Source organism: Capsicum annuum, chromosome 3 (genome assembly GCF_002878395.1).
Source record: "Capsicum annuum cultivar UCD-10X-F1 chromosome 3, UCD10Xv1.1, whole genome shotgun sequence".
Lineage (NCBI taxonomy): Eukaryota > Viridiplantae > Streptophyta > Magnoliopsida > Solanales > Solanaceae > Capsicum > Capsicum annuum.
In genome coordinates this window covers 33,489,930-33,562,018 of record NC_061113.1, presented here as the reverse complement: position 1 = coordinate 33,562,018, position 72,089 = coordinate 33,489,930, and positions in this window count along the sequence as shown.

The following is a 72,089-nucleotide window of genomic DNA, read 5'->3' as shown; positions in this document are numbered from 1 at the left end:
ATTCATGTTTAACTCTCCACCCAAGAAAGCTCAAGGGTTTTTAAGAAATCACCATCCAAGCTCCTAACTTTAAATTTTCTTCAAATTATTTTTATTTTAGGTATATTGCTCATCCCTAATTGGTATTATTACATTGTGCATTAAATTATTGAATTTTCATGTTTTTTTAAATTATGGATTTTAAATTGGATTGAGGAATTTTGCTTGGATTTACTTGAATTTCTTCCCCCATGGTTTAACTTATTTATTCATGCTATTATTTATAGTTGTGGTGGTTGATTTAGTACATTGTTGTAAAGGTTGGAATGGGTGACATGGGTTTCTCCAAATTGGTGAAATTTTTGCTTGATAATGGAATTAAACTCAATCCATATTGTAAACTTGTTTTGAATATGGATAATTGCATGTTTTAACTTGTCTTTTAACCCATTACATTTCATTAAAGGATAAATTAATGAATATAGTTTTCGATGGCCTTGGATTTGGATTTTAAATGGAACTTGGGAGTCAATTTTGTTATATTGATTTTAGCATAATTATATTATCTTGCAAGCGTATTGGTATGACGTTACCATGTTGGTAAATTCCTTAGTAAATCTCTCCTAATTTAATGGTTGGTTTATGTGTATTGTGTTTTAATTTTAATTTAAAAGAAATTGTGTAGCTTACCGTGAAGCTGTAGATCCCGGGGAGATCAACACTAGAAACCATATTACTGGCATTGGGGGTCCATGTAATAGTGTGCTTGGTTCACACATTATATATATATATATATATATATATATATATATTGGGAGGATTATGGACTTGGTGTCTATAGACTTTCTTTGGTTTTTCCTTAATTTATGCAGCTAACACACACTGAGGCCCTTTCATCTGCGAGAGATGGACCCATATAGCCCATGTGTGTCTTTAGGACAAAGTGAGCTATGCACTTCTGGTTAAATATTTAAACTTTTATGTTCGTGTTACCTAGTACCTATCCCGACATCCTATATATGTATATGAATGTGGTGCATATAGTTTATGACTGAGTTTTGGTCATTTTATTATTTTATTCCTATTCCCTGAGTTACATTCTAGTGCTTGCCCACTGACCTTCCCTAGATGCTAATCATTTCATAATATAGGATCCGAGGGCTTTTTTGTTGTTCTTGTGCAGTGTTAGGTGGTTAAGTACTCCTGTTGATCAGTTGTGAAGTGGTGAGCCTTTATCTTTTGGAAGGCCTAGTTATTTCATTAGTTTCATTACTATTTGGTACTTTTTTTAAATCTATTTTGGTCATAGTCGGGGGCATGTATCGACTTAGTTGGTATTCTAGTTTTAAAGCATTTTGTGGACAAGTGTGGGTTGTGTATTTATTTTGACTCTTAGTTCTCAGTTGGTTTATCGATTTATTTTATCATAATGTTTGGTTGTCTTTAGCTGTATACTTTTATTATGTTCTAGACGTTAAAGTAAGGGGGTGATCTCTGACTCTCGGTAAGCTTGAGATACCTATCATGATTAGGCCCTGGTTTGTATTGTGACAAGCTTGGTATCAGAGCAAGTTTTAGGGTCATTGGGTGTCCATAAAGCCATATTGAGTAGGGTCCCTTCTATGGGTATGTAGCATGCCACACTTATAAAGGGGATGTTACAAGGCATTTAAGAATGTTTCATTTTTTGTACTTTATTTTTGGGCTCTAAAGTCTAGTGCTATGAAATTTCTCTCTATCCTAGCTTGCTCACTTTAAGATCATGCCTCCCCAAAAATCTAACGGTCATAGAAACTCTACTAGAAACTCCATACCACCTGAGGAGAATGTGGAGGAAACTCGCCCTATTTATGGAGTACAGACCCAGTCTAGGGTCTCTGCTTTAGATAGTACTGGTCTACATGGGGTTTCACCGGTCCCTACTAGTCCTCTTAGGGATTCACAAACAAGTGATACATATATTTATTCACCTCAGGGAGATATCTCTAATGCTGAGTTCCATCAGTAATTCATATACTTGCTTAGTTGGTGGCATCACAGTATCATCGGTCTGATCTTTATGGTCTTACTGTTAGTTTATCTATGGTCTCTCGGGTTGGCCAGTATATGAGGTTGAATCCCCTAACTTTTGCAGGCTCTAAGGTTAAGGAGGATTTGCAAGGGTTTATTGATAAGATGGAGAATATTTTAAAGGTTATGCATGTTACTTAGTTAGAGAATGTGGAGTTTTCTATGTATCAGTTGAAAGATGTGGCTTACCATCAATATGAGGAGTGGGAATAGATGAGGGGTGATAATGCTGAGCATGCACTGTGGGATGACTTTTTAGGTGCTTTTCTTGATCACTTCTTTCCTTAGGAGCAAAGAGAAGCTAAGGCTGAAGAGTATTTGAACTTGAATAAGGGTAAGATGAGTGTTCAGGAGTATGCTCTGATATTTCAGCAGTTGTCCTATTATGCTCCTGAGTTGGTGTCCAACATAAGGTCCTGAATAATGAAGTTAGTTTCTGGTGTCCAACAGTCAGCCCCACCTTTTCCTCCTTATCATTTTTAGGGACAACTTTATTATGGATATTGTAAGGAGGGAAGAAATCTAATGAGATTGTCCTTCAGCTCAAGTTCCCACCAGAGCTAATACGATCCTAATTACCACTTAATTGCTTCCTGCATCGAAGGGTCCCACTTCTGGTACTGACACTGGTCAGAATTATCTCTATTCTCTTGTGACTCATCATAAATCTAAGGCATCCCTCGATATTGTCACTTGTAATACCCCGTATATCTCTAGCATAATCTAAGTCCAAATACATGAGTATTCATATATAAAATTTTCAAAATACTCATTAATTTTTAGTTTAGAGCCTGTCATTGCATAGGAAATTCAATTAGCTTTTCAATAATATAAAATTTGCCCAAATCCGATAACCGGGTAAGAAGTTATGGAAATTTTAAGTTTCAGTCATTAAACATCGTCATTTTGACCCTTCGCGTATCATGGAGCCAGTCTAAATAAGAATTGTCAGTTTCTAGTGTGGTACCGCGATGTTTGTGCATGATGCGCCAAGGACCCAGTTCACATTTGGCAATTTCCTGTGAGCCTCCGCGATTATGGCGCGTCGTGGAGGTGGCCAAAATGGTATTCCAGTGAAGGACCATGATCTTACCGCATTGTGCCATCATCTAATTTCCCAATTTTCCCTTTTCCAATGGCTTGGCATGATAGTGGTGCGTCGCGCCAAGGCCAAAAGTCGAGATCTTCAGTTTCCAGCTTGTGTTTATAAATTTATTTAGGGGTGTTTGGGTCTTTTTCCTATGCCCTAAAATCACCCTAAACACGAAATTTAACCCCTAATTAACCTAAATACTCGTTATTATTTAATTTTTCTCAAATTATAGATTCCCTTTTCAAGAACAAGAAAATCCTAGCTCTCAAATTCAAGGCCAAATCTCAAGAACTCATCATCAATCCTTCTAAATTCATTAACTCAGGTATCTTAGATGTTCATCCATGGGTTTATTTCACCCATGGAGTCCAAGTATCCTATTTAAATTACAAAATTGTGATCTTTTCAAGTTATTTGATTTTAAATTATGATTTCACTGATGAATCTCCATGAACTATGATTTTATACCATGTTTCAATAAAATTATTGTTGTTATTCAATTCTCCATTTTTTAATGTTATCATTCTTTGAATTAAATCATGATTTAGTATTATTCATATTGAATTCATGCTTTTACTACAAGTTCCTTGACATCCCTATGATTTGATCAAACTATGACTCCAATTGTTTGATAAAATGCCTACAGGAGTGATTGATTTAATAAAAGCCTTCATGATTTGTCCTCCAAGCTTTAGTGTCATCTTACTATTATTGATTTCGAGTCCTAGGGGTATTGAATACCCAAAAACCATAGATGTTTATTTAGTCTAGTCTCAGTACATTACAAAATAGTCTTCAGAACATACTATGAGCATTATCAGGACAATCTATTAGTTAGTTAAACTCAGAATAATCTTGTATTTTAGTGTGTTTCAGTTGGGAGTAGGATTTAGCACCGAGCGAGTGTAAGAATGGTGGCTTCCCCATCAGATAGGCAGAGTCATTAGTAGCAGTCCCTATACTCCAGAACTATGTAGCCAACGTAGGATATGAGGAGTCACCCATCAGATTAGGCTTGACTATCTCGCAGGGGTCACCCGTCAGTTTAGGATTGGCACCCTTAGTCCTTCGGACAGTATATCAGTATAGTGGATCCACACAACCATTGTTAGTACTTGTGGCTTGGTATTAACACCCTTTTACCTGGGGTTACAGGTTGGATCCCGATTAGCTCAAATTAGGGCATGTCGGTTAGATATTACCTGCTACAGTCTCAGCCACAATCTCAGTTACAGTCTTAATCTAGTAATCAATTCAGACATTCAGTCTTAGTATTGTTTGACCAAAGCATATAGATGACAGTTTTTTTTGTATTTCAGTTTATAGATTTTACTCAATTCATGTTATGTGCTTGGTCATGCCTCCTCAATATTTACATATTTTCACGTATCTTCAGTATTTATAGACCTTCATGCATACAAAGTATTTACAAATTTCACATATTTCCAGTATCTGTAAATTTCATGCTCTCTATTCAGTACTCCATGCTTTACATGTTTGTTCAAATAATTTACTATTCCAGTTCATGAAACCATACATATCTCCTACCTTATTTAGCATATCAGTATATTCAAAGTACTGATCGTATACCTTTTCTTGATCTATGATGTATTATATCATAGGTTTTGATGCCCAATTCCTAGACCACGCTTAGATATTTTAGACTTCTCTGCAGTAGCAGTGGTGAGTCCTTATATTTTGAGGATGGAGTATTCTTATTTCATGTTTTCAGTTTAGTAGTTAGTTGGAGTTAGTTGGGGCTTGTCCCATCAACTCCCAGTCATTTAGTTTAGAGGCTTTCAGACATTAGAGTCAGTTATTTAGTATTCAGACTTCAGTTGACACTATATTTAGTTATTCAGTTTATTCAGATTCCAGTGTTTTTATCATAGGCAGATAACTATGTTCTTCAGATTCATAATTCAGTTTTTTTTAAACCTTATGGCATATCTGTTATTCTTCCGTATTTATGATTATATTATACAGTGCTCATAGCAGATACTAGTTAATGGGTTAGCTTGTGGTTCCTTGGGACTGTAAGCACCGTGTGATGCCCAGGGTGTACTCTCGAGGTGTTACATCACTAGTATGCTATAACTCTTCTCTTGTGATGTTCATTATTTACTTGATCCGGGTTCCACCCTATCTTATGTGACCCCTTATATGGGTGTATATTTTAGTTTTAGTTTCAAAAGTATTTCTGACCCTTTCTCTATTTCTACTCTGGTGGGTGAGTTGTTGTTGCTAAATTAATCTATAGGGGGTTGTGTGGTATGGTGACATTGGCGGATTTGATAGAACTTGACATAGTAGATTTAGATGTAATCTTGGGGATAAATTTACTTAATTTATTCTATGCTTCTCTGGATTGTAGGATTTGAAAGGTCAGTTTCTATTTTTCTAATTAATGGGTGATTGAATGGGAGGGGAGTTCCTTAGACCCAAAGGGAGGTTTATCTCATACCTTAGAGCTCATAAATTGATTTTTAAAGGGTGTCTGTACAATCTAGTTTGGTTAAAGATTCTAACTTTGAGAGTCCCGCTTTGCGATCTATCCCTGTGGTTAGTGAATTTTCTAAAGTTTTTTCCCGATGATCTTCCTGAAATTCCTCTAGTAGGGAAATAGATTTTGAATTGATCTTCTACCGAATTCCCTTCCCATTTTTATTCCTCCTTGTAGGATAGATCCGGCTAAATTAAAAGACCTAAATGATCAGTTAAAGGATCTTCTTAATAAGGGTTTCATCCGTCCTAGTATTTCTCCATGGAGTTCTCCTGTGCTTTTTATGCAAAAGAAAGATAGGTCTCTCCTAATATATATAGACTATCGTCAGTTGAATAAGGTTACATTAAAAACTAAGTACCCTCTTCTTAGGATTGATGATCTTTTATAGTAGCTGCAGGGTGCTAGGTATTTCCCTACGATTGATCTTTATTCGGGATACCATCAGTTGAAAATTAGGGAGGTTGATATTTACATGACTATTTTCCAGACCCAGTACAACCATTATGAGTTTTTGGTTATGTCATTTAGATTGACTAATGCTCCAGCTTATTTCATGGATCTTATGAATCAGGCATTTAGGCTATTTTCTATTGTATTCATTGATGACATCTTGGTTTACTTTAAGAGTAAAGAAGATCAGGCCAATCAACTCCAAATTCTATTATAGACTCTTAATGACTAAAAATTATATGCAAAATTTTCTCAGTGTAAGTTTTTGCGGGTTGTGACTTTTCTAGGGTATGTTGTTTCTAATGAGAGGATCAAGTTAAGACAGTTAACAAGTGGCCTATATCCATTACTCTAATAGACATTAGGAACTTCTTGGGCTTGGCTGGATAATATAGGAGGTTCATGGAGAGTTTCTTATCTAATGCTGCTCTGCTAACAAGGTTGACTCAAAAAAAGGTTATGTTTTTGTGGTCTGATGCTTGTTAGGCTAGTTTTGAGAACTTGAAGGATAAGTTGTCCTCCGCGCTAGTTTCACCCTACCGGAGAATACTGATGGATTTGTTATGTATTGTGATGCATTTCATGAGGGACTGGGTTGTGTTTTTGATGTAACATAGTAAGGTTGTATCCTTTTCTTCTATACATCTTAAGGTTTATGGGAGGAATTACCCGACTCATAATATAGAGTTGGCATTGTTTTTGCTTTAAAGATCTGGCACTATTATCTATATGGGGAGCATATGGATATTTATTTAGACCATAAGAGCTTGCAGTATGCGTTTAAGAACTAAATCTTAGGCAGAGGTGGTGGCTCATGCCGCTTAAGATTATAACATGAGCCTTCACTCCTATTTAGGTAAAGCTAATATTGTTATTGATGCTCTTAGCAGGTTGTCTATGGGGAGCTTATCTCATGTTGATGAGGAGAAAAGAGGGTTGGTGAAGGATATTCATAGGTTGGCCAATTTGGGAGTTCATCATTTGGACTTTAAGGGTGGAGGAGTGATTGTTCAGGAAGTGGTTAAATAATCTCTTTATGCGGAGGTGAAGGAGAAGTAGTCTTTAGATCCTATACTTATGAAAATTAGGAATGATGTGGGTCGTCGAACAGTTATGGCTTTTGAGATTAGGGGATATGGCATCTTGAGGCTCATGAGTCTAGATATACAATTCATCTGGGTTTGACTCAAATGTACCATGCCTTTAAGGAAATCTATTGTGGACTAATTGAAGAGAGATATTGTAAACTTTGTGCTAAGTGTATGGTTTGTCAGCAAGTCAAAGTAGAACATTTGAGGTCTAGAGGCATGTCTTAAGAGATAGAGTTGCCTATGTGTAAGTTGGAAATGATTAATATGGACTTTGTTATGGGTCTTCTACGGTCTCGCAATCAATATGATGCCATTTGGGTCATTGTGTATAGGATGACTAAGGCTGCTTACTTCTTGCCTATGAGGACTTACTATTCAGGAGAGGACTATAATAAGTTGTTCATTCAAGAGACTGTTAAGTTGGATGGAGCACCGATGTCTATCATTTCAGATTGAGGTACATAGTTTTCTTCTTATTTTTGGCATTTATTTCAGAACGGTTTGGGTACTCAGTTGAACGTTGGCATCGCTTTCCACCCCCAAATGGATGGACAAGCGGAAAAAACTATTCAAAATTTGAAGGATATGCTAAGGGCCCATGTGATTGATTTTAAAGGTAGTTGAGTTTACCATTTACCTATAATTGAGTTTTCTTATAATAATAGTTATCATTATAGAATTTAAATGGATCCGTTTGAGGTTTTTATTTTAGGAGATATAGGTCTCTTATTGGGTGGTTTAAGGTAGGTGAGACTAGGTTGTTTGGCCCTGATTTGATTCACCAAGCCATGGAGAAGGTGAACATAATTAGTAAAAGACTTAAGACTGCTTAAAGTCGCCAAAAGTCTTATGTAGATATGAGGCAAAGAGAGTTGGAGTTTGAAGTAAGTGATTGGGTATTCTTGAAGGTGTCTCCTATGAAAGGATTCATAAGATTTGGGAAGAAGGGGAAGCTCAGTTCTCATTACATTGGTCTGTATCAGATTGTAAAGAGAATTGGTAATGATGCTTATGTGTTGGAATTGCGTGTTAGTTTGGGCTCTATCCATCATATTTTCCATGTCTCCTTATTGAAAAAGTATGTGGGTGATCCGACCCCTCTTTGATAGTACCTGTTGAGGTTATTGGTGTTTGGATTCATTGTTTTATGAGGAAGTCCCGATTGAGATACTGGATAGACAAGTTCGTAGATTGAGGACAAATTAAGTAGCTTCGGTGAAAGTTCTTTGGAGAAATCAAAGGAAGAAGAAACTGCATGAGAAGCTGAAGAAGATATGAAAGCCAAGTTCCCATTATTGTTTCCCGAGTTGGATGAAATGCTTAAGGTATGGGTTTTGTTTCCCTCTTGTCACATTTTGCATTTGTCATTTCATTCTGATGTACTCTTGCAACTCTAGTGCTAAAAATATCCTAACTCATCATTCGAGGGCGAATGATCCAACGGGGGAATAATGTGAGACCCCCTAAAATTCTAACTAATTTATTTTTTGACCCTCCTGCATGCGTAATGTTAATTTTTGACTTGAACAATATTTAGGGATGTTAAAAGGGTGTTTTGAGAAAGTTTCAAAATTTTCGGATGGGATTCAGGGCTATTTTGGAACTCTGAGCCAGTGTTCCTCTGTGATTGTGGCATGCCACACCACTGGAGCTCTACAATAGTGTCACGACCTGAGGATACCCCCAAGTCAGGACAACGGTGTTTACGGTCACAAGTGACCACAAGCTAACCCATGAACTGGTACCTGTTGTGACCACTGGGTAAAGCCGTAATATAATACATGTGCCAAAGATAAGCTGATAAAATACTTAAATATGCATCACAACATGTTTGAAAATATCTTATAAAATACTGGAAATTAAAATATCTGTCTGAGCAACTGATAGTACTGAAAGAAGTGATTGACTTTCTAACTGATTGTCTGAAAGCCTCTAAGCATCATGTGGAGTTGATGGGACAAGCCCCTAACTAACTCCGACTGACTGAACATAAGGAAACACTATAATAACTAGAATAAAGAAATTATGTCCTCGATGGATGAGGACTCACTACTGCTGCTGTTGAGTAACACTGAGCTATCTAGGTACGATCAGGAAACTGAGTGTCCAAATCTATGTTATAAGACACCTTAGCGCAAAGGAAAGTATGCAGTCAGTACTTTGAATAAACTGTTATATGAGATGAGGGTTGGATGAAATGATGGGGTAACTAAGCATGAATGACATATAATATCTGAGAATGCAAGAACATACAAAACCAAACATAACATGTACTGAGCTGATCTGATTAATTGAATAACTAATTCCTGTGTGACTGAATGATTGAAATCTAACTAAAGGGATGACTAATGTCTATATACTGAGTCGCTAATATATGAATACGGACTAGATAATATTTGAACACTAAATTGTTGATAATTGAATACTAAATAATTAACATCTAAATACTGATTAATTGGTATCTGCGTACTGATTAATTGATATCTGAATACTGATCATGTAGAATTGAACTGTACATAGTCTGAATAACTAGACTGAAACTGTGGGAGGTATCATGTAACCGAGATGCCCAAACTAAGCTAATCAGGGTCCAACCTGTAACCCCAGTTGGAAGGGTGTCAGTATCGTGCCATGGGTACTAACTCTGGCTGTATGGATCTGCTAAACTGGTGTCCTAAGGACTAAAGAGTCACCCTCTACTGGCAGGTGCTCTCGTGCGATATGTGTCGAACCTTAACTGGCAGGTGGACTTCTCAAACCTACGCTATCTACAAAGTTCTATAACTCAGGGATTTCTACAAAGGGACACACTCTCTACTGGCAGGTGAGCCCCCATCCCTAGGTTCGCTCGGTCCTAAATCCTACTTCCAATTGAACTGATACTGATATTAAACTAAACTAAACTCAACTAAATATTGTTTATGATAATGCTCATCATGATCAAAATTATCTGACAAAAATGATATGATTCATGCTTAACTGACTCAATATTTGAATATTCGAAATCATGTATGACACTTCGGTATCGGGTGTTCATAATTTGCCAGCACTGAATGATCATAAAATACAATATTAAGGCTTAAAACCATAGTATGAAATCATGGCTCAAAGATCCCAAAACATAGACACCTCACCAAGTAGGTGAAAAGCATGATCTTTAACATGGGAACATGTTAAACTTGAGTACACGACATGATTACATGTCTAAATTCATAATTTGGGGATTTATCCTTGAATCAATTGAATACGACATGGGAATTGCAACACTGAAAACATCGTATAACTCATTCCATTTGAAAACACTTGTAAACATAACTTATAATTGAATTAACATGAGATTCATGGATTTATTTCACCTTGAACATGTATTGACTCATAAATTAAACCAAAAGAGGGTTTTCGGGATCCATGGGTGAAAGGGACCCATATATGAACATCCTACATACTTTAACAACTGAATTCTTGAAGATTTCTTGGATCGAAAGCTTGAACTCTTGATTTATTGAGAAAAGAGCTTGAATTTGTTCTTGGTAAAGGAAGAAGGTTTTTCTTGGGAGAAATTTGGGTGAAAGAGGAAAATAATGCCCTTTTGGAAGCCCCAATTCGTGTTATGGACGAAATAGGATGAAGGAAAATGACCCAAATACCCCTTGGGCACTTAACTTATAAAGCTGGATGGAACAACCCAACGCGCTATGACTCCTGATTGAGTCAAGCGGCCAGCGCACCGCGACCCTTTCTTGAGTCAAGCAGCCCACGCTCCGCGGGGAGATCACGAATCCTCACTATTTCAGCCACCCAAATACATCCTAAACCCCGTGTGAAAGTTCTGAAACTCTCTTGAGACATAGTTTCAACCTCACTAAACACGAATCAACTATGAAACCCATATTCGACGTCGGGAAGACCAAAATAAAAATCCATAAAGTTTAGGGGTCTTAAAAATGGCTAAGTCCTCAGCACTTCGGTAAATTTTTAAGCCTTAAACCCCTTAAGCATGCAACTAAGAGCACAATCGAGCTTAGAATATCATGGGGTATTATAGATAGCTGTGTGGAATGGAGGCTAGCCTCCACGATATTGGCGTGCCACGCTGCTACATTAGAAACATTCACTTTTTGTTTTTCACTTCAGGTGAGGGAATTTTGGTCTTTTTACCCCTTGTAGGACTTTTAAACACAAAATTAACCCCTTTTCTTCAATTTTCAAAGACCAAACTCTACTTTATTTATCTTTAACTCTTCATTCAAGCCAACTCTAGGGTTTTCCAAGATATCACTATCCAAGAACCAAACTTCAATTTCTCTTCAAATTGTTCTATATTTCAGGCATGTTGCTCATCCCTAACCTGTATTTCTAAATTGTGGCATTTTATTGAATTTTCATGTTATTTAAATTAAGAGTTTGAAATTGGGTTGAGGGATTTTAATTGAGTTACTTGAATTTCTTTCTCCATGGTTTAAGTTGTTTATTCATGCTTTAATTAATGATTATGAGGAATGAATTGGTGCATTTTTTAAATGGTTGGAATAGGGGACGGGGTTTTCTCAAATTAATGGAATTTCGGCTTGATAATGGCCTTAACCACAACCCAGTTTGTAAAATTTTTTGAATATGAATAATTGCATGGTTTACCTTGTCTTTTGAGCTCATTACATTGCATTAAAGGATAAATGAATGAATGTGATTTTGGATGGCCTTGGTGGCCTTGGATTTGTATTTGAATTTTAAAAGGAACTTGGGAGTCAATTTGGTTATATGGTGTAATACCCCATAATTTTTTCTAGCTCAATTTAGCTCCTAGAATGTAAAAGACTAGCCTAAAAAATGAATAACTTTTATTACATGTAGAATTCTCTAGTTTTAGACCCCCAATTGTGTGAAAAATTATATTAACTTTCATCGATACCAATTTCATCCAAATTCGATACTCAGTTGAGAAGTTACGATGTTTTTAGAAAAATAGTACGCCATCTGGGCAATCACCGCATTGCGGTGAAGGTTAAATTCACGTTTTTCAAATTCTAGAGTACCACCGTGATAAGCTCGCATCGCGGTGAGGTCCAATTTCCTATTTGTCAATTTCAAGTAGGCCAACACGATTGTACTGCATCGCGATGATGTACTAAATGGCATTCCAATAGAGTACCGCGATTGGTCCTCATCGCGTTGAACCTCTAGTTCTCACTTGTGCTTTTTCCATTGAGCCACCGTGATAGTGGCGCGTTGCGGTGCATGTAAAATTGAGAAAATTTTATTGTTTTCAGTTTTGATTAAGAGTTTAAAAAGGGCAATTTGGTCAATTCCCAAGCCCCCAGTTAATGAATAACACAAGATTAAACCCATTCTAAACCTAATATGCTTATTTTTCATCCACTATCTCTCAAAGCAAAACCCTAGAGCTCAAAGATTACTCTCCAAATATTTCCAAATCAAGATAATCAAGAACTCAAATAGGAATCCAAAATTCAAGATTCTTCATTTAATCATCAATTAAGGTATGTGGGGTTTATGAACAAGGATCCTCTTTCATCCTTGTGCCCAAAACTAGCTTTTAATTACAACTTCATATGATATTGAATGAATAAAGATGAGATTTGAATTAGGGTTCGTACCCATTATTGTTATTTGCAAGATTATGAGTTTTGAGAGATTTTGAAGTTGAATGGAATGTTTATTTTTATATTTTCATGCATATTGCAGTAAATTTCAGATTTTGAATTGAATTATCATTATTCTCAATATCAAGCATGAACTTTATGATGTTTTGACATAAACTTGATGCATGGGTTACTAAGCCCAAGATTATATGTTGATATTTCAAGAAAGATGATGCTTTAAGCATCTTATGACCAGATTATTTTAAGATTATTCAGCAAAGCTTTGATCATTTGATCTTCAAAAGAGATTTGGAATCCACTTTATAGATTTATTGTAGATTACAGAATTCAGATTAGCTTTATTTTACAGAATGACTTAGATAAATGCATAATTGGTTTCGTAAAACCCTTATGCTAGCTTTTTAAAGTGGATTTCCAATTGAATGAGCATATAGATTAAAAGGGAGTAGTATTTAGCACCGACCTGGAAGTGAGGGATTAGTGTGCCCTATCTTCCACAGAACTATGTAGCCAACATAGGTACAAATTATCAAATTATTCCCTCTTCTATGAGGATGATAGGTATAGATGTGATCACTTAGATTAGGTTTTACTCTTTGGCAAGAGTATGACACCTTTCCCCATCGTGAGGTTTTCCCCATAGGGAAATAAGATGTTGGACTCCATGATAGCTCATATGGTTTATGTCGATTAGAAGAACCTCCGTACAGAAAAGAGTAACCTTAGCAGTAAAAGCTTTTGGAATAGTTTTAAAGTAATTTCCTAAAGTATTAAGCTTACAACATAATAGAAAAGAATAATATAAAATCTTTTAGAAAACTAAGTGTAAAGACTCACAGCTTTATTTAGATTATTCTTTACAAAATGATATTAGCTACAAATTTCAGCTCTCAGATTTCAGTTATAAAAGTGAATCCTTTCTACACATAGACAACATGATTTACAGACAGATCACTAGCACAAGTTTTTTTTAGAATTAAATGTTATGACTCACTAGATTCATTCAATATGCTTTACTACTAATGATTACAAATTTTAGTTTCTCAGTTACTTAATCTTATGTGAGTTATTTATGTTTGGCATTCATTGATTTACAAATGATGATGATGATTGATATACTATTTTTACGTATGTATTTCACCCCCATATACTCAGTACATTGTCAAAGTAATGATCCACATATACGTCTATGTGCTACATTGTCTCATAATGTAGGTTCAGGTGCTCAGTTTCAGCAGTGAAAGTGATTTTGAGCATCTCATCGATATTTCGGCAGTTGGGGAAGTCCTCATAGTTCAGGGACTTAGATACTCAAATTTTCAGCTTATCAATTTAGATGATTCAATATTTTTAGACAGTTCGAGTCAGTTGGGGATTTGTCCCAGTTACTCTTTAGATATTAGTGGTAATCGATAATTGGTCTTTTCTCTCTCTTACGCTCCTTTTCTCTAACTAACATATCTTTCAATGTCTTCTTTAACTTGATCATGCCATCGACGGTGAAGCAAACGCTGGTGATGATTAAGTACATTGCTCCATCTCTCTTCTTTGGTCTCTCCCTCCCCCTGCATTCTCGTTGACATGACTTGTCAGTCTTTGTGAAGTAAACGTCGATGGTGAAACAACACCGGCGATATGTAGGCACACTTCTCTCTCCCTTTCTTTCTTGGTTTCCTTCTCTCTCCCTTTTCCCCTCTATCCCTCTCTCTCTTCTCTAATATTAGTAAATTTGCACAGACAATAGCTTACTAGTTATTGGTCTACAATCAGCTTCGGTGAACTGGTTCGGCGGACATTGGTGGTGAAGGCAAAAGAGCAAGAAAAAGTAGGTGGGGGTCTCTATCGGATATTGCAACTATTATCCAGATTTGAGTAGGCAAATTTTCGGCAAAGTGGTTCTAACGACCGAATTTGCTGGGTTCCAGCATAACAAGCAAGAGAAGATTACATGATATACCTATCCTGGTAATTTCTAACCCTTGAACTTTATTTTATCGCATGTCCTTTTGGTATTTTCATTTCCTATAATTTGCGTGGGATTTCCTATCTATTATTGGAGTTTCTAGTAGTTGTTGTTCTTAAAATTTAGATATAGTGTGTTCTTTGAGGGTGTCTTTATTGTCTTGCTGTTTTTGAACCTCTTCTGTTGCTTCTATTGTGTAGTAGCTTGGGTGGTAAATAGTGAAAAAGGGTCATGTCCTGGGGGCTTGGAAGGCTGGGGGTGGAGTTGGGGTCAGGTTTTGGGTTAAAGTTGAAATACGGAAGGGGGTTTAGGAGAGGAGAAGAGCGAGTTGGTAAGTTGATGGTAGGGTCGTGGAACATAGAAACCCTTTAGGGTAAGTCGATAGCGCTAGTTAAGATTCTTAGAAAGAGAAAGATCAATATTGCGTTTGTTCAGGAGATTAAATGGGTAGGTGCTAAGGCTAGGGATGTGGATGGGTACAAGTTATGGTACTCAGGTAGTGAGAAGCGTAGGAATAGAGTAGGTGTCTTAGTGGATGAAGGGCTTAAGGGGCAGGTAGTGGAGGTTAATAGGGTTAATAATAGGGTGATGACTATTAAGTTGGTCATTGGGGGGTTTACGATGCACATCTGTAGTACCTACGCACCACAGTTGGGCCTGAGCAAGGAGGAGAAGAGGATATTTTGGGAGGTTTTGGATGAGGTAATTCGAGACGTGCCTAGTTCGGAGAAGATTTTCATAGGAGGGGACTTCAATAGGCACATCGGGGTTTTGCTAATAGGGTATGATGATGTGTATGGAGGCTTTGGTTTTGGGGATAGGAATTATGAGGGAGCTACTCTTTTGGACTTTGCGATGGCCTTTGGGTTGGTGGTAGTGAATTCTAACTTTCTGAAGAAAGAGGAGCAACTGGTTACTTTCCATAGTAGGATAGCCAAGATTCAGATTGACTTTTTGCTGCTTAAGAAGGGGGATAGAGCTTTGTGTAAGGATTGTAAGTTTTTTTTGAATGAGAATCTTACGACACAACATAGAATCTTGGTGATGGATTTAGTTATAAAGATGGGAAAGAAGAGCAGGGGTGTGCAGGATAGACCTAGAGTTAGGTGGGGTGGCCTAACTCCGATCAGTGCATTAGCGATAAAGGTGAAGTTGGAGGGGATACAGGCGTGGGAGTGTTGGGGGAACGTGGATAGTATATGGGATAGGGATGCAGGTTGCATTACAAAAACTGCTAGAGAGGTTTTGGGTGTCTCAAAGGGTTGGTTTGGCCAGCATCAGAGGGATTGGTGGTGGAATAAAGAAGCTAAGAAAAAGGTAGAGACAAAGAAGGCAACTTACATTAAGTTGGTTTAGAGTAAGAATGACGAGGAGAAGCTGGTGAGCAAGGAGGAGTACAAGTTTTCCAAGAAAGAGGCTAAGTTAGCAGTTATGACTGCTAAGACAACAACTTTTGAGAGACTGTATTTGAGTTTAGAGGAGAGAGACAGGGAAAAAAGGTTGTATAGGCTTGTGAAAACTAGAGAGCGTAAGGGTCGGGATCTGGACCAAGTGAAATGCATTAAGGGAGAGGATGGCAGAGTTTTGGTGGAGGACATTCTAATTAAGATAAGATGGTAGTCGTATTTTCATAAGCTCTTGAATGATGAGAGGGACAGAGGTATTATGTTAGGGGAGTTGGAGCACACTAAGAAATTTTGCAATTTCGGCTATTGTCGGTGTTTTAAGGTGGAGAAAATCTAGGAGGCTATTCGCAAGTGCGAAGGGGCAGGCCGATGGGGCCCGATGAGATTCTGGTGGATTTTTAGAAGTGTGCTAGCAGAGCACGGTTTCGGTGTCTAACCCATTTATTTAACAACATTTTCAAGATCGCTAAGATGCTCGAGGCATGGAGATGGAGCACGATGATCCCTTTATATAAGAACAAAAGGGACATTCAGAGTTGCAACAACTACCTTGGTATTAAGTTGTTGAGTCACACGATAGGGAAAGGGCGGTGGAGTAAAGGTTGAGAAAGATATTGCCTATTTAGGAGAATCAATTTGGGTTTATGCCTGGTCGCTCGACGATTGAGGCAATTTACCTAGTGCGGAGACTGGTAGAATAGTATAGAGAGAGGAAAAAAATCTGGACATGGTGTTTATTGATTTGAAAAATGCGTATGACAAGGTCCCTAGGGAGGTTCTTTGGCAATGCTTAGAGGAGAGAGGGGTTCCAGTGGTGTACATTCATTTGATTAAGCACATGAATGAGGGGACGAAAACTTGGGTACGGACGGTAGAAGAGTACTCCAGGCATTTTCTGGTCTTGACAGGGTTGCACCAGGGATTGACTCTTAGTCCATTTTTATTTGCCTTAGTGGTGGATGTGTTGATGTGGAATATACAAGGGGAGGTACCTTGGTGTATGCTTTTTGTGGATGATGTAGTTTTGATTGATGAGTCACGCCGAGGTGTCAATGATAAGTTGGAGGTTTGGAGACAAACCCTGGAATCTAAAGGATTCAGGTTGTGTAGGACCAAGACGAAGTACTTGGAGTGCGATTTTAGTGACTCGAGGCAAGAAAATGATGTGGTAGTAAAGTTGGAGTCACAGACGGTTTGTAAGAGGGATTATTTTAAGTATCTGCGGTCTATGATCCAAGGGAATAGGGAGATTGATGGGGATGTCTCTCACCATATTGGGGTAGGTTGGATGAAATAAAGGCTAGCCTCGGGAATTTTATGCGATAAGAAGGTGCCTCTCAAGCTTAAGGATAAATTCTATAGAGCTGTGGTCCGGCCAGCCATGTTATATGGGTCGTAGTGTTGGCCTATTAAGAATTCTCATGTCCAAAAGTTGAAGAAATTTAAATAAGAATGTTGCGTTAGATGTGCGGATTTATGAGGGCTGACACGGTCAGGAATAAGATTATTCGGGAGAAGGCGGGAGTGGCTTTGGTGGAGGATAAGTTGCGGAAAGTGAGGTTGAGAGGGTTTGGCCACATGATGAGAAGGGGCACGAATGCCCCAGTTCGTAGGTGTGAAAGGTTGGACTTGGTGGGTTTCAAGTGGGGTAAGGGTACACCAAAGATGTACTAGAGATAAGTGATTAGACGTGACATAAAGCAGTTACAACTTACTGAGGACATGAGCATTGATGGAAAGGTTTGGAGGAAGAGTACTAAGTTAGAGGGCTAAGGTGTGTGGTCGAGTCATAGTTTGTAAGTAGGAGGGTTAGGCTTTCCTTGGTTGGTAGCTCTAGATTTGGGGGAGGAGGTCTTTGGTTGGGTAATTGCACTTCTTTTTTATGGATGATGCTTCTCTGTTATTTTATCATTTTGGTCGCATTTTTGTCTATGGTCCTTTGTTTGAGCCGGGGGTCTATTGGAAATAGCCTTTCTACTCCTTCGGGGGTAGTGGTATGGACTGTGCACATTTTACCTTCCGCAGAACCCACTATGTGGGAATATACTGGGTTTGTTGTTGTTGTTGTACTCTCTAGATATTAGTAGTAGAGGCTTCTCAGACTGCTAGTTTTGATTTAGATTATTCAGTATTGAGATTTTAGATATTATTTTAGATATTATATTCAGATAGTTTTCCGCAAATAGTATGACTATTATGTCTATATTTTCCTTGTTATGAGATTTAGACTTAGTAGAAGGCAGATAGGGTTAGATTAAGGCTATTCATAGTCTTGAGCCTCGTTTGATATCTCGGAACCAGGTTTTGGGGTGTTACAAACTTGGTATCAGAGCCTATGGTTTATAAAAGTCCTAGGGAGTCAGAAAAGCTGCATTTCGTAGAGTCTTAATCATGGGTGTGAAGTATGCCACATTAATAAGCAAAAGGCTACGGGATATTTTTAGGAAATCAAGTCTTTCTTTTATGATCTATCATGCTTACAGTATCTCTATCTTTTTTTAACTTGTGCTCTTACTTGACAGTTGAATATGTTTTATCGTCGAGCTAATGCCCACAGAAATGATATCTAGCCACCCCAGCCTGTCAATTCTTTGAATGAGAATGTATCCAATGCTGAGTTTCAGGCGTTGGCCCAGGTAGTGACTAGCAATGTTCAGGGCAACCATTAGGTTGTAGTCCCATTTTAGCAGAATGGTGATTCAGCATTAGCTAGAATTAGAGATTTTATGAGAATGAATCTGCTAGAGTTCTTTGGGTCGAAAACAGGTGAAGATCCACAACTTTATTTAGATGAGGTGAAAAAGATCACCCAGATTATGCATATTTTTGAAGAGAAGAGTGTAGAGTTGGAATTCTATAGATTGAAGGATGTAGCGTATGATTGGGTAGTTATGTGGATGAATGGTAAAGGTAAGAATGTAGCTCCCATGAGTTGGCATGTATTTTGAGATACTTTTTTAGACAGGTTCTTTTCGTATGAAATGAGAGAAAATAAGATAGAGGATTTTGTGAACATGAGGCAGGGCTCGATGACAGTGAAAGAGTACTGCCTTAAGTTTATTTGGTTGTCTAAGTATGCCCCTGATACGATGGCTGATCCTAGGGAAAGTTTGAGTCAGTTTGCTACTGGAGTATCTAGCTTGGTAGTCAAGGAGTGTAGGACTGTCATGCTTATTGGAGACAAGGATCTTGCTAGATTGATGATTCATGCTCAGCAGATTGAGGTAGAGAAGTTGAAGGGGAGAGATAGAAGTAACAAGAAGGCTAGAACAGGGCAGTTTGAGTATGTCCAGGCTAGGTCTCAAGGGGAAATCATTCGCAGTTTCAGAATCGTTCATCTATGCCAGCACCATCTTCATCTAGTGCTCCCGCTCCCAAAGCTAGATAGGAGCAGTAGAGTAAGTCTTCTATGTCCAGATCTCAGAATAGTATGAGTAGAAGACACAGTTATCCTCCATGTGCTAAGTGTGGTAAGAATCATCCTGGTGAGTGTTTGATGGGGCATAAGGGTTGTTTTGGTTATGGTAAGTTGGGTTATAGAATTAGAGAGTATCTGCGTGATAAGAAGAGGAATAGAAATGTTCGTCCCCAGACGCAGGCTACTAGTGCACTAGCTCCTTTCGGTTGCCCAGCTCCTCTCTAAGGTATATCATCCAGTACCGGTGACGGTCAGAGCCAGAATTGGTTCTATGCCTTACCATTCCATTAGGAGTAGGAGGATTCACCAGATGTTGTTACTGGTATGCTTCGTGTCTTTTATTTTGATGTTTATGTGCTGTTAGACCCTGGGTCTAGTTTCTCCTATGTAACCCCATTAGTTGCAGTGAATTTTGAAATAAGTTCTGAAAGGATCCCAGAGCCCTTCTTGGTTTCTACCCCAGTAGATGAGTTAGTCATTGCCAAACAAATTTATAGAAAATGTCCTATCACTGTCCTTCATAAAATCACATTAACAGATTTAATAGAGCTAGATATGATTGACTTTGACCTTATTCTAGGTATGGATTGGCTCTATTCTTATTATGCATCCATAGATTGTCACCTGAGTGGTGAAGTTTTAGTTTCCAAATGAGCCATTCTTTGAGTGGGAGGGAAATTTATTGTCTCCCAAAAGCCATTTCATATCTTATCTTAAAGCTAGAAAGTTGATCTCCAAAGGGTGTATCTATCATCTGGTTCGAGTAAAAGACACTAAGTCTAAGACTCCCACAGTTCAGTCAGTCAGTGTAGTTAATGAATTTCCTAATATTTTTCCCAAAGATTTGTCAGGGGTACCTCCTAATAGGGAAATAGAATTTGGAATTGACCTTCTTCCAGATACTCTATCTATCTCTATTCCTCCTTATCATAAGGCTCTAGTTGAGCTCAAGGAGTTAAAAGAGCAACTTAAAGATTTCTTAGATAAAGGTTTCATAAGGCCTAGTGTTTCTCCATGGGGTGCTCCCATCATATTCGTGCGAAAGAAAGATGGTTCTTTGTGAATATGCATTGACTATTGTCCGCTGAATAAAGTTACAGTAAAAAACAAATATCCTCTTCCTAGAATTGATGACTTATTCGACCAACTCTATGGTGCAAGTTATTTCTTCAAGATAGACCTTAGATACAACTATCATCAGCTTAAAGTAAGGGAATGTGATATTCTAAAGACAACTTTCACATTCCGTTATGGTCATTTTGAGTTTCTAGTCATGTCCTTTGGTCTTACAAATGCCCCAGTAGCTTTCATGGACTTGATGAACAGAGTGTTCAAACAGTATCTAGACATGTTTGTCATAGTTTTTATAGATAATATTCTTGTCTATTATTGTAGTGAGGATGATTATGGAGACCATCTTAGAATTGTGTTACAAACTCTTAGAGATCACCAGTTATTTGCCAAATTAAACAAGTGTGAATTTTCGCTATGGTCGGTAGCTTTCCTCGGTCACATTGTTTACAGTAAGGGAATTGGAGTTAATTCATAAAAGACAGAAGCAGTAAGAAATTGGCCAAAACCTATTTCTCTATCTGACATTAGAAGTTTCTTGGGTTTAGCTGGATAGTGTAGATATTTCAATAAGGGTTTCTCGTCTATTGCATCTCCTATGTCTAGATTGACCCAAAAGAAAGTTAAGTTTCAGTTGTCCGATTCCTATGTGAAGAGTTTTCAGGAGTTGAAGACTTGACTTACTTCAGCCCCAGTTTTAGCATTACCTGATGGCATGGATGGTTTCATTGTGTATTGTGATGCCTCTAGAGTTTGTTTGGGTTGTGTTCTGATGCAAACAGGCAAAGTCACAGTCTACGCCTCTAGACAACTTAAGACTCACAAAATTAATTACCTGATCCATGATCTGGAGTTAGCTGCTATTTTGTTTACTTTGAAAATTTGGAGACATTATCTTTATGGGGTGCATGTTGATGTATTCACGGATCACAAAAGCTTGTAGTATGTGTTTACTCAGAGGGATTTAAATTTGTATCAGAGAAAGTGGTTAGAATTATTGGAGAATTATGATATAAGTGTGTTGTATCAACCAGGCAAGGCAAATATAGTGGTAGACGCCCTTAGTAGATTTTCTATGGGCAGTGTTGCTCATGTGGAGAATGATAAGAAAGAGCTAGTTCAAGAAGTTTACTGGTTAGCTAGATTGGGTGTAAGATTGATTGACTCAGCTGAAGGGAATGCTTGGGTTCAGAGTAGTTTCGAATCTTGTCTAGTTCGGAAGTGAAAGAGAAGCAAGATAGGGATTCTAGTTTGGTCAAACTAAAGACTCAATTAGCGACCAAAAGGCAGAGGTTTTCTCCCAAGGGGGAGATGGTGTGTTGAGATACCAGAGTATATTGTGTGTGTCGTGCATTAATAATTTGAGGCAACGGATTATGGAAGAAGCGCATGGTGTGCATTATTCCATCCATCCAGGAGCCACAAAGATGTACCGCGACTTGTGGAAACTCTATTGGTGGAGTAGTATGAAGAAAGATATAGCAGAGTTTGTATCCAAGTGTGCAACTTGTCAACATGTTAAGGTAGACCACCAAAGACCTGGAGGTACGTAGCAAGAGTTTGGTATCCCCACTTGAAAGTGGGAAGAGGTTAATATAGACTTTGTTATAGGGTTACCCCATTCACATCACCAATATAATTCAATTTGGGTATTTGTAGACAGATTGACTAAGTCAATGCATGTTTTACCAATTCACACATCCTACACGGTTGAAGATTATGCCAAGCTGTATATCAGAGAGTTAGTGAGATTGCATAGAGTTTCTCTGTGCATCATCTCAGATAGGGGCGCTCAGTTTGCCTCTCTGTTTTAGAGAGCATTTTAAAAGGGTCTTGGTACCTAAGTTTATTTTAGTTCAGCTTTTTATCCGTAGACACATGGTCAGGAAAAAAGGACCGTTAAAACTTTAGAGGATATGTTGAGGTCTTGTGTTCTTGATTTGAAAGGTATTTGGCATGACCATTTGTCATTGATCGAATTTTCCTATAATAACAGTTATTATGCTAGTATTCAGATGGCTCTGTTTGAAGCTCTTTATGGGCAGAGATGTAGATCATCAGTTGGTTGGTTTGAAGTGGGCGAGGCTACTTTGATTGGGCCAGACATGGTGTTTGAAGCCATGGAAAATTTTAGTTGATTAGAGAGAGATTTAAAGTAGCCCAGAGTTGTAAGAAATCTTATGCAGATATAAGAAAAAGAGATCTTGAGTTTGATGTTGATGACCTTGTGTATGTGAAAGTTTCACCCATGAAGGTGGTGAAGAGATTTGGCAAAAAAGGGAAGATTAGTCCCCGATTTATAGGCCCCTTTTGAATTTTGGGTCGTGTTGGGAAAGTGGCATATGCGCTTGATCTACCCGCAGATTTATCCTCAGTTTATCCAGTATTCCATGCATCCTTTTTGAAGAAGTTCATGGATAATTCAGCCATTGTAGTTCCTCTAGAAAGTACAGATATTTAGAATAGACTTTCATATGAAGAAGTCCAGTGGAGATTCTTGATCATTAGATCCATAGATTAAGGAACAAAGAAGTTCCCTTGGTCAAAGTTCTGTGGTGAAACCAGTCCATTGAGGGTGCTATTTAGAAAGCAAAAGCAGATATGCATACCAAATATCCTCATCTCTTCTCCACGAACTCAGACTCAGCCGAAGGTAGTAGTCTTTCTTCATTCAGTTCTTTTCCAGTCTCAAATTCAGACATATAACTATTTTCATGTAAATTCATGTACTCGCAGATCAGTTCTGTAGCTCAGTATATTTTAGATTCAGCCATACAGTTTATCTCAGGTATACATGTAGCTTATAGCCTCAGTATTCTCAGCTTAACTAGCCATATTTGAGGATAAATGTTCCCAAGGGGGAGATATTGTAATACCCCGTACTTTTTCCTAGCTCAATTTAGCTCCTAGAATGTCAAAGACTAGCTTCAAAAATGAATAACTTTTGTTACATATATAATTCTCCAGATTTAGACCCTTCATTGTGTGGGAAATTGAATTAGCTTTCCATCGATACCAATTTTGTCTAAATCCGATACTCGGTTGAGAAGTTACAACATTTTTACTAAAGTAGTACGCCATGTGGGCAATCACTGCATCACGGTGAAGGTTAAATTCACGTTTGTCAAATTCTAGTGGACCACCATGATAAACTCACATTGCGGTGAGGTCTAATTTCCTATTTGTCAATTTCCAGTCGGCTAATGCGATGGTACCTCATCCCAATGATGACCGAAATGGCATTCCAATAGAGTACCGCGATTGGTCTGCATCACATTGAACTTCCAGTTTCCATTCATCCTTTTTCCAGTGAGCTACTGCGTTAGTGGTGCGTCGTGGTGACATGTAAAATCGAGAAAATTTTATTGTTTTTAGTTCCGATTAAAAGTTTAATAAGGGCACTTTGGTCAATTCCTAAGCCCTCAGTTAGAGAATAACATAAGATTAAACACATTCTAAGCCTATTATGCTTATTTTTCATCCATTATCTCTCAAAGCAAAACCCTAGAGCTCAGAGATTACTCTCTAAGAAGTCAAATTCCCCCATTGTTTCTCTAATAAAGCTCTAAATTAAGGATTCCCAAATCAAGATAATCAAGAACTCATCTTCAAGAATACAAATAGGAATCCAAAATTCAAGATTCTTCATTTAATCATCAATTAAGGTATGTGGGGTTTATGAACAAGGATCCTCTTTCATCCTTATGCCCAAAACTAGCTTTTAATTATAACTTCATATGATTTTGAATGAATAAACATGAGATTTGAATTAGGGTTTGTACCCATTATTGTTATTTGTAAGATTATGAGTTTTGAGAGATTTTGAAGTTGAATGGCATATTTATTTTCATATTTTCATGCATATTGCAGTAAATTTCAGATTTTGAATTGAATTATCATTATTCTCAATATCAAGCATGAACTTTATGATGTTTTGACATAAACTTGATGCATGAGTTATTAAGCCCAAGATTATATGTTGATATTTCAAGAAAGATGATGCTTTAAGCATCTTATGAACAGATTATTTTCAATTTATTCAATAAAACTTTGATCTTTTGATCCTCAAATGAGATTTGAAATCCACTTTACAGATTTATTACAGATTACAGAATTCAGATTAGCTTTATTTACAGAATGACTTAGATAAATGCATAATTGGTTTGGTAATAACACTTATGCTTGCTTTTTAAAGTGGATTTCCAATAGAATGAGCATATAGATTAAAAGGGAGTTGTATTTAGCACCGACCTGGAAGTGAGGTATTAGTGTGCCCTATCTTCCATAGAACTATGTAGTCAACATAGGTACAAATTATAAAATTATTCCCACTTCTATAAGGATGATAGGTACAGATGTGATCACTTAGATTAAGTTATACTCTCTGGCATGAGTATGATACCTCTCCCCATCATGAGATTTTCCCCATAGGAAAATAAGACGTTGGACTCCATGATAGCTCACATGGTTTATGTCGGTTAGTAGAACCTCCCTAAAAAAAAGAGTAACCTTAACAGTAAAAGCTTTTGAAGCAGTTTTAAAGTAATTCCCTAAAGTTTTAAGCTTACAGCATAACGGAAAAGTATAACAGAAAAGTTTTTAGAAAAATAAGTGTAAAGGCTCACAGGTTTATTCAGATTATGCTTTACAGAAAGATATTAGCTACAGATTTTAGTTTTTGGATTTCAGATATAAAAGTGAGTCCTTTCTACACTTAGACAACATAATTTACAGATAGATCATTAGCACAACTTTTAGAACTAAATGTTATGACTCACTAGATTCATTCAATATTCTTTACTACTCATGATTACAAATTTCAGTTTCTCAGTTACTCAAGCTTATATGAGTCATTTACTTTGGCATGCATTGTTTTACAAATGATGATGATGATTGATATACTATTTTTACCGATGCATTTCACCCCTGTATACTCAGTACATCCTCAAAGTACTGATCCAGTGATCCACATATACATCTATGTGCTACATTGTCTCATAATGTAGGTTCAGGTGCTCAGTTTCACTAGTGAGAGTGATTTCAAGCATATCCATCTACATTCTGGCAATTTGTGAGTCCTTATAGTTCGGGGACTTAGATACTCAGATTTTTAGCTTAGCAGTTTAGTTGATTCAGTATTTTCAGACATTTGAGTCAGCTTGGGATTTATCCCAGTGACTCTCTAGATATTAGTAGTAGAGGCTTGTTAGACTGCTAGTTTTGATTCAGATTATTCAGTATTAAGATTTTAGACATTATTTCAAATATCATATTCAGATGGTTTTCCACATATAGTATGACTATTATGTCTATATTTTCCTAGTTATAAGATTCAGAGCAGATGGGGTTAGCTTAATGCTATTCATAGTCTTGAGCACTGTGTGACGTCTCAGGACCAGGTTTTAGGGTGTTACATATGGATTGGTTAGCATAATTATATTATCTTGCAAGCATATTGGTATGATGATACAATGTTGGTGAATGCCTTAATAAACGACTTCTGAGATAATGGTTAGTTTATGTGTAAAGCATTCTAATTTGGGCTTAAAGAGAATTGTGTAGCTCACCAAGATGGTGTAGATCCCAAGGGGAGGGGTTCAATACTGAAAAGCACATTTGCCGGTGTTGGGAGTTTATATGACCATATTCTTGGTGCACACATTACATATATATATTAGGAGGGCTACGACCTTAGTGTCTTTAGTTTTTCCTTATTTTTCCCAGATTCGTGCGGCTAACACGCACTGGGGCCCTTCTATCAGGAGAAGCTGGATCCATATAGCCCATGGGTGCCTTTAGGACAGAGCGAGCTACACAGTCCCTACCCCGTCATCCTATATATATGTATATGAATGTGGTGTATATGGTTTATGTCTAGATTTTGGTAATTGGGTTATTTTATCCCAATTCCCTGATTTATATGCCAATGCTCGCTCCACTGACTATCCCTGGACAATACAGCATTTCATGATGTTGGGTCCAAGGGATTTTCTATTGCTCCTTAGTAGCGTTAGGTGGTTTAGTACTCCTGTTGATCAACTGTAAAGTGGAAAGCCTTCATATTTTGGATGGCCTGGCTATTTCATTGGTTTTATTACTTTTTGGTATTTATTTTGGATTCCTTTTGGTCATAGTCTGCGATATTTCCTGACTTAGTTGGTATTCTGATTTTAAAGGCTTTTGTGGATAAGTGTGGGTTGTTTGTTTATTTTGACTCTTAGTTTTTAGTTGGTTTATATACTTTTCTTATCATCATGTTTGGTTGTCTTCTGCTGTATACTTTTATTGGTTTTGGATGGTAGACTAAAAAGGTGGTCTCCGGCTCACGATTAGCTTAGATTTCCGTCATGACTAGGCCCTGGTACGGGTTGTAACACCTTACTTCTCCCGAACGGACTCTAAAAATATAGAATCTATGTATCAAAAGAAAGCCAACAATACCCATATTGCCTATTTTAAAGTCGGGGTTAAAATGGACCCCCGAAATGCATTTTCAAAAAAGAAGGGCAAAATCATAATTTATGTTTAAAATATGTTTTTCATATTTTTAGGAGTCTACATCTGAAAACCCAAGAGAAAATGAGGTCCAAATTGAAAAAAATCATGTTTAAGCTCTATTGGCAAAATCTCCCAAAATCCATTTTTAAATCAAGAATCTGAAATTGTTTTGAAGATGAAATTGAGAGAAAACTGATAATTATAAGATTAGAAACTTATCCAAGTGAAAACGAAATTTGAATTGAAGAAATACAAGTTTTAGGCCTTCCAGGACAAAATCCACAATTTTTTCACTTGAATCCACGTTAAAACAAGAATTAGATGATAAAATTGGAGTAAAGTAGTTGAAATAAGTGTTTAGAAGCTTACCCAAACTTAGTAATGAAAGAAATTGCTCAAAACTGTGAAACCGTAAGCTTCAAGTCTAAAAAATAGGGGAAAAAGCGAAACATGGGTATATATAGGGTCCAAGTCTCTTGACTCAATGGAGATATCAGATTTTTTAAAAAAAATCATTTTCACAAAGTTGACCCCCGAATTTTAATTACACAACTCTCTGAATCGAGGGTCGAAATGAAATTTAAAAGTCATAAAACCACATCAACCATGTTATCAACCTAAAATTAACGTTTCAAATCTGGTGGCACAATTTATTTTGTCATCTGGCGGCCGATCAATAAATGATGACTGAAGTCAACTATAAGGCTCCCAAAGCCACCAAAAACTATAATTTCACATAAATCATGCTAAAATGCATCAGGAACCATTTAAATCATTCCCACGCCCAAAAATACCATAAAGAAATCACAAGAAGGGATAAAATGGTCAAATCACACAGAAATAAATATATCACAAAAGTCACCAAAAAATCAGGTCGTTACATCTGCTCTTGGACATTGTTGCCCCTCTACCTTGTAATGAAGATTATTAGTTATTAATAAGATTTCATCTCTCTTCTTTACTTTCTTCCTTAATGTTCTTTATTTCTCTATCTTCTATTTCTATCCCCTATTTCTCTTTCTTTTTTTTTTTCTTCATTTCTTTTGTTTTTTTTTTTTTCATTTTTTCTCATTTTTTGTTATAATCTTTCTTTTCTCGTTTTTATATTTTATATATTTTTAATATTTTGAATTTTTTGTTTGTATCAAACTATATATTTCACATAAATTTATTATCCGCACTTGGATAGTTTAGCTATAAATGAGTATAATTTATCATTTGTATTTGTACACAAACAAGTATATGGATTAGTTTTATTTGTTTAAATTTGAAATATACAAATATGCAATGTATCATTTAATACAAATATGTCGTTAGTATTTGTATATGAAATTTATCATTTGTATTTGCATATAAACAAGTATCATTTGTATGCGCATGATTCAAGTTGTACAAACATGATCATTTGATACAAATGTAACATTTGTATTTGTATTCTTCAATTTGTGTCGATGAAATACAATTCGTATCAATGAATTTAAATACAAGTGTTCTTTAAAAGAAAAATAACAATTTATTTTTAATTATTTGAAAATACAAATGATGTAGTCAACTGTAAATTCAAATACAAATACAATAAAATTACAAATACAAATAAAATTATAAATACAAATACAAAATTGTCCTTTAAAAATACAAGTGCATCAACTAAATAATACAAATATAAATATAAACAAAATAAAGCCATAAAATACAAATATAATATCCAGTCAACTATAAAATGCAAATACAAATAGTTCTTTAAAAAACAAGTACATCAATGAAAATAGATATCAATAAATACAATTGTATCAACGAATACAAAATATAAATAATGGTACAAATATAAATACAATAAGCGATTGTGATATTTTTGTTACTATCCATGAATTTTCCTCGACATAGCCATGCTTTTCTGAAATATAGAAAAAATATGAAACAGAATGATCATTCGATACAAATGTAACATTTATATTGTTCAAGTAAAATTTATCCAAATATAACATTTGTTACAAGTTGTCACATAAATTAAAGTAATAATTTTTTTCAATTATTTAAAAATACAAATGCTGCAGTCAACTACAAATTCAAATACAAACAAATAAAATTATAAATACAAAAATAATATGTGGTCAAAATGAAATAGAATAAAAAGAAAATAAAATTACAAAATACAAATACAAAATTCAGTCATCTCTAAAATACAAATACAAAATAGTTCTCTAAAATACAAGTGCATCAACAAAAATAGATGTAATATCCCTTATTTAAAGGGCATAATGGTAAAAAAAGTTTTAAAACAAAAAAAAAAAAGAGAAAGGAAAAGGCTATTAAACATAGCCTTGGGCTTCAGCAACCCACGATGAAGTTAAAATCTACCAATATGCGTCTTCAACACAGAAAAAAAGCTGAAGGGTTTAGGGGTTGTGTGATTGACAAGCCAAGAGAAGGATAAAGGAAAAAATTCTTGAGAGATCCTTATCGGATTCAAGGTAAATTTCTTAACTTGGTCCATAAATTTGACTCTTATAATTCATGACTTTAGAATTGGGTTGAAAGTTTAAGAATCGTGGGTTAAAATGATAGAGATATCTTTTAAATTAGCAAAAATACTAAATGATTGGATTATAAATTTATAATTCTGACTAAAATAAAGAATAATATATAGACAACAAGGTTTTTATGTTTAAGTTTTGAGAAAAATCAACTATAAGGTTGTTTTAACGGGCTGAAGCACAAATTAGTATAAGTTGACAAATTATGAGCCAATAACGAAATTTCTATACTTGGGTAGATTAAAGTAGTTATGTTTTAGCTTAAACGAAGAAATCAACACATGATTGATATGACGTGATTATAGATTCGATTGAAGAAAGACATACCAATTGTTCGAGGTGACAAATTTGATATTCCGTCAAGTGTACTGTGAGTTGTAACCCTACCGTGATTTGTGTTTATTAACTTGCATATTTTATACATGATTTTGATGAAATAAGAGTTATTGAATGCTTTGAAATTGCACGTGGGAAAAGTATTTTTATTTGATATGATATTGAAATGGTTACTAGAGGTATGATACTGTTAATGTTAAAGTTATTTCATTTACTTGAGACATAAGTATCTTGACATGTGTTTTATTCAAGTTTATATGTAATATGATTTGATATGAACTTAAGTGCTATGCACTATTTTTAAAATGCTTTCATATGAGTACCTACTATTTACAAAGAAAGTATAAATGTTAGTAGACCTTGATTTGAATTCTGTATCTAACATTGGGTTCCTTAGACCTAGTGCACCTTATATTTTCTAATTACTGTTACAACCCTCGCAAGTGGGAAGGTAGAACTAGCATACTATACTGATCTCCCTCGAGTAGGGACCTACTAATATGATTATTTGACTCCTTTATGAGAGATCCACGGTTATTGACTTTTCTTATAATAGAGGGGTCCACGGTTATTGACTTTTCTTAAAACAGAAAGTCACACTGATTACATGATTCATTTTTGAAAACCTCCCAAATATTTATTATTTGATATTATACAGTGCTTATTGAGTTTATTACTAAACTATTAGTTTATTTTGCTTACTTGAAACAAATGTTACTGTTTATTGTTACTGTTTTCTGAAAGAGCATTTATTTCATGATGTTTTATGACTTTTTCCCATTAGAACGATTGTGTTACGGGTTATTACTAACTGATCTAGTGTCTCACTTCTTGCTCTTATTTTTACAGAGAATGCAGGTGATCTTGATGAGGATTTTGTTAGCTAGAGGACTCAAGTTGGTATATTTCTGGTGTGCCCCGCACTTATTTGCATGGACAGGAGTTTATTTATTTTTTATGTTCTTATCCTTGGAAACTCTTAGAGTTACTCCATAGTCATGTCCTTAGAGTTTGAGCATTCTTTCATTATTTTGGACTTATGAAGTTATTGACTTCCTTTCATATTTTGGAGATGAACTTCATATTGTTATTTGATGCATTGTTGATGGTATTCGTGCATTGGTAATGATTTTGGAGAGTTGTGTTGGTGTTGTTGGTGTCTGGTTATGATGTTGAGTTGTTGTGCTGTTGATTTGACATAAGAAATTTTTTCGATAGACCCAAAAATAGGAAAAACTCTGCTCGATTTTCTGTAATATACCGACGATGCTTGCTTTGGAGTTCTAACCTCCTTAGGCCAATCATGATCCTATTTTGGGTCGTGACGATAGAATTGTATGAAAACATATCATTTGTATTTGGATGGTTCCATTTGTATTTACAAAATTGTATTAACGAATACAAAAATATAAATGGTGGTGGAAATACAAATACAATAAGCAGTTGTGGTATTTTCATTATTATCCACGACTTGTACTTGACATTGCCATATTTTTCGAAAATATATAAAAAATAGAATGATCACTTGATAAAAATGTAACATTTATATTTATATTGTTCAATTTGTATTAGTGAAATGCAATTCATATCAATGAATTTATATACAAGTATTTACAGAAAGAAAAGTAACAATTCTTTTTCATTTGCTTGATGATATAAATGATGCAGTCAATTACAAATTTAAATATCAACAAATAAAATTATAATTACAAATATAATATGCGGTCAAATTATAAATACAAATACAATTTAGTTCTTTAAAAATATAAGTGCAGCGATTAAAATATAATATAAATTCAGATACAATCCATATCAATGAAGAGAAAAAAAAAAGAAAGATAGAAGAAAACGACAAATAGAATTAAGAAGAAAAATCAAAAAGAAAGAAATAAAAAAGAAAAAAAAAGAAAAAATGAAAGAGAAATAAAGGCCAGAGATAGAAGAGAGAGAGAAACAATAAGGAAGGATAAGAAACCACTAAAATATTGCTATTTTGATTGTACTTTGTAGAGATATGTTGCAAATAAACCTACCCTACAAACTCAATTGCAAAAAGGCCACTTATTTTCTTTTTGGTTTATTTTGGTGGACGAAAAATAGGTTAGTCTAATGACCTTCATGGTAATTTTCCTTATTTTCATACATTTTCGGGGTCTAGAACTTTTCTATAACTGCTCAAATTTATTTATGACTTGCTGGGACTAACAGTTTGGTTATTGGACAGTTTGAAAGAGAATTTTAGTGATACCAAATATATTGTGGAATATTTAATATAAATTTACATTTGGTAGAAATATAATTTATTATCCTTCTAAAATATTTTTATGTGCGTAAAATTCTTTTGTTATGGTATATCTATGTTACTTTATAAATAGGTTTATAACTTATTAATATTTTAGAAGGAGATAATGAATCTGGATATATTAAAATATTATTATTATTATTATTATTATTATTATTATTATTATTATTATTATACAATAGAGGTTTTATTTTAAATAAGTTTCTATTTATTATGAAGTATTTGAAATATTATATTTATTTTATCATGAAATGCAATATCCAAATATATATATAGTGGGATAAAAATATTTTAAATTTCAAACCCATCCCCACGTGGAAGTGGAGAATGCTGGTAGCTAATGTTTATAGTGCCACTTATCAATTACAAGTGCCTTGTGTTGACCCCTACCTTAAATATCATTAAGTACTATATGCAATTAATTTGCCAACATATATTATGTTAACTTTAATAACTTTTGGAATCAATTTCCAATAGCTAATATAGTATGTAGGTGTTCAAACAAATTTTAACCTTAAATCAATCTTACCTTGGAAGAACATTACTCCTTTATTGGTATACATTGAAGAGAAATGATGTGGGAAAATAATTCTATGATTTATTAGATGGAAGAAAATTAAGTTATTCGAGCTCGAATTCTAGTAGAGCATTATTTATATATTTCTCGGAGAGTTTTTAACTTTGGAGTCTAGGTAGGCTAGGCTTACCCTTTCTTTAGATTGAGCTTATTTACAGTAATTGCACACTATTATGCTAGTTTTAGATAAATAATTGTAGTTTGTGTATCATTTGATATATATATATATATATCATGCCTGTTTATCTAGTTAGGACCTCGTTCTAGTAAATTTTAATTTTTTATCTTTTAGAATGATATAACATCTATATTTTAAGACATAGAATTAAGTTTCGTAACCTTGAATTCATCCTTTTATAATTATGATATGCGAATAGTTATTTAAATATATTTTAGTAATGGTTTGGGGTCAGAATATACTTATTTCTATCATTGATTATAAATTTTGGTACCACTTTGGCATTGATTATGGTATGATTTGGGTTTTAATTTTACAATTGGGTATAGCTCCTGTGAGTTTCGATTCGAGTCCGATATTTGGTTATGATGATTTAAAAGTTTTGGTACTGATTAGTGTTGTTCTGAGAGTTGTGGTTTTCTGTGAGTTCCTGTTCGAGTCCGGTATATGATTATGAGTTCTATTCTATGTCATGTATGTGACTTCTCATTATTGCCCACCATTTTCGGTTCAAACTGACATTTGGCCTCTAGTTATTATCCACCATTATCGGTTTGAGCCTGCGTCTGGCCTCTTGTTTCTACCTATTGGTGTCGGTTCAATTTTGATGCATATTTGGATAACTTATATAGTTTTACGGGGTTGGTTCAGTTATGGATTATTTATACTTTTCTTTAAATTACTTCTTGTGTGTCCCACCGACTTATGGAGGCACATTTGGGTTAATTATTTTCTTTAATGTGCCTGACAAGCTTATGGGCCCCCAATTAGGTTATGTTTGATTTGTCTTTTATTATTACGTTATTTATCTTTCTGTTTTTCTTTTATTATTCCATTATCGAATTTGCCTAGTTCGATAGTTGTTTACCTTTCTATCCCTATTTACTATTGGCTTAGATTACACCCTCACATCTTAATTATGCTTTTGTTGTATCGAGTTCAATCGGTCGATGATGCCGACTGAGTTTTTTGGTACTCATACTACACTTCTACATCTTTATCCAAATGCAGATCCAAGCTTTAAAAACCAGTGTTAACATGATTCCTACTTTTCAGTACTAATCCAGAGCGGGGTGAGCTTGCTGTCGTTCGAGACTGATATTCCTCTATCTGTTCCAGTTTAGTATTTTGTACTCGAGTCTAGTTGTATATATTTTGTATGTTTTGGATTCTGTCCAATGCTCTAGGCATCTTGTAGTAGTGTCGCTAGTACTGACCTTATCAGTTATTGGGCGGGTTCATTTGTATTTGTTGGACCTTTTCTTTCGCTCATTTTGATATACTTTATATGTTTCCTTTCTGAGTTTTGCTTACTAGTACTACTGTTATCATTATATTTAATATTTTTTTGCCTTTTGCCCATTATCCCGTTACCAATCATTTCGGGCTGTGGCTTCGCTTGCCTGCTGGTGGGATAAGGTAGGTACCATCATGACTTGAGAAATTGGATCATGATAGTTGGTTAACAAAGTGTGGCATCCACATGGGGTCAGGGGTAATTTATATTGTTAAGGAATTAGGAGTGTGCCTTTTAAGTATTTTAAATGACACATTGGTATCATCTACTTCATTAAATTCAATAAATATCATACTTTGATTTTGACGCTTCCTCAACTACGTTAAATTGAGTAAAAATGACTCTTCTTGTTTCTCTGATGCTGCGGTTGAAGTTTGTCTTTCCCAGGTATGTTTTCATCTTCTCCCAAGATTTTTTTAGTTCCATATCAGTACAATTTTGTGAAAAAATTGAGATTTTTGTAACCCTAGAAATTAATAAATTTGAGATTTTTTTAAAAAATTTCGAATCTAATCCACTTTTTGCCAAAATTTGAACTTTTAGTTATTTGCTTCATTCAATAGCTTCTTTTGCTGGTAATGTTCATCTCTATTCATAAATATTTAGGATTTTATGGTTATTGTTCTTGGAATTTCATGGTGTATTACTCGACTATTGTTCGATCACTATAGCTTTAACATCCCATTTTGTGAATAATGAGAACATGATTTGTCTTGATTTTACTGTTCACATCTAGATCTTAAAAAATGACACAAAGGAGAGGCGAAAGAGGGAACATACTCACCCATTCGTCTGGCAAAAAAAAGAAAATCCAAAGAGAGTGCGCAATGGAAAAAGGAAAAAGACGAGGTTAGAAAATGAATATGTTTCTTTCTCAAATGAGATTGATGAGTATGCTGATGAAGGATTATAATGGTTTTGGATTGTTTAATCGAAGGAAACTATTTCAAAAAATGTAAATGATGTTCCTCTATTCTTACCTCATTGAAATAAAAATTGATGTTGAAGATTATGGTATGACTATTTGGCTTGATGAAGTAGAAAGTTTTCCTTCAAAAATTTCAGTAAAGGATAGGTTTCCATTGCTTGTTGAGTTTAAGAGGAGTTTGGCCGATAAAAAAATTTAATAAAAGATTTACGAGATTTTGCTTTGTATGTTTTAGAAAGTTGTTAGTAAATTTCAATAAATTCAATGGTCAGTTGGTACATTATTACCACTCTGTTGTGTTATAGATGTAAAGATTTTTATTCAATGACAAGTCGATATGATTTGGATTGAAAGAGTTTGCGTTGATGATGGGTTTGAGTTGTCAATCCCCTCCACACAAAGAAAAATTACAAAACATCTCTGCAAAAGGTGAAGTTTTTTGTAGAACTGTTAAATATAAGTAGTTGCTTGATATTTATGTTTAAAATATGCAGTGACCGAACATGTGATTGATGATGAGAAAAAAATTTACCATTGATTATGAAAATGTTAAAGAAATTGTTGGAGTTGATTTGAAAACTAAAAAAAAAGCTTTTAGAGTAGATGTGGAAGATGCTGGCGAGGCTCTTAGAGATGCTCTTGATCAGGTTGATAGGGATCGTAAATGATCTGAGGTTGATGATGTTGATCTTAAACCTGATGTTTTAATTGAGGAGGAAAATGAGAAAGTCATATAGCAAACTGATTAGATTGATGAAACATATCATATAGCAATGCCTGAATCAACTGTCAGAAATATAGTAGATTTTTCTGAACAAGATGTCTTTAAGAAAGATGTCCAAGATAGAGAGGTTGATGTGTTGTCCATTGTTGCAGATCTCAATGTTGGGAAGTCGAGTGATTTCAAAAACAGTTCCTAATTTCATGTTTGTTGTCTGACAGTTTTTAAGGCAATTTAATTTCGTGTTTGATGAAGTTCCTGTTTCTGACAGATAATTTTCTTATTTTGGATAATAATGATTCTTGATTTTTATTTTTTAATGGTTATTGACAATATTAACAACCTTTTGAATTTTTTTAGGTTTGATGGTGTCCCTAATTTTGCTTTTATGATGGTTATTTACAATATTGACAACCAATTTGACTTTAATGAACGCTTTTGGTGGATGGTAGCTGATATACAATATCTATTTTTGATATTTAATGATGAAGTCTTTTATTTTATGTGATTTATTCTTGTTCACTTACTTCTAAATATGGTAAGGTTGAAATGACAATATCAGTAGTTGATAATAAACTAATAGAAGATGTTTATCAGTGCATATTATAAATAAAAGATCAAATCTTGGATATGGTAGACACACAAATACTTTTGCATATATTATGCAAACTACATCACTAGTACCACTTACCAACTACATATCTCCAAGTAGCAATTAGTACTAATAAACCACACACTATTACCTCATGTCGATTAATTTTTTTATTCAACAACAATAAACTTCTACTTAAGTTGATCCCTCTCGATCTCTGTTTCTTTTATCATCCCTTTCAAATAATTCCTTCTATCACGACCCAAAATTCAAAGGGTCATGATGACACTTGTCGCGGCGAACCTTGGCAACTAAACCTATCACCTTAACCAATACATAAAGGAGAAAAAGACAATAATAACCCCATGGTAAGGCTTCTAGAGTGAAAGAAATCCATACAAGTATAATAAATGCTGAAAGAAACACAACAATGAAATCATAACTCGTCAATAATATAAAGACGTATCTAGTACACCTCGAATCCATAGAAATACATAAGTTATCCAAATACACAAGAAACTCTGTCTTTAAAATAAAAGTAAAGACATAGTCTATATAGAAAGGTAGTAGAAGACATCCAGACACCTTAAAATAATCAACTACCTTTAAAGCCACAATAATTGCCCGAGTCAAGCAATGTGGGCTGCACCCGAACTTGAATCTGCACCGAAAGAGTACAGTAAGAGTGAGTACGGTCTACTTGTACCCAGTAGGTATCATAGACCGAATGAGCAAAGTAAAAAATAGAGTACACAAAATACACACTAAGGATACATCACCTACAATCAGAAAATGTCCTACAACGGTAGCCCATGCCGCTTGCACTAACAGTTCTAATATATATATATATATATATCATAATTACAATAGCAATACAACAAATATAACACAAGTATACATCATATCACGTGCATATATAAATAGAGAAGATCATGCATATTTAGGATAGTCAAGTATAAGTCATATGATATATAGGGAGTAGACATATAACAAGTAATTAGAAAATCCAATCACAATATCAATCGCAAATAAGGTAAATGCATTGTATAGTATGATGATGATGATGTACAAGGTTGAAATAGAACCTTGAGATTGACACACAATCTTGAGGTTGGCACACAACCTTGAGATTCGGACACAACCTTGAGCAATATCCAGTATTTTCAGTGTTTCTAATATTTTGCAGTTTTTTCAATAATTTCAGTAATCCCAGTTTTTCTGGCGTTTCCAAAGCACATACATAATGTAAGACACAAATCAAGTACACATATATGAAAACAAGTAAATATAAATTAATAGATCAAACAAGTAAAATGATGCATACGATGACATAAGAATGATAGTGCAAGGTTCATAACCATTGAAATAAGTATTTTTGCAACCAATCCACATGATGTATTTCCACAACAACTAGTCCATATGAAGTATTTCCACAACCAATCACAATGTTATAATTTCACAACCACGTGAGCCAATATCCACTCACTATTTACGCTATCCATGCATTTTCTACATGGTTCACATGTCCACAAAGTATGATTATATCACAATACGTCAAAGGTACCATAATAGGCATTTCTAATCAACACGATACAATTATTCTCATGTATTCAAGACTATCAAATTATCACACAAGACCCCGCACAGTCACACATATCACATGATATCTCAGATTCAACAATTACATCACATTTGGGCCACCATACGGGTTTTTTTTTTTAAAAAAGGGTCCGAATAAAAATGAGTAAAAAACGAGGTCCAAATAAAAAAAATTATTTTTTGTCTTTATTGGATAAAATACATACTCCCATAAGCATTTTACCCTTTAAGGCATAAAACACATATACCACATGCGATTTACCCTTTGTGATCTAGGTTGCACCAGAACCCTGGTGCACCAGATTTTTTAAGTCCAAAATAAACTTCGACGGGGTGTCCGAGATTTGTTCGGAGTTCGATATACACAAAAGAATTATGTAACCGCACTAAATTCGATGCTCTTGACTTAATGGAAATATCAGAATTTTGAAAAAATGTTATTTTCACAGAGTTGGCCCAAAACTCAAAATCACAATTTTCTAAATCGAGTGTAGAAATGAGATTTAAAAGCCATAAATCCGAATCAAACATGTTACCACCCTAAAATCAATGTTCTAAATTTTTGCTGGCGCAGTCCGTGCAGTCATTCACTGCACGGATCAAAATCACCTAAGTGCATAATAAGTATCTTGAAGCCTCTAAAAACCACAATATCACATAGAAGGCACCAAAATGCATCGAAAATTATGATAATTGCCCCCACACCCTAGAAATACCATAATGCAACTATGATTAGGGTAAAATAGTCATTTTAATTAAAAACACATATTTCATAGATTTCATCAAATTTCTAGGTCGTTACACCTTCTCTCTTTCGACTCTCTCAGCAATGTCCTAAGCATAGACATATTATCTTCAGATTCCATTAGCCTTTCTTGTATCTTAAATATTAATTAGGTGAAGAAAAAAAATATCAATGTGTCAGAGATTCTGGACTTTGACTTATCGAATTTGCGATGAGTTGTGGTGTTGCTCAATTCTCCATTCTCCTATGAAAAATAACAAATGATTAAAACTTTTTTTACAAAAATAGATGAAAAATTTAGAAGCATAACTTCACAAGTTTACAAGAATAGAACCTTCAACTAGAATTAATTTTTGTGCGTGAAATCTTTAAGAGACTCTTTACCATATAAAAAACATATGAGTTTTTTGGATGGGATGGTCAGATGATTGAAACATTTATGATAGATGAAAATGAAAGTTAATAGGAGATTTTTTATCCTAAAAAAAGAGAGAGAAATTTTGTAACACCCCATATTTTTGAGCTAGAAATTGAACCATCGTTCCAACGTGTGTAAACTTTAATCCCATTATTTGTATGTTAATACATGCATCATGATCTTTATCCTAGTGTGCAAAGTGCTTTTGACTTGAAAGATATTCATAAGAATCACTTAGAACAATGTTGAGTTTAGGAGCATTTGATTTATCCAAAGTTTGGTATTCGATTCTACAAGGGTCTACTTTAAACGTGTATAAATTTTGACATATGTGGAATTTTATAGCTTAAGACCTAGAAAATAGTAGATAATCGAATTAGATTTCCAACGATACCAATTTCTCTATAATTTGATACCCAAGTAAAAGGTTATGGCCATACAAAGGGGTGTGCGTCGCCTAACAATCGCCCAAGGATGCTGGAATGGTTGTGCGATTGGATAGGCGACACCCAGCCATGGGCTACGAAATTGGCAAGGCATATCCCACCTTGGCTTTGGAGATTTGTTGGACATCGCTTAGGCCATTGGCCTGTGCCAAAAATACTCCGTTCTAACTTAAATCAAGGGTGTTGAAGTCATTTCACACCCCTAAACCGTCCCTAATCACTTCAAAACATTTTGATGTATGAATATAGTCGCTATTTAGTCTCTCCAAAAATGAAATTCAATATTCTTAAAATGAAAAAAAATCCCAATCACTGTTATCTCGTTAAACTGATTAACTTCTTTCTCTTAGCCCTAAGTAATCAGTAAGCAACTCAGAAATGCTCCTCCATTCCCAAGAATAATATTCAAGTCCTTTTCACAAGAAATCAAGGAGTTCAAGGTTTCAATCCAAGAATCCTTTTAGAAATCAGTTATTAAGGTATGTGTGATGTTCATCCATGGGACCTTTTCGTCCATGGAGTCCAATAACCTATTTTTATGTTTTAAGTCATGAAATTACATGTTTATTATGAATTATATCCATGAAGCTCTTATGAACTTTGATTTCGAATCAGGTTTATCATGTGATTTTGTTGCAACTATCCCTTAACATGTTTGAATGATGATTATTCGCATATTAAATTCTTAACCCATGATTTTAATATTGCAATTATGCTATTATCAGATATTTTAACTGTTCCCATGCTTTAACTCATGACCCTTGTGTGTTTGATGAAATGCCTAAGAGATGAATTTTGAACAAGATCCCTATTATGGTTTGTAAAGCTATATATATGACCTTATTGATACTTCTATTCAGTGTTGGGGATTATGAATACCAGAAACTTAGCTGTTTACTTAGTCTCAATATCTTTCAGAATGGTTTCATATATGTGTAAGAATTATTCATTCATTCAGTTATCATAATCAGTTAAACTTAGATCAGTTCAGTAATCCGAGTCAGTTCAGTTGGGAGTAGGATTTTGGACCGAGTGAACCCAGGGATGGGGGCTCACTTGCCAGTATAGGGTGTGACCTTTAGTAGTAGTCCCTTAGTTCCATAACTACGTAGATAGCTTAGGTTAGAGATATCAACCTACCAGTTGAGGGTTTATAAAGTGTCCACCTGCCAGTTGAGGGTAACACACATCTCATTAGAGCACCTTCCAGATAAGGGTCACTCACAACCATTGTTAGTACCCGTGGCACAGTACTGACACCCTTCCAACTGGGGTTACAGGTGGGATCCTAATTTGCTCATATTGGGGAATGTCGATTAGATGATATCTCCCACAGTTTCAGTTCAGTATTCAATTTAGGTTTTCTTGGCTATAGAATACAGACTTCCAGTTATTCAGTTATCAGATTTCAATATTTCAATTTTATAGATTATTTTAAAAAATATTATATGCTTGGTCTTTCCTTCTTAGTATTTTAGTTTATGCATGCACAGTCAGTTATCTCATGCTATTCATCCAGTTATTACTTCATATACAGTTAACCCATGGATTTCAGTGTAACTCCATCTTATATACCAGTGCATTCAAAGTACTGACCATATACTTTTCTTTGTGCTATGATGTCTTATATCATAGGGTCAGACACTCAACTTTCTGATTGCGCTTAAACAGTTCAGCTTATCAACGGCAGCAGTTGTGGTGAGTCCTCATCTATTAAGGACATGGTTTTGTTATTTTTGTTTATCTCAATAGTTTAGTATTTCCATTTAGTCGGAGTAGTTGGGGGTTTGTACCATCAACTCCATAGTCAATCAGTAGAGGCTTTTCAGATAGTTAGTCGGTTTGTCAGTTGTGTACTAGTATCATAGGCCAACTCAATTTAATAGCATGTACACAACATAAATCAAATAACAAAGAGACAGGCATCATCACATAAAAATACTCAATGAATCAATAATACAGCAATAATAAGTCAAACAGTGCTCACAAATAAGCCACATAACCATCAAGAGTATCAACCATACTGTAAACATCCACAAAATCAACACAAATATATACACTTATGCTATGGGATTTATTTTTGCCAAAATAGTCATGACCTGCAGGGACCAATCTATGTTCATATACCGTACCTGCGTGGTACCCGATCCAACAAATACTTATCTGTACCAACGTGGTACCCGATCCAACATATACATATCCGTACCGGTATGGTACCTGATCCAACATATACATATCCGTACCGGCGTGGTACCCGATCCAATATATACATATTCATACCGCATGGTACCCAATCTAACATACACATATCCGTACCGGTGTGGTACCCGATCCAACATACACATATCCGTACCTGTGTGGTACCCGATCCAATATATACATATCCGTACCGATGTGGTACCCTATCCAACATATACATATCTGTACCGGCGTGGTACCCAATCCAACGTATACATATCCATACCGGCGTGGTACCCAATCCAACATATACATATCCGTACCGGCGTGGTACCCGATCCAACATATACATATCTGTACCAGCGTGGTACCCAATCCAACATATACATGTTCATACTGGCGTGGTACTCAATCTAACATGTACATATATGTACCAGTGTGGTACCTAATTCAACATAAACAAGTAATATTAATATCAAATTTACACTACCACACATCATACAACATGATGTACCAAGTTTACAAGTACACTTAAAGTCATTAGACAATTTCATCAAGTTAATTTTCAATAATCATTTATAATCAACAGTCCAAACATCAATAATTTCAAACATTTTTGAATACCAATCAACAAGTATCCAATTTAGGAGCATACACTCAGTTAAGTCGAGTCTAAACTCCAATTAAATCGTAACCTACCTCAACCGAAGGACTCAAATACAAGCTACCCTGCAAGGGTCTTGCCCTTCCGTAATGTTTCCGAATATTTCAAATCTGCTTCAACATATAATTCTCATAAGAGTATGAACAAGTATGACAAATTTCAACTACAACAAGTCATTATTCGATCCCCAATTAAGAATTTCTAATCTACAAATCCTAACCAAATTTAATCATAATTTTTACAAACTATACGAAATTGAAGTACTCAAATTACATAGGAAATCCCTTCAACCAGTAAATTGTTGCTAATCCCTAGATTATCATCACAAAACTAATGATAAATAATATATTTTCCTAAATTGATTTGCACAGTACGTTGTTTTAGCTAATTTCTAGTTTCACAAATTATATGCACATAGTGCATTCTCACCTAACTTCCAATCTTCTTAATTATAGTATGTACTAGCAATGCACAGATGATGTGCTAACTTCCAGTTTCACCAAATTATATGTGCATAGTGCATTCTCCCTAACATCGTTTTCCTTTAGATACGAACATACTGCCTAACTTGTCTTCACTTCTTAATAAAGACAAAATAATTCAATCATTAGCCAATCATTTAATGATTATTACTATATTACACCCAACATCATCATGAACAAACTTGCAAAACATTTTCACTATCAATTTTCTCAACTCACCTGAAGCCGTCGTCTTTTTATTTTTCTTCTATGTTGTGTGAGAAAACCTATGCGTAATTTCTGTACTCCACCTCTCAATCTATCAGACCTTATTTTTAATAAATATGCTAAATTCTTCCCATTTAAATTAATTCTTTTATTACCCACATGAAATAATAAACTATAACTTTGGACCATTAAATCACTAATTAAATTAATAATCTAAAATACCTAAAACTCTAATATGTCCTCAAAAAAATCTATACTTCTCATCCCGTGGGTCATAATTCACGTATTCCAACTACATTTAGGAGACATCAGATTTGGTAAAATACCTTCCAATCTATCCTGAATGATTCTTGATAGGATTTTATTGATAAAATTACTAAGACTAATTGGACTTAAATCTGATAAAGATTGCACCTTATCCTTTTTAGGAATTAGAATCAAATTAGTGTGTGTAATGGATTTTGGAAGTGTATTACCTACAAAGAAGCTTTTGACCATCCTAACTACATCTTCTGTGATGACCCAGACTAACGGACCGTACGGGCACCTTCTCTATTCTAAGTAGCTAGGAGAACCCTTATTATCCAACTAAAAATATGCGGAAGACTTTTGTTTTCAAGAAAATATAAAGTAAATTAAATACTAATAAACAAACTTTTTACAAATACTTCTTGCAAATGTCCTTCACTATCCCAAGACTTGGCCAGACATGTACAAGAGCTACCTATTACAACATAGACTGACAATGAAATAAATAATACAAAGAATCTACAAAAGTTAGTGCTGAATATTGTAATCCATCTAGCAACTGCAACTAACCTGCATCCAGTCTACACTCAAAGAAGGAATGTAGAAGAGTTGGGCCAGTACAACCACACGTACTGGTAGGCATCATCGGTTGATCGTGTTAGTTCATATAATCATAAAATTGAATTAAGGAAAATAAATCATGACATTTTTAATGGAATATAATTCAACTAAGGTTGTAATAATATTATTAATTTACCTATATAAGTTACAACATCCAACTACTCTTCAAACTCCATCAATATTATATTCGCTACTAACAACCTCTAGCCTCATTAGCTTACACCATCAACCACAATTCAACGCTAATACATCACTATTCCTCTTTATTCACCTTATCTATTTCATTACTCATATCTACAGGAACAAACTCGTACTCATACACAACTCACACTAAACTCTCGGGCTAACAACTAAATACTCTATTATAATATTAAAGAATGATAACTAGTCATTCTGCTAAGCTATGATTAAAACACGTATAAATGAAGCAGGTCAACCAACATATAAGTAAGTACAAAGTTTCACTTTTTCAAATACATATCGCATAATCAAATACCTAATGAATCAACAGTACAACAATAACAAATCAAATAGTGCTCACAAACAGTGCGGGGAACAATCTATGTTCATGTACCGTACTGGCGTGGTACCCGATCTAACATATACATATCCGTACCGGCATGGTACCCGATCCAACATATACACATCTGTACCGGCCTAGTACCAGATCCAACATATACACATCCATATCAGTATGGTACCTGATCCAACATATACACATCTAAACCGGCGTGGTACCCGATCCAACATATATACATCCGTACCGATGTGGTACCCGATCAAACATATACACATCCATACTGGCGTGGTACCCGATCTCACATATCAATCCATAACGACGTGGTACCCGATCCAACATATACACATCCGTACTGGCGTGGTACCCTATCTTACATATACACATCCTTACCAGTGCGTTACCTGATCCAATATATACATATCCGTACTGGCGTGGTACTCGATCCAACATAAACAAGTATTATCAATATCAAATTTACACAACCTCATAGCATACAACACAATGTACCAAGTTTACAAGTACACTTAATTTCATAAGACAATTCCATCAAGTAAATTTTCAATAATCCTTTATACACGCATTAACAATCCAAACATCAACAATATCAAGCATGTTCGAATACCAATCAATAGGTATTCATATCATTACTTTAATGAGTTATCATTATCAAACAATCCACTCATAGGCTCAATTCAATAAATCATCATTATCACCAATTTAGCCTCTCATGGGCATCAAATAGATATAGCATTTTTATCAATATCAAAATAAGAATATCACAACATAAATCACTATTTACTTATTACGCATACAAGTCAGTATTGGAGTCTTAATTAATCATTAATTATTAAAAATATCATTATCTTCTTAAATACCAAAATTTGGGTTCTAACATGACCACCTATAACTAGCACATTCACGCGTATCATTATCCTCTACCTCTTTCCATATTATACAATCATCACACTAATTTAAGTCATCTATCCCTTAGATAATACTATGCTCATCATATTCGATCTTAGAATAATTCTCCTCATCATATTATTAATACAGATGACTTAATACCATTACACTTCAACTAGGTTCATCACTAGAACAACTTAAAAAACGTCATGTTCATATACTACATTTACAACAATCTCCTTTCGGGCACATAACACATAATATCATAAATATCACATAATCAATCAATAATATAGTTTTTGGGATTAAAGTTTAGCACTCGTGTCTTTATCCACCTCAACTCCATTCCCGCAGTCCTACACATGCTTTCTCCCATCAATTCTAAATTATGAAAATATAAAATAACAAGATCTTCCACTTATTAAACCTAGCCTACCTGGACGCCAATCTTTTGAATGATTCTAGCCACAATAAAAATGTTATTTCTTTTCCTTCATGCCTTGGAATAATCAACCATCTAAAAATCAAGCAATAATAAGAGTAATTAAACAATTACTCTTCAAACAAATATCTTTGGGATTAAAAATAACTAGTTCTATCCTTAATTCATGGTCTATATCATTCCCCAATGCTAGTTAGCCATTAATTAGCTCTTTCAAGCTTAACTCATCTCCATTAATGGGGTTTTTATGCTAAAGGTCTCATCTTTATGGAATTCAAGGTTCCTAACCATCAAAATTCACAATCTAATTTGTGAAATTCATGTTAGAAATATTTAATTTATACTGTAGAATCAGATCTAGGACATATTTAAAACCACCAATGAGTATTTCCCAAAAGAATTCCACCATTGAAGGTATTTCTAAGGATTGTAAGATGTTAAAGGATTAAAAGATGATGAAAATAATGAAAACTTACCTCAACAAAGGAATTTCACCTTAAGCTTTGGGAAATCACCTCTTTGAGTTGGGGAATGAAGTTTGGGATCTTTATGCCTCAAAAATGGTTGAAGTTGATTTAAATAGTATTTTAGCTATAGCGAAATCCTGTTTATGCCCATACAGTGATCAGTAAAACAGTCATAACTTTTTACTCTGAATTCAGATTGAGGAACGATTTATTTCATTGGTAAGAGGACTCTAAGATATTTGATTTGATAGGTAATGGCACCCATAAATCCTTATATTCTATGATATATGATCATTCAAATTGGCCCTAATAGAAACCCATATTGAAATTGTATCGGAAGGAAAGTTTTATACTTAACTTTGTGATAGGGATATTGTACGACCTTAATTCATACCTAAAGAACTTTCAAAACTAAAGTATTGACATTATCACTCATGAATAATCAAAATTCATCAAGTTTGAGTCTATCTAGACACATTCGAAGGCTCAAATCTTCACCAAAAAATTTGAGGTGTCATAATAATTAAAATATTAGCTATTTTGGACACAAATTAATATTGAGGAGTGAAAATTAAGAATTTTCATGAATTTATTATGAATTATTTAGTAACAACAAAATGGGTCGTTATAATCAGATGCAAATTTATCTTTTGTTCATCCCCGAACGGGCATTCAGTGGACAAAAGCACGAGGTTGGAATTAGAGAAACATTACTAATAGAGTTGCTTATACTACACCTTGTTCACTCTCTTGATATCCCTACTGATCAACCCACTTTCTATACTCAATCTGTAATACCCGTACGTTTCCTAGCTTGAATTTTTTCTCCTAAGAATGTTAAAAGCTTTTTTTGAAAGATGAATCCACTTTTTTACATGTGGTATTTTTAATATTTTCATTTTTTTCATGTGAAAAATTCAATAAGATTTCCATCGATACCAATTTTGCCTAAATCTGACACCCGGGTGAAGAGTTAGAGCCTTTTTAGTGATACAGTGTATCACCTGAGCCTTCAGCGCATCGCAGAGATAGGTCAAATGGCAATTATCAATTTTTAGTGTTGCTCCATGATAGTAGCGCATCGCGTCAAACTTACAGGTCATAGAAAAGGTGGCAATGCGATAGCTTTGCATCGCGCCACCATGCAATTTCCCATTTGTCACGTTCCATCGCGCCAAGGATAAAAATTAGAAAATTATCTCAAAAATTAAATACGTGTCATAGGGTTAAAAGGATCAATTTACCACCTTATATAATTCTTATAACATGAGATTTGGCCATAATTCAGCAACTTATACTCAATTACTCTCAAAAACTCTCATGAACAAGCCCTAGGATTTTCATAGAAGGTTCAATTCCAAGGGAATTCACCATCAAACTTCAAGAATATCTCTGTCAATCTTCGTAGAATTACAAGCTAAGGTATGCGTAGTGTTCATTCATGGACTGCTTTCGTCCATGAAGCCCAAAAATCTTTTTTCTAAGTTTAAGTTTATGGATTTCTTTATGAATTTCATGTTGGGTTTGTTTTGTTTTTGTTGAGAATGATCAATTAAATTCAAATCCATGTTGGGTGATCAATTTTATAAATAATTGATTTGTATAAATGTATATTCATGTAAACCTATAAATAAACCCTAGGATGATGAAATTAGAGATGAATCATGATGATTAATTGTTGTCTAATGTTGTCTACATGTGCTATGCCTACCATGTGTATGATTAAATGCCTAGATGAAGGAATAATGTCCAACTAGTATGATATCATAAAATCCCCATGTATGTACAAGCTTATGCATATCATATGTTTGATGAAGTGCTTCAATATATGAATTATGAATTGTGTTGTTGGTCATGTGTTCAAGTAAGTCATGCTATGTCAGTTTCTTCTAATTGTGTCCTGGGGATACTTATACCCAAACATTTAGCTGTGTGCCTAGAGCCATGTCATGCTTTCACAATCTCCTTAGTCAATCTATAATCCATAGAACTCAGTCATTCATGTGACTCAGGAAATCTCAGAAATCTCAATAATTTTAGTAGCTCAGTAACTTCTCTCAGTCAGTCCTCAGAACTCAGTACATTCTGTCAGTCAATGAAACTCAGTAAATTCAGTTTAGCTCCGCTAGAGTATTCCACTTGTATCAGTTCAGTTCAATTCAGTTAATCAGTTCAGTGTCTCTCAGATGGGAGTAAGATTCAGCACCGAGCGAGACTAAGGATCGGGACTCACCTGCTAGATAGGACTGATATCCCTAGAAGCAATCCATAAGTTCCAGAACTACATTGCTAGTATAGATACGAGATATCACCCATTAGATAGGACTGATATACTCAGGGATTACCCGTTAGCACATTTAAATGTATAGGACTGATCCCAGGTGTCACCCGCTAGATTAGGACTGACTCCATAGCAGTTATCTTTACCAGTGGCGCGGTACTGACACCCTTCCAGGTGGGGTTACAGGTTGGACCCCAGTTCGCTTAGTATGGGGCATGTCGGTTAGATGAATACATCTCATAGTTTCAATTACAGATTTAGGACTGTCAAATACAGTCAATTCAGCTCAGTAGTATAGATTTAGGACTATCAGATACAGTCACTCCATATCAATATAAATAGACTCCGAGATCACCCACTAGACAGGACTGATCTCAACTATGGTCAATCAGTAATAGTATCATCAGATTTAGTGATCACCCGCTAGATAGTATTGATCTCAGATTCAGTTACTCAGATACAGTACAAAACTCAGCTAGTTCCATCAAATTCAGGACTGTCAGATATAGTCACTCATTTTATCAGTTATATCAGTTCTCATAACTCATGTTATCAATTATATCTGTTATTTGAACTCATATTATTAGTATTCATCTTCAAGACTGTCGATACAGTCAACCAACCAGTTTTTCATAATCAGAACTATCAAAACTAGTTATTCATGTATCAATAACATAGTATTAGCCCCTCAGTATTCGGTAATATAGTATTAGTCTTTCTCACTCATCAGTGACTCAGATATCAAAATCAGTAGACTCAGTAGTTAAAACTCAGTATTCAGTCCTAGCACGATCTCAATCACAGTTACGTATGCATGCATGTATTCTCACGTTCATGTTAGTCAGTCAGTTAGTATTTTTCATGCATATGAACCTATTGTATTCAGCCTACCTCACTTGCATACCAGTACATTCAAAGTACTGACGCATTTGTGCTATGGTGTCTTATACCATAGGTTTAGAAGTACTAGCTCCAGAGAACCAGTAGCATCCCATTTTAGTAATCAGAGTTAACAGTGAGTCTTCATCCTTCGAGGACATGATGATTTCATTACTAATTCAGTTTTCAGTTTATTTCAGTAGTTGGAGTTAGTTGGGGACATTTCCCATCAACTCCTTATTTAGACAATTTATAGGCTTTCAGACTATAACATGTTAGACAGTTATTCCAGATTTACTTTGGTATTGTTTTGCCGTTTTCAGACATTGTTTATCAGATGTTCATTTAGTTTTGAAACTTTTGGCCATTCAGTTCATGTTTCCATATTTTATGGTGTATTATACAGTATACAGGTACAGATATCAGTCATGGGTTAGCTTGTGGTCCTTCGGGGTCATGAGCACTGTGTAGCGTTCCGATTACCAGATTCGGGCATTACACAATCATTCTAATAAAGCTTTTCAAAATACGAAGATGCGGAGCAAAATATTTACACACAAATCACTTATTCTCCTTTCAACGACCTAAGTTTGAAATTTGAGTTTCACAAAAGTAAGATAAAAATGGTTAAAAGATTTACCTTGATGAAGACAAACATCCAAAAGCACTTCTTTTTCACTACTGAAGCTCTGGAGTCCCGAATTCAATTCTGAAAAGTGCTCTGAGGTGCTACATGAATTTACTATTTGAACTTCAACACTAAACAAGTCATATCTAATCCATCCAACACATAAGCTCTCCCTGAGACACCTGACTCTATTTCTAGCCAAGACAATCCTATGGAGAATCTACATTTGATCATATTTAAGCCACCACACCACTTACAAGTCATATAACTTAGATATCCGCATGAACTCAACCAAGACTGTTAAATTCATTCTATAAAGAGAAAATACCCAATTACCCTCCTGAACTATACCCAAAAGGTCTATGCCACACCTCAACTTAAAGGGGGTCCTATTACCCCCTTGAACTAACTATAAGTGGAATTCCCCCCCCGTAGAGCCAATGTGGCACATACGTGGTACACATATGTGCCTACATGGACACTTCAGTGTGTTGTGCCACGTAAGTGCCATGTATCTGCCACATAGGCACTAAGGGGGTGAAAAATTCTATTTTTAATTTGTTTAGTAGGGTAATATGACCCTTTTAAGTTGTGGTGTGGCATAGCCCTTTTGGGTATAGTTTAGGGGGGTAATTGGGTATTATCTCTTCAATAAAACCAGCTTCAACATTTCATAAACACTATTATTTTCACCTCAATATTACCCACGACTTAAGCTTAGTATTTACTACTATATATAGATGACAACATAACCTCTCACTCATTACACAGGCTTACAACTATTAGCCATAAAGATTTCACAGAATTAGAGCTTACAACACATTTTCCTCCACAACATTGTTAATATCCATTTAATCATCATATCTTAATCACTCAACAAGCATATCCACTAAGAATTACCCAAGAAAATATCAATCATGCCATTTAACAATGCACTTATTTCCACATTCAGGGTTGTTCTAAATTATTTTACGAATGTAACTAAGACACTTGATTTTGCATTGCAACTATCATGGAAATGTATCATATATCAGCTAACTCCGTGGGACATGCAAATGTATAATTCAGCCACAAGGTTAGGTCAATAATGATTTATCTTCTCAAGATTTTTCCTAATGCATAAATAGACAACTACAACTTATGTCCTGACAATCATTAACTCAAATATTTTTCAACGACCAACACTTCATGGTCAAGCCAAACAACTCTTATATACTAACACCAATTTAAGATATACGGAGCCATTCTTATTTCTACCTAATAATATTTTAATTACAGGCTTCACTTAACTCTTAATCACCTTAAGAGTGGTCCCCACACCACTAGCACATAAGCAAGGTAAAAAAAAATAAACTGATTACAGGTCATTAATAGTCTTATCACCATATCACATTCCAAGCAAGTTATCATTCAAATTATGTAGGTATCAACAACCTCTACTAGTTTTTGTAACTTTTATTTAAAACTCATTACTTTGCCAAGCATTAAGAATCTGTTCACATAAGTACCTCAAAATAATGTCACTTAGACAGTCTTTACAAGGAACCCATTATCATTTCTATAATAGAACTGCACAAAAATTCTAAATACAGTCTTAATGGTCGGAGCACACAAGGATTCCCACATAATATCAAATAATTGAAACACACAAAGATCCATCCACAACATCATTAACAAGAACCTCTCATTACGAAAAACACATATCACCTCAGTATTTTATTCATGTCACCTTTTCACCATATTTTCTTGACATCATGTTCTCATATCATCCTCTCAATTCCCATACCATCAATTTCATCAATATAATAGTACAAAAAAAATAAGTAAGCACCATAGAATTGCTAGTTTCACAATAACAAGGAATCAAATAATCTCATCACAATTAGCAACAAAAATAAATTAGTCAATTTTCATCACTTAAATTCAAACAAAGACAATCCACAACAATGACAAAATTCTAGCAACACAAGTTTAGCCAAATATCAAACACAAGAAATCAATAAGTTCCAACTTTCACAAGTTTTTACCTATTAATAATAACTTTTAGACCTTATTAACAAATACCAATTGAAATCTCATAGATTTTTACTCAAAATTACTAAGATACCAATTAGAATTAACTACATTACAATTGAGCTATGTTAAGATAGCAATTGGAATCATCTAGACACCAATTGGATCCAATCCAATAGTCAAGGATTAGGATGGCACGATAGAGAGAAACAATGGAAAACGACTTCTACATGCCTCATAGTCTTTCAAAGATTGGGTGTGGGGCCCTACACACCAATCTACAAAACTGTACTTGACATTGCTCTAGTACTTGTGGGACCGGTGAACCTAACGCTCTGATACCAACTGTCTCAACCCAGACTAACAGATCATGCGGGCACATACGCTATTCTAAGTAGCTAGGAGAACCCTTAATACCCAACTAAAAATATACAGAAGACTTTTATTTTGAAGAAAATATAAATTAAATTAAATACTAATAAATAAAAATTTTACAAATACTTCTTACAAATGTCCTTCACTATCCCAAGACTTGGTTAGACATCTACAAGAGCTACCTATTACAACATAGACTGACAATGAAATAAATAATACAAAGACTCTAACATCTGCCAGGAAGAAAGTGTAGAAGTTAGTGTTGAATATCGTCATCCAACTAGTAAATGCAACTAAACTTGTAACACCCTGAATATGGTACCCAAAATGCTACACGGTTCTCATCCCAAAAGGACCACAAGCAAACCCATGACTCATATCTGTAACAGAGCACTGACTAATATGATATAAAAATGTAGAATTAAAGGCTAAAAGGTCATAAGTTTCAAATATATGATAAAACATAACATATGGAAATGCGATACATCATTACCAAAATAACTGGAATAACTATGAACATGCTATAGTTTGAAAGCCTTTAGACTGTCTGAATAAGGAGTTGATGGAAGATATCCCCAACTAACTCAAACTGTTTAAATAAGTAAGAACTAAAGATATGAAATAATCAAATCATAATAGCCTCGAATGATGAGGACTCACTGCTGACTCTGATTGCTGAAATAGAAATGCTATTGATGCTCTAGAGGTCGGGCTTCTGGACCTAAGGTATAAAATACCGTAGCGCAAATGCGTCAGTATGATTAAATGTACTGGTATACAAGTGAGGTAAGTTGAATGCAAGGATTCATATGCATGGACAATACTAACTAACTGTGTAACATGAACGTGAGAGTACATGCATGAATACATAACTGTAAATAAGATCGTGAAGACACTGAATACTGAGTCTGTATACTGATAACATGGATTTTTGATAACTGATATAACTGATATTGAGCGACTGTGTCTGACAGTCTAGGTTTTGATTGAACTAGCTGAGTTTCGTACTGAGCTAAGTGACTGTATCAGATAATCCTAAATTTTGTAGAACTATCTGAGTTCTATTATTGAGACTGAAACTGAGACTATAATTGTGGGAAGTAGTCATATAACTGACATGGCACAAATAATGCATTATAGCTGAGTTGGGGTTCAATCTGTAACCCCAATTGGAAGGGTTTCAATATCACACCACTGGTAAAGACAGGTTGTGGGTGACCCTCATTTGGTAGTTTCCCTAAAAAAAATGGTGGGACCCTTATCTGATAGTGTTTATCCACCACATCAACCCTCCTCTGTCAGAGTTTTGATGTCTTAACCTATGCTGGCTACATAGTTCTGGAATACAAGAATTATTTCTAAGGATCATACTTTTAACTGTCAGTGTGTGTCCTCATCCTTGGGTTCACTCGGTGCTAAATCCTACTCCCATTTGAATAGAAACTAAACATAATTAACTGAACTGAACTGGACTGAGTTCATTGAGTTCCGTTGACTAACTGAACACAATATAGATTACTGGGATTACTGAGTTTTCTTGAGTCACATAAGTGACTGAATTCTACTAAACATGGCTTGACTAAGGATATCATGAAAACATAACATTGGCTCTAGGAAGACAACTAAATTGTCAAGTATAAGTACCCCCAAGACTCGATAGAAGGAAACTAACAAGGCATGACATTCTTGAATACATGACCAACATCAAAAATCCATAATACAATAAGTTGGGGATTTCATGAAGTACATGGTTATCAAAATCTTATACATGAATGGAAAAGCATATAAACATGTCATAATTTCATCAACTAGTCTCTTGAGCATTTTATACAACATTAATAATGCACAATAATATCATAGAAGTCATTATGATCAAAAGGGTAAAGCATGCACTTATCATTTGGGTCACAATTGAGCTATGATGCATAATTTCTAGTCCCTTAGGCATTTTATCAAACACCTTGCATGCACAACTTAAGGCATAGGCATAATCATCAAACCATTACTTCAAAACCCCATGAATCGACTAAACTTATAGATTTCAAGCCATACATTAACATAATTTCATGAACAATACATAAAGATTCCAGCTTGGGAATCACATCATTATAATCTCATGAATATAATCAACTCACAACAAAATATTTACAATACATGATTTAAAACTTGATTCTTGAACTTCATGGATGGAAGGAATCCATGAATTAATACTATGCATACCTTAGTTCTTGATTCTACGAAGTTTGACGGTGGAATTTTCTTGAATTTGAATCCCAATTGAAAATCCTAAACGTGTTCTTGAGGAAAATTAAGAGAAACTAGTATATTTTAGGTGAAAATGACTGAATTACGTGTTATTGGGTTTATATAGGGGTGGGAAATTGACCCTTTTGTCCTTAAAAATGCGGACATTTAGTGACTAAAATTGGGCATCGATGTGATACCCGATGCATCGCGCCATGATTGCGCCAATCCTCAGTAGTTTCACTGGCAGTTCCTGTAATAATGTTAACAACGAGATGGCCGACGCGGCATGCCAAGGTCGCATTGGTCCACTATTTTGGGACACCAAACGTGGTCTAATCGAGGTTCGAAAAATTCAAAACTTGTTCAGGAACACCTATTGACCTCTCTGATTATGAATTAACAAACATACGGACCATTAAAGGATATTAAGGTGGAAAAATGAGATTACCAACTTTCGAAGGCCAAAAATATGCTAAGTTTGGAAACTTAGTCAAAGTTTGGATCCCCTTGACAAGCTTAAAGGACTGAATTAAGCTTAGAAATTTTGCGGAGCCTTATAATATCTCCCCTTTGAGAACATTAATTCTCGAATGAGACTGACTGAGATGGGGAAAATATAAAATGAAGTATATATAGGACATTAATAACTAAAATATGATTTCATGACTGACATGACTGATAAACTGAATATATCATGTTGAATATGCATATCTGATGCATGCGTAACTGATTCATGGATGCATGACTGAGATTTTTGATAAGCTGAGTTTCTCATAATGAAGATGCATATCAGATGTATGAATACGTGACTGACATGATGCATGAACATATGACTGAATATGTAATGCTATTTGATACCCAGTTTATAATAGAATTCTGGGAATAAAATTGAATACCACATTGGTAAAGAAACTGAACATGATAACTGAGCAAGCCTAAGGAGAACTATTACCTTAGGCAGAGTCTGAGTTAGCGTAAAAGAGGTGAGAATACTTGGTTCGCATATCTGCTTCTGCTTCCCAAGTATCTCTCTCAACGAACTAATTCTTCCAAAGAACTTTGACAAGAGGGACTTTTTTGTTCCTCAGTCTATGAGTTTGGTAGCCTAGAATTTCAACTGGAATCTCTTCATAAGAGAGGCTGTTCTGAACATCAATGCCCTCTATAGGGACTACAACTAATGGGTCACCTATGCACTTTTTGAGCAAAGAGAGATGGAACACTAGATGAACTGAGGCTAGATCTGAAGGTAATTCGAGCTCATAAGCTACCTTGCCAAAAAACCTGAGGATTTTATAGGGACCAACTTATCAGGGACTGAGTTTTTCCTTATATCCAAATCTTTTCACTCCCTTTATGGGAGAGATCTTTAGGTAAACATAGTCAGTAATATCAAACTCAAGATCCTTTCTGCGCATATCTGCATAAGGCTTCTGTCGACTCTGAGAAACCCAGAGTCTTTCTCTAATCAACTGGACTTTTTCTAAGGTATCGAGTACTAAGTCAGGCTCTATAACTGAGGCCTCACTAACTTAGAACCAACCGATTGGAGATCCATATATCTTACCGCAGAGAGTTTAGAATAGAGCCATCTGAATACTGGAATGATAGTTGTTGTTGTATGCAAACTCAATCAAAGGAAAATGGTCATCCCAACTACCCTTGAAATCAATTGCACACGCCCTTAGCATATCTTCCAAGGTATGAATGGTCGTTTCTGCTTGACCATCTACTTGAAGATGAAAGGTTGTACTGAGATAAACTCGGGTACAAAGACCCTTTTAGAATAGTTTCCTGAAATGAGAGGTGAACTGGGTACCTTTGTTTGAGATAATAGATAGCGGAATACTGTGCAATCTGACCAACTCTCTGATGATGAGTTTGGCATAATCCTTGGTTGAATAGGAGGTATGGACTGGAAGAAAATAAGTTGGCTTGGTCATTCTACCTACAATGACCCAAACTGAATCATGCTGATGACGAGTATGAGGTAAACCCATCGCGAAGTCTATATTCACTTCTTCCCATGTCCAAGTAGGATTATTGAACTCCTGCATGGATCCACTAGGCTTCTGATGCTCTATATTAACCTGCTGACATGTAGAGCACTTAGCCATAAACTCTGCGACATCTCTCTTCATTGTAGTATATCCTAGTGTCCCTGGATTAATAGAGTAGCGCGCACCGTGCGCTTTTGAAAGAATTCATTGCCGTAAGTCATCTACACCTGGGACACACGGATGACCCTGACAACGCAGAACACCATTTCCCCTTTGGAAGAAAACCTCTACTTTCTAATCTTTGACTAACTCTTTCAACTTAAAAAGACTGGGTCTCTATCTTGATTTTCTTTCACCTTGGAAACTAGGGATGATTCTGAATTACTCTGAACCCATAAATTACCCTCTTTCAAATCAACTAGGCGGACACCTAGTGTGATAAGCTGATGGACTTCCTGAGCTAGCTTCTTCTTACTATCCTTAACATGAGCAATACCTACCTATAGACGATCTACTGAGAGTGTCGGCTGCTACGTTGGGCTTGCTCGGATGATAAAGGACACTCATGTCATAATCTTTCAAGAGCTCTAACCACCTTCTCTGATGAAGATTGAGATCTTTCTAAGAGAATACATACTGAAGGCTTTTATAATCTGTGAACACATCTACTTTAACACCGTATAGATAATGACTCCAAATCTTTAAGGCAAAAACTATGGCTGTTAACTCAAGATCATGAGTTGAATAATTCTTCTCATGGGGATTAAGTTGTTTGGAGGCGTAGGCTATAACCTTACTATGCTTTATGAGGACAAAACTGAACCATCTGGAAGAGCAAAAACTGGAGCTGAGGTGAGTCGAGTCTTCAACTTCTGAAAACTCTTCCGAAAGATATGACCACTGAAACTTAGCTTTCTTCTGAGTCAATTTGTACATAAGGGATGAAATAGATGAAAATACCATAACAAACTATCTGTAATAGCCAGCCGAACCTAAGAAACTCCTGATATATAATAGAGAGATAGGGCAACGCCAGTTTTTTACCGCTTTGGTCTTTTGAGGATCAACTCTAATTCCATCACTAGAAATGATATGACCAAGGAGTGCTACTGACTTTAGCCAAAATTTGCACTTACTGAATTTGGTGAACAACTGATGATTTATGAGAGTCTAAGCATGATTCTGAGATGGTCTACATGATCACGGTCACTGCGGGAATAGACTAGAATATCATTTATAAAGAATATGAGGAACATTCCCAAGTACTATTTTGAACACACGGTTCATCAAGTCCATGAAAGCTGCTGGGGCATTGGTAATACCAATGGACATAACTAGGAATTTAAAGTGACCATACCGGGTACGGAAGGTTATTTTCAGAATGTCACATTCTCTGACTCTGAGCTGATGATTGCCAGATCTGAGGTCTATTTTTGAGAAATAACTGGCACCCTAAAGTTGGTCAAATAAGTTGTCAATTCTGGGAAATGGATACTTGTTCTTGATCGTGACTTTATTGAGCAGACGATAATCAATGCACATTCTAAGAGAACCATCTTTCTTGCACACGAATAAAACTGGTGAACCCCACGGGGACACACTGGGTTTGATGAATCCCTTGTCTAAGAGATCCTTCAATTTCTCTTTCAATTCTCTGAGTTCTGCTGGTGCCATTCTATATGGCAGAATAGTTATAGGCTGAGTATTTGGAAGAAGATTAATGTCAAAGTCTATTTCCCTTTCAAAAGGAATTCCAGGAAGATCTTCGTGAAAGACATCTGAATACCCATTCACTACTGAGACTGATTAAAGACTTGGAGTTTTGGAACTAGTGTCCTTAACTCAAACAAGATGATAGATACATCCTTTAGATATCATTTTCCATGCTCGAAGGTAGGAAATAAGCTGACCGCTGAAAGCTGAAGTACTACCCTTCCACTCTATGATAGGTTCCTTCAAAAACTAAAACTGGACAACTCTGTTTCTGCAGTCGACTGTGGCATAGTAGGAATGAAGCCAATCTATGCCATGAATGATATCAAAATCAGTCATCTCTAATTCGACTAGGTCTACTAAAGTGACTTTCTAAAATATCATAACCGGACAGTTCCTTTATACCCATCGGGCTATGATGGTTTTACCCACTTGGGTAGAGACTGAGAAGGGCTCTGCTATAATTTTAAGACTGACTCAAAAATCAACTGCTATGAAAGGAGTAACAAAAGACAAGAAAGATCTTGGGTCTAGAAAAGCATAAACGTGTACATTAAATATCTATAACGTACCAATGACCACATCATGATAATTTTCCTGATCCTGTCAGGACTGAAGAGCATAAATTTTATTTGGGCGTTGCCTATTAGTAGCACTGGAAGTGTCACCCTGCTGATTTGGGCGACCAGACTGAGCTGAGGAACGGTTATGCTGACCCTGATATCCTGACTGGGGACAATCTCTAACTCTGTGGCCTGGATTGCCATATTCGAAGCAAACATCACTGCCATCTCTACAAGTACCCTGGTGGTGCTTGCCATAAGTCTGACAAAGAGGATGAGTGCGGGCACTGCTAACACTACCCCGAGGTTTAGGGCTTGGCACTCTATCTCTATTACCGCCTCTGAATTTCATCACTGGAGCACTGGTTGAGAAAGGAGCTGGAACCTTGGCAGAATTGAGAACGACTTCCACCCTATGACTTAGGCCGAGCAAAGTTGAAACTACCTATCCTTGCTCTCTTATTCTGCTTCTCTCTCATCTTAATTTTCTATTTTTCTATCTGTTGAGTATGGATTATAAGCTTGGCTATGTCTATCTCACTAATCAACATTGTAGATCTGCACTCATTGACCACACTATTATTCATCGCAGAAACAAACTTAGTCATCTTAGCCCTGCTGTCTGCCACTACATGAGGTGCATATCTAGCTAGTTGAGTAAACTTAAGAGAATACTATTTGACCATTAATAGGCAGTGGCAAACTCCTCCCAAAAGAATCTATCAAGAAAGGCAGTGGCAAACTCCTCCCACTCAATAGGCCCTGTATCTCTAGCCCGAGGTTGATAAATTTAACCACCTTAGCTTCCCTCAGCTCTAGGGGAAAGAATCTATCAAGAAAGGCAGTGGCAAACTCCTCCCACTCAATAGGCCCTGTATCTCTAGCCCTCTCTGCTTTTCACTATTTAAACCAAGTGTAATCCACATCCTGCAACTGATATACAACTAGCTCAGCACTCTCACTAGTGGTAAACCCCATGATATTTGTAACCTTCTGAACCTGATCAAGAAATTCTTGAGGGTCCTTATCCGACTTAGACCTAAAAAAATGGTGGATTCATTTAGGTGAAGTCCCGAATCCTGGTTGCAGCTGAATTGGCTACTGGGTTAGCCAGAATGACAGTTGGTCATTCATTCTGGTAGTAACTGAGTTAATAAGATTAGTGAATGCAGCTCTGAACTCTACATGAGAAATATATTCGCCCAAAGGATCTTCAGACTAAGGGGCTGGCTGATTTCCAATTCTCTTCCTGGGAGGCATGTTTTATAAACAGAAGAGGAAAGGATTAAACTGAGAGATTAAATTGAGGTTATAATTACTAGCATGACATAAATACTGAAAGAAGGGAAAATGTTCCTAAAACATCTCATAGCCTCCTATACATAAACGTGGCGTACAACACACCCATGTACAAGACTACTAGATGTGGCTTTCAGACTTCCTAGGATACTGTTCAACCTTAGGCTCTGATATTAAGTTTGTAACGCCCTAAATCTGGTACCCAGAATGCTACACGGTTCTCATTAGCTCGAAGGACCACAAGCAAACTCATGACTGATATCTGTAACTGAGCACTGTATAATATGATGTAAAAATACAGATTTAAAGGCTTAAAGGCCATAAGGTTCAAATATATGATAAAACATAACATCTGGAAATGCGGTACATCATTACCAAAACAACTGGAATAACTGTGAACATACTATAGTCTAAAAGCCTCTAGATTGTCTGAATAAAGAGTTGATGGGACATGTCCCCAACTAACTCTAACTGCTGAAATAACTAAGTTCTAAAGATATGAAATAATCAAATCATAACATCCTCGAATGATGAAGACTCACTGCTGACTCTAGCTACTGAAACTGGAATGCTACTGATGCTCTAGAGCTCGTGCTTCTAGACCTATGGTATCAAACACCATAGGGCAAATACGTCAGTACGACTTAATGTACTGGTATGCACGTGAGGTAAGCTGAATGTAAGGGTTCATATGCATGAACTATACCAACTGACTGAGTAACATAAACGTGAGAGTATATGCATAAATACGTAACTATAAATGAGACCATGATAACACTAACTACTGAGTCTGTATACTGATAACATGGATTTCTGATAACTGATATAACTGATATAAATAATACATAGCGACTATATCTGACAGTCTAGGATCTGATGGAACTAGCTGTGTTCCGTACTGAGCTGAGTGATTGTATTTGACAATTCCGAATTCTATAGAACTATCTGAGTTCCATTACTGAGACTAAGACTGAGACTGAAACTGTGGGAAGTAGTCTTCTAATCGACATGCCCCAAATAATTCATTATAGTTGAGTTGGGGTCCAATCTGTCACACCAATTGGAAGGGTGTCAATACCGCGCCAATGGTAAAGATAGGCTTTGGATGACCCTCATCTGGCAGTGTCCCCAAAAGAGAACAGTGTGACCCTCATCTGACAGTGTTTATCCACCTTATCAACCCTCCTCTATCAATGTTAATATCTCAACCTATGCTGGCTACATTGTTCTGGAATACAAGGATTTCTTCTAAGGATCACACTCTCAATTGTCAGTGTGTGTCCTCATCCTTGGGTTCACTCGGTGCTAAAACCTACTCCCATATGAATAGACACTGAACTTGATTAACTGAACTGAACTGGACTGATTTCATTGAGTTCTTTTGACGAACGGAACACTACTGGGATTACTGGGTTTTCCTGAGTCACATGACTGATTGAATTCTACTGAACATGGATTGACTAAGGATATCATGAAAACATGACATTGGCTTTAGGCACACAGCTAAATTGTCGGGTACAAGTACCCCAGGACTCGATAGAAGGAAACTAACAAGGCATGACATTCTTGAATACATGGACAACATCAACAATCCATATACAATAATTTGGCGATTTCATGAAGTATATGATTATCATAATCTTATACATGAATGAGAAAGCATATAAACATGTCATAATTTCATCAACTAGTCTCATGAGCATTTTATAAAATATTAATAATGCACAACAATATCATAGAAGTCATTGTGATCATAAGGGTAAAGCATGCGCTTATCATTTGGGTCACAATTGAGCTATGATACATAATTTCTAGTCCCTTAGGCATTTTATCAAACACCTTGCATGCACAACTTAAGGCATAGGCATAATCATAAAAGTATCACTTGAAAACTCCATAAATTGACTAAACTTATAGATTTCAAGCCACACATTAACATAGTTTCATGAACAATACATAAAGATTCCAGCTTGGGAATTACATCATCATAATCTCATGAACATAATCAACCTACAACAAAATATTCATAATACATAATTTAAAATTTGATTCTTGAACTTCATGGATGGAAGGAATCCATGAATGAACTCTATACATACCTTAGTTCTTGATTCTACGAAGTTTGACGGTGGAATTTTCTTGAATTTGAATACACAATTGAAAACCCTAAACTTGTTCTTGAGGATAATTGAGAGAAACTAGTATATTTTAGGTGAAAAATGGCTGAATTACGTGTTATTGGGTTTATATAGGGGTGGGAAATCGACCTTTTTGCCCTTAAAGTGCGGACATTTAATGACTGAAATTGGGCATCGACGCGATACCCGATGAGTCATGCCATGATCATGCCAAGCCTCAGTAGTTTCACTGGCAATCTCTATAACAATGTTAACTAATGCAATGGGCAACACGACGCGCCAAGATCGCGTTGGTCCACTATTTTGGGACACGAAACTTGGTTTAATCGAGGTCCAAAATATCCAAAACTTGTCCGGGAATACCTATTGACCTCTCTGATCATGAATTAACAAACATACGGACCATTAAAGGACATTAAGGTGGCAAAATGAGATTGCTAACTTTCAAAGGCCAAAAATAAGCTAAGTCAAGGAACTTAGCTAAAATTTAGGACCCCTTCACAAGCTTAAAGGACTGAATTAAGCTTAGAAATTTTTGGGTCCTTACAAACCTGCATCTAGTCTACACTCCAAGAAGAAATGTAGAAGAGTAGGGTCCGTACAACCACATGTACTGGTAGGCATCATCGCCCGATCATGTTAGTTCATATAATCATAAAATAGAATTAAGGAAAATAAATCATGACATCTTCAATGGAATATAATTCAACTAAGGTTGTAATAATATTATTAACAACATCCAACTACTCTTCCAACTCCATCAATATTATATTCGCTACTAACATACTCTAGCCTCATTAGTTCACACCATCAACCACAATTCAACACTAATACATCACTATTCATCTTTATTCACCTTATCTTACATCACTATTCCTCTTTATTCACGTTATCTTTTTCATTACTCATATACACAGGAAAAAACCTGTAATCATACGTAACTCATACTAAACTCTCGAGATAACAACAAAATGCTCTATTATAATAATAAAGAATGATAACTAGCCATTTTGGAAAGCTACGTTTAAAACACGTATAAATGAAGCAGGTCAACCAACTTATCAGTTAGTACAAAGTTTCACTTTTTCAAATACATATCACAGAATCAAATACCCAATGAATCAACAATACAACAATAACAAATCAATCAGTTCTCTCAAACAAGCCATATAACCATCAAGAGTATCAACCTTTGTATAAACATCCACAGACTCAACACAAATATGTACACACATGCTCTGGGACCTATTTTTGCACAAATAGTTATGATCTACAGGGAAAAATCTATGTTCATGTACTGTATCAGTGTGGTACCCGATCCAACATATACATATCCGTACCGGCATGGTACCCAATCCAACATATACACATCCGTACCGGCGTGGTACCCGATCCAACATATACACATCCGTATCAGTGTGGTACCCGATCCAATATATACATATCTGTACCAACGTGGTACCGAATCTAACATATGCACATACACATCCGTACCTACGTGGTACTCGATCTAACATATAAACATCTGTACCGGTGTGGTACCCGATCTAACATATGCACATCCGTACCGGCATGGTACTCGATCTAACATATATACATCCATACCAGCATGGTACCCAATCCAACATATACATATCCATACCGGCGTGGTACCCGATCCAACATATACACATCCGTATCGGCGTGGTACCCAATTCAATATATACACATCCGTACCGGCGTGGTACCCAATCCAACATAAACAAGTATTATCAATATCAAATTTACCCAATCACAGTATACAACACAATGTACCAAGTTTACAAGTACACTTAATGTCATAAGACAATTCCAACAAGTAAATTTTCAATAATCCTTTATACACACATTAACAATCCAAACATCAACAATATCAAGCATGTCCGAATACCAATCAACAAGTATTCATATCATTACTTTAAGGATTTATCCTTATAAAACAAGCCACTTATAGGCACAATTCAATAAACCATCATTATCACCAATTTAGCCTCTCATGGGTATCAATTAGATGTAGTATTTTTATCAATATCAAAACAAGAATATCATAACATAAATTACTATTTAATTCTTATGCATACAAGTCACTATTGGAGTCTTAATTACTCATTAATTATTGAAATATTATTATTTTCTTAAATACCGAGATTTGGGTTCTAACATCACCACCTATAACTAGCACATTCATATGTATCATTAGCCTCTACTTCTTTCCACATAATATAATCATCACACTAATTCAAGTCATCTATCCTTTAGATATTACTATGCTCATCAATAATCAATCTTAGCATAATTCTTCTCATCATATTATTGTACGATACATACAACTTAATACCATTACAACTCAACTAGGTTTATCACTAGAACAACTAAAAAAATGTCATGTTCATATGCTACATTTACAACAATCTCCCTTCGGGCACATAACACATAATATCATAAATATCACATAATCAATCAATAATATCATTTTGGGGATTAAAGTTAAGTACTCGTATCTCTATCCACCTCAACTTCATTCCCGCAGGCCTAGACATTCTTTCTCCCATCAATTCTAAATTATGAAAATATAAAATAACACGATTTTCAATAAAATAACACGATCTTCTACTCATTAAACCTAGCCAACTTGAACACCAAACTTTTGAATGAAGCAAGCCGTAATAAGAATGTTATTTCTTTTCCTTCATGCCTTGGAATAATCAACCATCTAAACATTAAGCAATAATAAGAGTAATTAAACAATTACTCTTCAAACAAATATCTTTGGGATTAAAAATATCTAGTTCTATCCTTAATTCAAGGTTTACATCATTTTTCAATGTTAGTTAGCCATTAATTAGCTCTTTCAAGCTTAACTCATCTTCATTAATGGGATTTTTATGCTAAAGGTCTCATCTTTACAGAATTCAAGACTCCTAACCATCAAAATTCATAATCTAATTTATGAAATTCATGTTAGAAATATTTAATTTATAGTATAGAATCAGATCTAGGACATATTAAAACCCCTCATGAGTATTTACCAAAAGGATTCCACCATTGAAGGTCTTTCTAAGGATTGTAAGATGTTAAAGGATTAAAAGTCTAAGAAAATAATGAAACAAACTTATCTCAACGAAGGAATTTCACCTTAATCTTTGGAAAATCATCTCTTAGGGTTGGGGAATAAAATTTTAGATTTTTAGGCCTCAAAAAATGGCTGAAGTTGATTTAAATACAATCAAAATTTTTGCTATGGTGAAATCCCATTTTAGCCCAGATAGTTGTCAATAAAATAGTCATAACCTTTTACTCCAAATTCCGATTGAGGAACGGTTTATTTTGTTGGAAAGAGGACTCAGAGATATTTGATTTGATAGGTAATGGAACCCCTAAATCCTTATATTCTATGATATATGATCATTCAAAGTTGACCCTAATAGAAACCCATATCGAAATTATATCGGAAAGAAAGTTTTGTACTTAACTTAGTATTAGGGATATTGTACGAACTTAATTCATACCTAAAGAACTTTCAAAAACTAAAGTATTAATATTAGCACTCATGAATAATCAAAATTCATCAAGCTTGAATCTTTCTAGACACATCTGAAGGCTAGAATCTTTAACAAAAAATTTGAGGTGTCATAATAAATAAAATATTGACTATTTTGGACCCAAGTTAATATTGAGGAATAAAAATTAAGAATTTTCATAAATTTATTATGAATTATTTAGTAACGACGAAATGGGTCATTACATCTACACAAATGTTGTCCAAGCATATCTAAAAAAATCTACCTGAAAGTCCATCTGGTTCAGTAGCCCCATCTCCAATTAACTTAAAAACAGCCCCCCTTAATTTCCAACTCATCAGGATATGCATTTAACATCTCATTTTCATAGTCAGAAATCATTTTTGAAATGTTACAGTAATGGAAACTCTGTTGCATATCTTTCCTGTGTTAATTGTTTCTGATAAAAACTTATGGCCTCATTAGCAATCTGTTTCTCTTCTTCTAATCAGCAGCGATTATCATTGAGAATTCTGGAAATTTTTAACTTATTTTTTCTCCCTTTGACAATGCTATGTAAAAACTTTATATGCCTTTCCCCACTTTCAATCCAATCATACCCAGTTCTTTGCTACTAGAAACTTTCTTATAACTTAAGATATTTAATATATTCAGCTCAAGATTTTTGCATCACAATTCTATTTACAGAAGAAAAATTCTCCCCAAACAACTTTTCTTTCACCTTAGCAATCTCCTCTCTAATAATCAATTGTTGGAAAATATCCCTAAAGGTCTGCTTACTCCATAAAGTTAGAACCTTCTTAACTTTTTTTCATTTTCCTTTTTAAAGTCATTACAAGAATTATTAGAAAAGTCTACATCCCAATTCCTTCTAACCATCTCTTTGAACTCTGAATGATCTGTCCAGAATTTTAAGAATTTAAAAGGTTTGTGCACTACAATATCAGTCTTGTCACATTTAAGCAATAAAGGTGCATAATCAGAACTATCTCTAGAGGGATATTCTACCTCTATAAGGTTAAAATTATTTTGAAAATCATCATTAATGAACAACCTATCTAATTTCTCAAAAATGCAATCCTCTCCTGCTCTTCCATTCCACCAAGTATAAGGACTACCTTTATGATTAATCTATCTCAAGTCACAAGCCTCAATACAATCTCTGAAATCTTTTTTATTATCTGAAATAACTGGCAATCTACCAATCTTTTTAGAGGCATTCAAAACTGTATTAAGTCCCCTCTCATAAGCCATAGTACTTAAATCCTGCTGGACATAGGCAAAATACTATCCCATATTTCTGTCACATTTTGCATATACTAGAGTTAGTACAAAATCTATACCCATAGAATTATTCTAAACTAGCAAAGAAAGTTGTTGTTCAGTATCACTTTCTACTAAAACATTGAATTCATGATTAACAAAGCACCATATTTTTTCATTATAATTATGTACCATGTAAGGCATCCGTAACCTTGCTCTATACTTATTAATATATCTGGTATGTTGAAAAGGTTCTAAAATTGCTGCAAAAGCAAAATTGTGTACTCTATTCAATATCTGGACTCTATGGAAATCTTGTTGATACATAATTGATCTAATGTTTCATACAAGAGCTTTCATCATTATTTATTAAAATTCTTTCCACCCCCTCTTTTAGGCTGAGGTCTAATTGGCACTGATTTCTATGATATGGACTGCTTCTTTCCTTTTCTTTCTTACTTTAAGTATTTAACAACCCTTGGAGAAACATTTGCATCTTTCACAATCTGATCCTTATGATTCTCAGTGTAACCTATCTCTTTTCCCCTTTCTAGTAAACCATTTATATTTTCTACTCTATTAAGGTTATGAGTGAGAATATCATGTAACACTGAATTAGGAGGTTTAGATTCTCCATATTACACTGGATCCCGTATAGCTAGTGACACATCAATAATAGCTAGGCTATTTTTAACTGAATCTTTAATAGAACTTTCACTCTGCTCCCCAGAATTATTGTTGCTGCAGTTGGGAGTTACAATCTCCATCATGTATTTATATTTATCACTATCTCTGTCAATAGGATTGTGATTATTATCAAGTTGTACTAGCTCATTTTCCACTTCATCTCCACCTTGGATGCCTGCTACCTCCTTTAATTTTTGTACACCTTTTTAATTGATTATGATCTGAATCTATGCTCTCCTTTATTACAGTTTACTCAGGTTGATTGATAATTGTATGAGCTGATGTAGCAACTTATTGATGAAAGGATTTGGTTACTCAATCCTTAGTTGTCATCTCCTTCTTTCCATTCTCAGCATTAGGATTAGTTATATGAGTAGTAACAGATGTAATAATATTATATTTATTTTGTGTGTTATCATCTCTTTCATCTATCAATGTCTAAAATTGATTAGTAGTATTAACTTTCTCAGCAGTTATAGCCTTTTCCCCTTGATATCATTTATCTGGAAATCTTTTTCTTGTAGGATACCATCTTTTGTCATGAACTTGTTGATGCTTCTGTTGGCCCCTTATTATATCCTTCCCATAATTGGTTTTGTGATTGTGACCCTGCCATTTATTTTTCTTATCCTCAAATACTTGTTTCAACTTTGGATGTAATATCCTACACTCAACTTTATTATGCCCTTGGAGCATGCATTTCTTGCAATACTCAGGTAAAAATTCATATTGAATCTTCACTCTTTCTATTCGAGACACTCTAGTATTGAAATTCACAATCTCCATCTCCACATGAGTAGGAAACTCAACCAATAAATCTACATGTACCCTAACTTTAGCACAACTAGGCCTAGTCTAGTTTATCATAGTCGTATCCAGATAAATGGGTTTTTCGATAGATGATGCTAAATAAAAGAGAGATTCTTTCACAAAATAAGTTGGCTTAAGGTTAGGGAAAGAAATCCAAGCCATTGCCTGTGTAGTTTCTTCATTTGACTTAAATTTAGCATCATATATAAAAGGCCGAACCTGATAAGAGTAACCATCCTTAGCATTTATGTAGTAAACACTCTTTGACATGACAGTGATAAAATCATAAACTCTATCAAATCTTATCAGTACATGATGATTTCTCAATAACCCAATGTTGCATCCTCCTTTCATATTGAGTTGCTTAGGAAGTTGTATTCTAAGATCATTTAGATCAGGCCACCCATAAGAAAACTTTCTAATAATTACGTATTGTAGTCCTTCAATGACATTCATTCTATTTACCTCTTCTTATGTCCATCTCACATGTGGAACCCTATTAATACCATCTGTTTTTTTAATTGGAATTGGTTTTACTTCTACATTGTCATAAGACTGGCCACTATTTTGCTTGAACAGTGTGGAAAAGACTAGTTTAGGTGAAGCTGGATTAGTATTGTCAACTCTAGTACTTGTCAGAGTTATTTTAGTAGGTAAATTTGGAAAATTATCAATATTATTCTCAAGATTGGATTGATCAGTCATGGACAAAGGCTGACTAATGGCCTTACTTCCATAGATGGCTGAAAAAACCACTAAAATTGACATCTAGGGTTTAGGCGGCTAGTGTTTTTTTAAAAATTACCTTCAAAAACTATTGATTCATATCTACTTGTGATTTAGTGTGTTAAAGTCTGATTGTTGTTTACATGTATGAATTAACTCGAGTTGACCAAGTATTTGGGTAGTTGTCTACTGTTGTAATGAATACTTAAGGAATGAAATTGCTAAAATATATCCTAAGTGTTAATCACATATAATGAGGTTATATTAATAACTTGTTGATTGTACAAGTATGATTGCTTATTCTCATTGTGATTGTGATTATTGTGATATTAGTAATTATTTTGTGATGTACTAGAATTTGAACATCTTTATGGAATTTGTTGATATGATTCATTGGTTGGATCGAGTACCATACCAGTACAATGTATGGATAAGAGCTCGTCCCCTGCAGGTCATGACTAGTGGGCAATCATAAGACCCTTAGCATATATGTACAAGGTATGTATGAGCATGAGAGTTCCTTTAGTGGACCGGGCATACAATTATTGTTATTGTTGAAGTTTATATTCATTCCATGAGTACTAAACGAAGTTATATTGTGATTGTTGTTATGGGTTTTCTTGAGTGAACCATATTATGATATCGCTTGATATATTTGGGATTCTTGTGTCGTTCGATTACTTGTCATATATTTTGGTATTCTTGTGGTTAGAGTCATGGTTGTTGACTTTGATATTGTTAGAGTCATGGTTTGTTGACTTGGATATAGTTAGAATCATGGTTTGTTGACTTGGATATTGTTAGAGTCGGGGTTGTTGATTTGGTCATGGTTTGACTGGACTTGTACTTGAGTTCTACAATTCTTGAAAAGGTTAAGTGTCATAAACTCGGGGTATTTATCATAATGTGTGTTCATATTTGTATTTGTTACAAAGTGATGATTATTAATTATTTATCATGATCAATAACTATTGAGATTAAATAAGTGAGAGTTAGGATGGATGACACTTGATGTGAAGGTAATGAATGATCAACGGGAATAAGAATGAAAATACTCTTAGTTAAAATAAGGGATAAAAAGAGCATAAGCGGATAAAGGTATTATGAATTAAATTGTTGTATAAGTTGTCATGCTATCTTTTCGTGATTTTTATATTGTGTTTACGTGATCTAACCATGGTCGATCAATGATACCTATTAGTACATGTTGTTTGTACTAATACTACTCTTGCTATACCTTTTTGGGGTATAGTCTTTTGTAGGAATCAATGTTGGTTTCATGATTGTTGCGGATAGCGATCCTTCAACAACTGATCTACTCCTCACATTCATGGTGAAAGTTGTATCTAGTCTTATCGTTCTTGATTTAGAAGATCGTATACCTATTTAGACTAGTTTTTAGGAGTAGTTTATATTTTCGCACTTAATATTTGTAATAAAATAGTTATAATAAAATTTGATTATTTCTATTAACAAAGACTTCCACATGTTAAGTTGAATGGGGGGTAAAGGGTTCTCCTATCTAGATGGATTAGAATAGATGCCCTTACAATTCGATAATTTGAATTGTGTCAAATTGATACATACATTCAATTCCATCACAATCAACCCAAATAGCCCGAGTCGAATGAATCTTGTTTCTACTTGAACTAAGGGTGTTAAGTGGGCCGGGCCGGGTCAACCCGAAACCGGCCCGTGATAGTTAACCGGGTTGGTGAGCCGGTCTGGTCCGGTTTGAGGTTACGTGGGCTGGGCCGGGTCCAGGTTCAACAGTAAAAAATTTAAAAACAACCCTGACCCGGCCCACTTAACCCAACCCGATTAAACCCACTTAACTGGTCAAACCCGATTAAAAAACTTGTCAAACCCGGTTAAAAAATCCGTCAAACCCATTTAAAAAAAAAAATTCAATATACACTATATACACTACAATTATATACACTATATACACTCCAATATACACTATATATTTTTTAATAAATATATACATAATTACACATATATACATACCATTCAATATATACGACTATACGTACTACTTTAAATAAAATATATACTACAATAGTACAATATATATACACACTACAATATATATATATATATATATAGTTATATACTAATTTATAAAACATATACACATTTATACATTAAATATATACATTTATAGAAGATATATACACATATATGCGCACCATTCAATATATATGTAGTACTTTAAATAAAACATATACTACAATATATATATATATATGTGTATATATATATATATATATATAGTTATATACTACTTTAGAAGATATATACACATATATACGCACCATTCAATATATTATATATGTACTACTTTAAATAAAAC